This window comes from Schistocerca americana, chromosome 2 (assembly GCF_021461395.2).
Source record: "Schistocerca americana isolate TAMUIC-IGC-003095 chromosome 2, iqSchAmer2.1, whole genome shotgun sequence".
Classification (NCBI taxonomy): domain Eukaryota; kingdom Metazoa; phylum Arthropoda; class Insecta; order Orthoptera; family Acrididae; genus Schistocerca; species Schistocerca americana.
In genome coordinates this window covers 929,533,552-929,605,640 of record NC_060120.1, presented here as the reverse complement: position 1 = coordinate 929,605,640, position 72,089 = coordinate 929,533,552, and the positions used below count along the sequence as shown (strand labels likewise).

Genomic DNA, 72,089 nt, shown 5'->3' with positions numbered 1-72,089 from the left:
GAAGGGAACCTCTCGCGAAAGCAAACACACGAATTCATGCTTCCCTGGGAGTCGGAGTTCTCATTAACAATCTGCTTCCTGGCGATACAGGTGAAAAGCGTAACTTATTTTTCCCTTTTTTTGTGTAAAAGCGTTACGAATTTTCATGGCTGTTTCTTCTGTACTCGTGGCCGTACTAATAGCTGCACGAAGCTTTTTAACGCGAGCTTTTTAACTCCTGCTTTTTAAGGGCTAAATGAAATGCCTTTGCGTCCCTTCGCTATGCGTCGTCCCCACACTTCCAGTTTCCACGTGTTCCGCTCTACTGTCGCGTTGCGATGCCGCCGTGCTGGGTTTCAGAAACAGGAAGCAAGTGCTAAAGGAGTTTCTATTTCTTTAAAGCAGTAATGTTTTTTCTCTTAACCCTTTTATTGCCATTTTTGTCCGAATGAAAGACATTGATGCATGGTAGTAGTATATCCATGCCGATTCCAGCTCACATTGACCTTTGCAGTGTGATTGCCTACTCGCAGGCGCAGTGGAAATGTCACAATCCACGCCGCTCTTATCTGTCATTTGATAGGGCCTACCCCTCCTTATCAGTAACATCATTATGCCACACCCCTCCCCCTCCTCCCTTCCCTGCCATGCTTTCCTTCCTGCCCCATTCCTATCTCCAACTAAACACAACAGAGAATTTTAAAAGTGAAACAGCCAATCAAAAAGGGAAGGTGGCGGAGATAGCCCAATTGTGTTAGCAGGAAATTTAAAACCCCCTCTCCCCCTTTTTCTCACAGCCAATTACAGTGAAATATAGAAATATGAGTAAAAATTTTGTTATGTTCAATTACTTCCGAAAAATATTTGCCCAAGAGTAGGGAAGATAATTGCATATCACTATTATTATATTAAAATATGTAAAGGTGGTGTCATGTTACATTATTCCCACATACTCACCTCTAGTGTAATATTAAAATGATGTGTAAAAAATGAGAAACATAATTGTGTACCTCTGTTGTTATATTAAAATAATAGATAAAATGATGTCAAGTTACATTATTTACAGGCACATACATACCTCTGGCATAATGTTAAAGTGATGTCAAGCTCAAAGATATTCATTATTTACATAAAAATTGTGTCCACACACATACCTCTGGCGTAACATTGGGTTGATGCATAAGGGTGTAGCATTTTTCCTTATGTTTAATAAACACAACAGGTGCACATAACAGAGACTTTACTCATCAATAATATATTCTCCTTCACTACTTACAGCAGTCTGCCAACGCTGGGGTTACTTTACGATTACAAGACTATAGAAATCTCGTGGTTTTGAGGCGAAGAACTCTTCGAGCCATGTTCGGAGCGTATTTTGATCTGGAAGGGAAGTTCCTTAAGTTGTTCTTGGACTGCTTCTGCAAAACGCCCCACTTGTCCAGGAATGTCAGCAGTGATATTTACAACTCAGGGAAGCTATTCATAGCACATCACACCATTGCTGTTCCACCAGATGCAAAACATTACCTTTTGTGAATGCGTACAGGTCTTTGTCCAGGGAATTACTGCTTTTTTTGATCTCAACCATCTCTTTCTTTTTCTTATGTTCGCATAAAGACACCATTTCTTGTCAGCAGTAATAATATAGAATAGAAATGACCGGCGTTGTCCAGGAGCCAGTTGATGACGAGCAAGCAAAAACGTACATACGACGACGCGCTGATTTACGTGATTTTGACTCCGAGCATCCGGTACGCACACATTCGATTTTTGAACCTTCCCCACTGCGTGAAAATGTCGCAACGATTGTGGAATGATCAAGTTTCATCACATATGCCGGTTATCGACTACAATGATGTGGATCATTGTGGATTAAATCGATCTCCATCAAGCCTCGAAGGTCTTCCTGAATGTGGAGAACCACTAACGTCAAAGCGATCCACCTTAAAACGAGAAAACCATTTTACTGCCGTGCTCTGTCCAATGCCATAATCACCATAGATGACGAAAAACTTTCTGACTGACCCTGCTGCTGTCACCCCTCTATTGAACTCAAACAGAAGAATACGCCGGAAATGTTCCGATTGCTTCACTTGGCACTCCATTTTCTAGCGTCCACAGTTCCACTCCCATCTCAAAATGATGAAATGACAATATGTAAACTCAGACAGCAACAGTCAGCGACAAACAAAAAATGAAAATCGATAAATAAACCCATAGCAACCGGAATACCAATATGCAAAACAGAAACGCTACCAACTTATGCACCGACCTAATACAAATTTGCTGTTTGCAGAAAGCGGTGTACTTTATTGCACGCACGCACGCACGCACGCACGCACACACACACACACACACACACACACACACACACACACACACACTTTGTCAATCATTGGCGACTGACCGTCAACGACCACTGACCATCTGACCATTCTTTTTCACTGACCATTATTGTCCACTGAATACACAAATACTTTACTCCTTATGCATGCAAACTCTCTCTATTTTTGTATTTTACGTGTGAAACTCTGTTCTCATTACACATGTGATCTCTCTCTGATACATCAGTTCTTCCCTGTCTGTCTGTCTCTCTCTCTCTCTCTCTCTCTCTCTCTCTCTCTCTCTCTCTCTCTCTATCACTCACTCACACTCACTCAGACACACACACACACACACACACACACACACACACACACACACACACACACACACACACACATTTATCTCATCGTTATAATATGTTACTGAGAAAAGGTAGGGCAAACAAACAGCGTACATAAAATAATTTCACAAAGAACTTTCACAGTTTATGCTGCCACACAGCGGAAATACACGAATGTAGTGCACATTCAACTTCGTCCTCGACACTGTTTAGAACATCATTCGTTGCAAACGGTACAGTTTTGCAATTTGAATACATATTTGAGACAGCTTCTCTACACGACTAAGTTTTGACTGCTGTATCTGCCTTAATGAAATGGAAGCAGCACTTAATTGTTTTTTGTGTGCAAACAGCATAAAATATTAACAATACGTCTTCAATGTAGCAATGGACCAGCTGCTTATAAGGGAGCAGATGCAGTTCTATGTAATAAATACAAACATACCTATGTTGCACTTCAAAAATAACGAAGTGCTGAGAATCGGTAAATCGCTCTCTCTCAAGCGAGTGTATTATTCTTTGATTCACCTCTTTAAAAGCTCGTAGAAGGCCACTGACTTTATGTGTGAGAACTAAACACTCATGCGAATAAACAAGGAGTCGCAACAATCCTCTTTTAGAGACCTAATATGAATACCTTTTGTTCTGCCACTGCATGATACTTTGTGAATAGAAACTGTCCTTTTTTCACATACAATTGCGTATCAATATTTTTTAAATCGACTGTATCTGTGTCACTCAGTCCTCTGCGAGATACGAGATCTGTTCAAAAACTTCCGGGACATTCGTAATTTCGCGCCAGTTGTGTGTTAGAGCGAAATGCGGTTGGCATCCCTGCACATGCTTGTGTTTAATGTGTAACTGCCGGAAGGTTCATTATTGTATGTCTGTTGGTTATTATTCAGTTCTGTAATGAGTAGAACGTTGTGCCGCACAGTTTTCGAATTTCGAGATGGCAGAGTCAGATGAGAACGCGCCTGTATTAAATTTTGCGTGAAACACGCGAAAATCTTTTCAGAAACGCACGAAATGATGCAGGAAGCCTACGGTGATTAGTACTTAAGCCGTAAGCCGTACTCGATGATACGAATGGTACAGACGATTTAAAAACGGCCGGGCGAAAGTTGAAATGACCCTCGTTCAGTATGCCCTTCGAGGTCTACCGACGATGCTCATGTCAGGAAAGTCAACGAAACTGTGCGTGCCAATCGAAGACTGATTGCCCAAGAGACTGCTGAAGAATGTAACATTTCAGTTGGATCATGTCATGAAATCCTCACATACCATCTTGGAATGCATCGTGTTGCCTCCAAGTTCGTCCCATGGCTCCCGAGTCAAGAACAAAAAGACCTTCACCTCGCAATTTGTGAGGAGGTTTTGGGTCGTGCATATGAGAACGAGACGTTCCTTAAGAGAATCATAAGTGGTGATGAGACGTGGGTCTACGGCTATGACGCTGAGACCAAGGCTTAGTTTTCGCAATCGGTCGGGAAAGGTTCTCGAAGACCAAGAAAAGCTCCTCAGGCCAAATTAAACGTCAAACGCACGTTGATAGTTTTCTTCGTCTTTGACGAGTTAGTTAACCTTGAATTCGTGTCACAGGGCCAAACTGTTAATCGAGGGTATTATAGGGAGGTGTTCCGACGCCTGCGAGAATACGTTAGAAAGAAACGCCCTTGAATATGATGAAACAATTCATGGCTCTTGCATTACGATAACGCACCCGCACATTCATCCCTGTTGGTGCGTGACTATTGCAAAATGTTTGAACGTGTGTGAAATCTTATGGGATTTAACTGCTAAGGTCATCATTACACACTACTTAACCTAAATTATCTTAAGGACGAACACACACACCCATGCCCGAGGGAGGACTCGAACCTCCGCTGGGATCAGCCGCCCAGTCCATGACTGCAGCGCCTGAGACCGCTCGGCTAATCCCGCGCGGCATCTATTGCACAAAAAACGAAATCACTGTGCTGCCTCATCCTCCATCCTCTCCAAACATGGCCCCTGTGGACCATTCTTAATTTCCAAAGTTGAAAACCCTGTTGAAAGGGCGAAGATTTGCAACGGTAGACGAGATAAAAGAAAATTCGCAGACGGTGCTTCGCTCGGTCGAGCAAGAGGCGTACCAAGACTGCTTCCGGAAGTGGAAATGGCGTTGGGAGCGGTGTATCAATTGTGGAAGAGAGTATTTCGAAGGAGACCATGCGCAATAAGTAAAATGTAAGGGTAGAAAAGTTTTGTGGACAAAGTTTCGGAATTGGTTGAACAGACCTCGTATTATGCACATGTTACCAATGTTGAGAAAACTGAGTTCAGTGGGACAGATGGTCTAGAATACTGATGGCAATTATATCTTGCAGTCCTTCAGGGAGACCTTGACCGCCACTCCAAATTCAGTGGTGACGCGTTTTGCACTCTGCATCAGATGCTGCCACTCCTTATCCAATGCTGATAGGCTTACAGTGTTTACTGTGATCACCAGATTATTCAGTTCTGTTACCCAGAGTCACTGCTTTCATGTATAACAGAAAGTAATTTATAAGCTAAATATACACAAATCGAAAAAAGCTTTGCATCACCTCGGTTCTGAGAGTCCCGGATAGGAATAGAGATCAACATAAACAACATTTCCGCCCTTCTTATTGCTCATGAAAACCACACATTGCATGCTGTACAACCATACAGCGAGACCTTCAGAGGTGCTGTTTCAGATTGCTACACACACCGGTACTTCTAACACCAGTAGCACGTCCTCTTGCATTGATGCATGCCTGTATTCGTCGTGGCATATCATCCACAAGTTCATCAAGTCACTGTTGGTCCACATTCTCCCACTCCTTAACGATTCGGCGTAGATCCCTCAGTGTGGCTGATGGTTCACGTTGTCCATAAACAGCCCTTTTTAATCTATATCAGGCATTTTCGATAGGGTTCATGTCTGTAGAACAACAAGCTGGCCACTCTAGTCGAGCGATGTCGTTATCATAAAGGAAGTCATTCACAAGATGTGCACGATTGGGGTGCCAATTGTCGTCCATGAAGGCGAATGCCTCGCCATTATGCTGCCGATATGGTTGCACTATCGGTCAGAGGATAGCATTCACGTATCGTACAGCCGTTACGGCGCCTTCCACAACGGCGTACGTCGGCCCCACATAATGCCACCACAGAACAACTGGGAACCTCCACCTTGCTGCACTCGCTGGACAGTGTGTCTAAGGCGTTCAGCCTGTCTGGGTTGCCTCCAAACACGTCTCTGACGACTGTCTGGTTGAAGACATATGCGAACTCATCGGGGAAGAGTCCTGAGCGATTCATTCGACATGTTGTTGGGCCCATCTCTACGGCGCTACATGGTGTCGTGGTTGCAAAGATAGACCTCGCCAGTCGCGAGTGAAGTTGTGCCTATTGCGCACAGTTTGAGTCGTAACACGACGTCCAGTGGCTGCACGAAAAGCATTATTCAACATGTTGGCGTTGCTGTCAGGGTTCCTACGATCCATAATCCGTAGCTAGCAGTCATCCTCTGCAGTAGTAGCCCTTGGGTGGCCTGAGCGAGTCATATCATCGACAGCTCCTGTCCCTCTGTACCTCCTCCGTGTCCGAACAACATCGCTTTGGTTCACTCCGAGACGCCTGGACACTTCCCTTGTTGAGAGCCCTTCCTAGCACAAAGTAACAATGCAGACGAGATTGAACCGCGGAATTGACCGTGTAGGCATGGCTGAACTACAGACAACATGAGCCGTGTACCTCCTTCCTGGTGAAATGACTGGAACTGATCGGCTGTCGGACCCCCTCCTCCTAATAGGCGCTGTTCATGCATGGTTGTTTACATCTTTGGGCGGGTTTTGTGACATCCCTGAACAGTCAGAGAGACTGTGTCTTTGATCCAATATCCACAGTCAACGTCTATGTTCAGGAGTTCTGGGAACCGGGGTGATGCACAACTTTCTTTGATGTGTGTATCTAGAGTCTTATAAGTAGCAGTACACGTTGTACTTAAGTTTCTGTGAAGGTGGTGTCTGTGTTGATGATAGTGTCCTCTCTGATGGTTCAGCATCAAATGCAACCTTCCTATTGAGTCTTCCAGTATTTCTACTTTGCTGTCTTGTCAATGTTTCCGAATTTTCTCCCACAGGAACAGCACCTTCCTGTGATAGAGATTACTTGGAAATTGAATCTCTAATGGATGTTAGCATTGTGTCTCTTGGAGGAAACCGATAGACAGTGCTCTCAACTCCTCACTACAAGTTTGCATTAAAAAATTTCGGTAAAAGATTTTGTGATGACTGTTATAATAAATCCACACAGCAGCATGTCTTATGGCATGGTAAGGCAATACAAGTAGTTGCCAGTGTCTTTGCGAGATAAGGTTGCATTATCACACACATGCTCACCTGGGATGTGCTTTGGTTCATCGCTCCACACTGTTACAATGGTATTGGTCTATTATTCGCTCAATATTTTCAGTTTTCTGCAGAAGCAAATATTACCTCTCACCACCCGCTCTCAAGATCCAATGATATTCGGTGTGCGGTATCACACATGAAACATTTCCGAATCTGAAAAATAAACTTTCTGTGAACGTCTTTCAACTGACGAAATATTTCGTTATCACGTGAATTATTTCCCGCTGCTTTCGAAGCTAGTAAAGCTACAAATACCTCTAACAATTCATCCGGGTTATTCCAGTGAACTAAATCGATATGTGCTGGTGATATGGCGGAGACAGTATTGCAGTGGCAGAGTTCAAGCGCATTTTCATCCTCTCCCATACATTATGAAGTACATCGAAGAAAACGGTTTATTGACACATAGTCAGCACGGTTTCAGAAAATATCGTTCTTGTGAAACACAATTAGCTCTTTATACTCACGAAGTAATGAGTGCTGTCGACAGGGGATGTCAAATTGATTCCATATTTTTAGATTTCCAGAAGGCTTTCGACACCGTTCCTCACAAGCGTCTTCTAACCAAACTGCACGGCTACGGACTATGGGATCAGTTGTACGACTGGATTCGTGATTTCCTGTCAGAAAGGTCGTAGTAATAGACAGAAAGTCATCGAGCAAAACAGAAGTAATATCAGGCGTTCCCCAAGGAAGTGTTATATGCCCTTTGTTGTTCCTGATCTATATTAACGACATAGAAGACCATCTGAATAGCCATCTTAGTTTGTTTGCAGATGATGCTGTCATTTACAGTCTTGTAAAATCATCAGATGATCATAACGACTTGCAAAATGATTTAGATAAGATATCTGTATGGTGCGAATAGTGGCAATTGACCCTGAATAAGGAAAAGTGTGAAAATATTCACATGAGTACTAAAAGAAATCAGATAAATTTTGATTACGCGATAAGTCACACAAATATTAAGGCTGTAAGTTCAACTAAGTACTTAGGGATTACAATTACAAATAACCTAAATTGGAACAATCACATAGATAATGTTGTGGGTAGAGCAAACCAAAGACTGCGATTCATTGGAAGAACATTTAGAAGATGCAACAGGTCTACTAAAGAGACCACTTACACCACGCTTGTCCGCCCTGTTCTGGAGTATTGCTGTGCGGTGTGGGATCCGCATCAAGTGGGAATGACGGATGACATCGAAAAAGTACAAAGAAGGGCAGTTCGTTTTGTATTATCGCGAAATAGGGGAGATAATGTCACAGACATGATACGTGAATTTGAGTGGCAATAATTAAAACAAAGGCGTTTTTCGTTGCGACGGGATCTTCTCATGAAATTTCAATCACCAGTTTTCTCTCCGATTGCGAAAAAATTCTGTTGGCACCCACCTACATAGGGAGAAACGATCATCACGATAAAATTAGACAAATCAGAGCTCGCACAGAAAAATTTAAGTGCTCATTTTCCCGCACGCCGTTCGAGAGTGGATCGGTGGAGAGACAGCTTGAAGGTGATTCATTGAACCCTTTGCCAGGCACTTTATTGTGAATAGCAGAGTAATCACGTAGATGTATTCTCACTTCACGTTTCTGTATATATTTTGACGAATGCATCAAATGTTATTGGATTAACATGAATTACCTTGGTCTTGTTTCAAAAGAGTAGTTACGTTAGCATTATCTATAATTAATTGATTCTGAACTTTGCTACGTGTTTGGCGTAGATAAAAGGTGTGTATTCCATAGTGAAGGTACACAGAACGTATTCTTAATATGATCTTGATTATCACAATTAATATAGTCGAAAATTAAAATAGAAAGCAATAGCGCTTCATCGGGCGATATCACATACTCGTTACTTCAAAATGTGAAATATCCAATATCATTCGAGTTTTCAAGCACTTGTGCTACAAATTTATGCCTAAAAAAGGCGATTTGGAGTATACATGCAGACTGATAAATTTGAAACAGTTTTCGTGAAGGAGAACGTTAATAATCAAATTCGTTTCTCTACGGTTGGAAGGACCAGATATAATGCATGTAAGTGCATTTTGCACAGATTGTGGCAAGTCAGTCGTATGGTGGAATTCGAACAATGAATACCGTGAAGAAGGAGAAGATGGAGAAGCAAGGTGGATCTTTGCTTAATTGTGTTATTAAGAAATTACCCATTTATTTTGTATACAGGGTGGGACACATAAAAGTGGTCCGGACGAGTGGATACGATCCGCTGTGAATGTTTGCATATGACTACACCCCGTTACTTCCAACAGGATGGAGCAATTGCCCATACAGCCAGCCGAACCTTTGAGTACGTTGTTAGCAAAGATCAGTCTGGTCGCGGTCCTAGATGGCCACCCAGGTCACCTGGTCTGTCAGGTGCGATTATTTTGTGTGGGGAGCCCACAAGACTAAGGTGTACCGCAACAACACTCCATAATCTTCAAGAACTGCGGCAGAACATTTCGAATGAGACTGCAGAAATTCCAGAGTTCAGCTTCGATCTGCCATCAGTAACTTGCTGGCCAGAGCCCAAATGTGCTTAGAGATGAATGTCGGTTACTTTCAACGTCTGCTTTAGTCAGGTTATAACTGTAAAGGGTTATTACAAATGATTGAAGCGATTTCACAGCTCTACAATAACTTTATTATTTGAGATATTTACACAATGCTTTGCACACACATACAAAAACTCAAAAAGTTTTTTAAGGCATTCACAAATATTCGATATGTGCCCCTTTTGTGATTCGGCAGACATCAAGCCGATAATCAAGTTCCTCCCACACTCGGGGCAGCATGTCCCCATCAATGAGTTCGAAACGGTAAGGCTTCTGCTTTAGCCTTTTCCGTAAGATTTTCCAAACCGTCGGCTGTGGTACATTTAGCTCCCTGCTTGCTTTATTCGTCGACTTCCGCGGGCTACGCGTGAAACTTGCCCGCACGCGTTCAACCGTTTCTTCGCTCACTGCAGGCCGACCCGTTGATTTCCCCTTACAGAGGCATCCAGAAGCTTTAAACTGCCCATACCATCGCCGAATGGAGTTAGCAGTTGGTGGACACTTTGTTGAACTTCGTCCTGAAGTGTCGTTGCCCTGTTATGACTGACTGATGTGAGTGCATTTCAAGCACGACATACGCTTTCTCGGCTCCTGTCGCCATTTTGTCTCACTGCGCTCTCGAGCGCTCTGGCGGCAGAAACCTGAAGTGCGGCTTCAGCCGAACAAAACTTTATGAGTTTTTCTACGTATCTGTAGTGTGTCGTGACCATATGTCAATGAATGGAGCTACAGTGAATTTATGAAATCGCTTCAATCATTTGTAAACCCCTGTATTTCCTTTCCTCTGCTATGTTTCTTTGTGCCCTGGAACTCTGCTGCTGATACGGTGGAGCGGGAACAGAGATTATGGAAAGGCTGAAGAGAGGTGACGTTAGAGTCAGTGCAAAGAATATGACATAGCTTATGCAATGCACGCGGACAGTTTGTCAGACGGACAACGAGCAGAACGGATTCTGGCAGAAAGGGCGTGGCCTAGAGCGAAGGCGAAAGATGCTACGCTCAGTGAGGAATTAGCTGCTTTAGCAGTGACTGGTGTAAGGAGAGCTGAAGTTAAAATGGGCATAGGCATGAAAAAGAAGAGTGCTGAAAATTTAATGAACAGAATAATTAAGACCGTCTGACGTAGCCTAAAGTGTCTGAAGCCAGGCAGTCATCTCGTGACAGTCGTGAAAATAACTCATCAAATTGCTTCAAACGCGAAATCGCTCTGCAGAGAGCGCATAATACCCATTCTGAAAACAGATGGAGTACTACCTCACGTTCCACTATTTGCTGCGTTATCAGTACTTGGAGGATTAGCTGGTGGAGCTGCAGGCATTGCTAAGGCCGCTAATGATGCAAATGCTGACCGCAAACAGTTAATTGGGATGCAAACATATAACCATACATCTACATCTACATTTACATATACATTTATACTCCGCAAGCCACCCAACGGTGTGTGGCGGAGGGCACTTTACGTGCCACTGTCATTACCTCCATTTCCTGTTCCAGTCGCGTATGGTTCGCGGGAAGAACGACTGTCTGAAAGCCTCCGTGCGCACTCTAATCTCTCTAATTTTACATTCGTGATCTCCTCGGGAGGTATAAGTAGGGGGAAGCAATATATTCGATACCTCATCCAGAAACGCACCCTCTCGAAACGTGGCGAGAAAGCTACACCGCGATGCAGAGCGCCTCTCTTGCAGAGTCTGCCACTTGAGTTCGTTAAACATCTCCGTAACGCTATCACGGTTACCAAATAACCCTGTGACGAAACGCGCCGCTCTTCTTTGGATCTTCTCTATCTCCTCCGTCAACCCGATCTGGTACAGATCCCACACTGATGAGCAATACTCAAGTATAGGTCGAACGAGTGTTTTGTAAGCCACCTCCTTTGTTGATGGACTGCATTTTCTAAGGACTCTCCCAACGAATCTCAACCTGGTACCCGCCTTACCAACAATTAATTTTATATGATCATTCCACTTCAAATAGTTCCGCACGCATACTCCCAGATGTTCGTGGCGCTCTCCTTCGGTAATGGAATCAATAGCAGCTCGGGAAGAGAATAGCTTGTCATTAGGGTTATATAGGAAAAATGGACTTGGTGTGTATCGGGGAAAAAATCTCCTTAAACAGTCTTGAGACAAGAGCACTTACTAATATTGACTTACAATATTTCGCTAAATAACTGGAAAGACAACATTTTAGAGGCGTGTTTATGAGAGATTCTTTACCCACAACGCCTAAAAGATATGAGAAAGTGATTTTTAACCTCCATACGGAAAGTGAACCAGGTTCACATTGTATGCCTTACAAGAAGATGGGTAATGTTGTATACTACTTTGATAACTTGGGACAATTTACTACCTTCTCCAGAAATGGTGACTTATTTCAATAGTTATACGATAAAATATGACTATAACACGTTTCAATTGCCTGAAAGTGAGAGGTGTGGTCCTCTTAGTTTAATGTTTCTGAACTTTAGATAAATTAACAAGTCTCGTAGCACTTACTGAGACTGCTACAATGGATGGCAACGAGCATGATCTAACGTTTAGCCTGTGTCGAAAAATCCCCGTTATAACTTCTGTCTTCAACACTGCGACAGATTTACTGAATCATTCACACGAAATTCATTTATTCGACTTATTTACCTACAATTACATATACAATGTTAGAAGCAATAACTACTGTTCAATCAGATATGCGATATGGAAATTTTGGACAGAATTACTCTAAAACGTGTAGCTTATAACTTCGACGACTTTTTTTCCGCCACGTTGAGGGAGGGAGCCATACAACATCAAGAATGACTGAGATGATGAGAAGAGAAAGAAAAGAATCAGTGTGAAATTGAACATAAGTTATAACCAAACTCTCGAACAATGCAAGATGTGGAGTAATTTACAGTTTGATTTTTAGCTGGGTGGTAATACACTCACAGCATATTGGGAAATGACACGCAGTTTGGGTGGATAGATCCTGAGAAATCAGTACCCAAAACAACCACCTATGGCCGTAATAACGGCCTTGATACGCCTGGGCATTGAGTCAAACAGAGCTTGGATTGCGTGTACAGGTACAGCTGCCCATGAAGCTTCAACACAATACCACAGTTCATCAAGAGTAGTGACTGGCGTATTGTGACGAGTCAGTTGCTCGGCCACCATTGACCAGATGTTTTCAATTGGTGAGAGATCTAGAGAATGTGCTGGCCAGGGCAGCAGTCGAACATTTTCTGTATCCAGAAAGGCCCGTACAGGACCTGCTGAAATGTAGGGTTACGCAGGGATCGAATGAAGGGTAGAGCCACGGGTCGTAACACATCTGAAATGTAACGTCCACTATTCAAAGTGTCGTCAGTGCGAACTACAGGTGACCGAGGCGTGTAACCAATGGCACCCCTTACCATCACGCCGGGTCATACGCCAGTATGGCGACGACGAATACACGCTTCCAATGTGCGTTCACCGCGATATCGCCAAACACGGATGCGACCATCATGATGCTGTAAACGGAACTTGGATTCATCCGAAAAAATGACGTTTTGCCATTCGTGCACCCAGGTTCGTCGTTGAGTACACCATCACAGGCGCTCCTGTCTGTGATGCAGCGTTAAGGGTAACCGCAGCCATGGTCTCCGAGCTGACAGTCCATGCTGCTGCAAACGTCGTCGAATTGTTCGTGCCGATGTTTGTTGTCTTGCAAACATCCCCATCTGTTGACTCAGGGATCGAGACGTGGCTTCACGATCCGTTACAGCCATGCGGATAAGATGCCTGTCATCTCGACAGTTAGTGATACGAGGCCGTTGGAATCCAGCACGGCGTTCCGTATTAGCCTCCTGAACCCACCGATTCCATATTCTGCTAACAATCATTGGATCTCGACCAACGCGATCAGCAATGTCGCGATACGATAAACCGCTATCGCGATAGTCTACAATCCAACCTTTATCAAAGTCTGAAACGTGACGGTACGCATTTCTCCTCCTTACACGAGGCATCACAACAACTTTTCACCAGGCAACGCCGGTCAACAGCTGTTTGTGTATGAGAAATCGGGCCGGCAGGGGTGGCCGAGCGGTTCTAGGCACTAAAGTCTGGAACCGCGAGACGACTACGGTCGCAGGTTCGAACCCTTCCTCGGGCATGGATGTGTGTGATGTCCTTAGGTTAGTCAGGTTTAAGTAGTTCTAAGTTCTAGAGGACTGATGACCTTAGAAGTCCCATAGTGCTCAGAGCCATTTGAACATTTGAGAAATCGGTTGGAAACTTTCCTCATGTCAGCACGTTGTAGGTGTCGCCACCGGCGCCAACCTATGTAGCACGTCATCTTCGTGGTGTAGCAATTTTAGTGGCCCATAGTGTATATACGAGGCCTGTCTAAAAAGTATCCGATCTTTCGCCAGAAAAAAATATTTCGAATATCTGACGGTGTTGGGTCCATAATCCCCATCAAATTAGGCCCCTTGTGCTTGCACACACTTAGCCCACCGATCCTTGCACTGCTGGAAACACCTCTGGAAGTCTTCCTTGAAGTCTTCTTTTGTATTGGTGTTCAGCTCCGTCGTCGTGTCCCGCATTCTCTCTTCTCTACTCTCAAAACGGGATCTTTCCAGTGGCGTCTTCAGTTTTGGAAACAACCAGAAGAAACAAGGAGCCATTTCTGGAGTATAGGGAGGTTGACGAACGGCTGTAATTCCATGTTTGGCCAAGAAATTTTGGATCATGTGTGATGAATGTGGGGGGGGGGGGGGGCGTTGTCGTGATGCAGTTGCCAGTTTTTCGCCGTCTTCATGTCTGGTCTTTCGCGCCGAACTGCGTCACGGAGTCGTCGGAGAACATCTTGATAGAACTCCTTTGTCACCGTTTCTCCTTCCAGTGCGTATTTGTGATGCACCATTCCACGGACATCAGAGAAGACAGTCAACATCACCTTGATTTTGCTTCGCACCTGCCGCACTTTCTTCGGCCTTGGAGATTCGGGATGCTTTCATTGCGACGACTGTCCTTTTGTTTCTACATCTACATCTACATGGATACTCTGCAAATCACATTTAAGTGCCTCGCAGAGGGTTCATCCAACCACCTTCACAATTCTCTATTATTCCATACTCGTATAGCGCGCGGAAAGAACGAACACCTATATCTTTCCGTACGAGCTCTGATTTCCCTTATTTTGTCATCGTGATCGGTCCTCCCTATGTAAGTCGGTGTCAACAAAATATTTTTGCATTCGGAGGAGGAAATTGGTGATTAAAATTTCGTGAGAAGATTCCGTCGCAACGAAAAACGCCTTTCTTTTAATGATTTGCATACCAAATTCTGTATCATTTCTGTGACACTCTCTCCCATATTTCGCGATAATACAAAGCGTGCTGCCTTTCTTTGAACTTTTTCGACGTACTCCGTCAGTGTATTTGGTAAGGATTCCCCACTGCACAGCAGTATTCTAAAAGAGGACGGACAAGCGTAGCGTGGGCAGTCTCCTTAGTAGGTCTGTTACATTTGTAAGTGTCCTGCCAATAAAACGCAGTCTTTGGTTTGCATTCACCACAACATTTTGTGTGTGTTCCTTCCAATTTAAGTTGTTTCTTATTGTAATACCTAGGTATTTAGTGGGTTATCACGGTGTTCAGAAACCCATGATCAGCGTTGGTGCAACGTCAAAACGGAGATCATTTTGTTCCGGCGACAACAACTTGGGCACCAATATCTCAGCCTCTCGGAGCGTGTTTCAATCATCACGCCAAATTGCATGTGCAGAATCTTTACTCACTCCAACCTCTTAGGCAATCTCCCACAAGGTCAAATGACGATCTGCCACCACCAAATTTGGCGCCCTCTCAACAACAGCAGCACTCCGAGCAGTTTGGGGCCTGCCAGATCGCTGGTCATTCTCCGCTGATGTGCGGCCATTTTTGAGTCTGTTGAACCACTCCTTAATTTGTGTTACACCCATCGCATCTTCTCCAAACATATGCTGAATCTTTCGAATTGTTTCGCTTTGGGAATCACCAACCTTTTGACAAAATGTGATGCATTATCTTTGCTCAGCACGTCCAGTCATCTTGAGAGAATCGGTAATCCGACGAACACGTTGTGTTGCACCTCACTCAGCGACCGAAGGCAGCGACTGACGCGCTGGAAGGCGGAGACAAAATTCACCTTCCTTTACTGTGTACAGTGGCAACGCGCTATCATCCCTGTTTTGCGCGGGAAAATCAAAGGTCGGATACTTTTTAGACAGACCTCGTATGATGTATTGTAAGAAAGCGAATAAATCCGTGACCTCTGTGAATTTTTGTCACGTGTACTTAAGACAGGATTGTCGTATAATCGACTTCTTATAATTAGTCAGAGTCGAATAACAAAATATCTTTTATGTGCAGGGGATTACGTTTTTGTTGTTTAGCCCCTGATTTGTGAGGGTTCCCCTTGAGGCGGTAATTACAACTAGAAGCCCTCAGGTTACAAGTACGTCGGACGCTGGACACAAATACTGCTCCCGAAGCAAATACAAGAATGATTGATGAGACCATCGCGACACCGTTTTAGTGTTTGAGTAAGATGGATTGCTGTGTTGCCCAATGTTAAGAATAGAAAGGTAATGTTGATAGTGTCGTTTAACCTTCTGAGTCCCAACAATATGGAAAAAAATATAATTTTAATTTTTTTCACCAAATTAACCACTACTGTCATCGTAAGCAACGAGTACAGCAAGAAATCGTCAAAAAGTAAACAACCGACTATTCTATGGACGCTGTTTCACTTTGGAACTACTGGCGCTTATATTTACCGAATCCCCATCGATTCCTGTGGCAAAAAGATCAGAAACAATTGCACGAGAGATTCACAGCTTACAACATTTAGTCCGACCTCTTCAGAGAAGTTATGCCCTGCTGCTAATTTGTGCGATGTATACCATTTTATTTGTGAATGTTTAATGACACGGTCATCTTCACTGTCGTCATCAACATCGTCATGATCTGAATTTTCATTGAGTTGTTCGGGACCTGGCAAAAGAGTTGCAGTTCCTTGAAGTACTTGCTTCATGGAGAACATTCACAGTAGCACCCTCAGGGCCACTTTCTACCTCAGACAGTACTGCATTCCAATTACTCGGAATTTCTTCTCTAAAAGACGTTCGTACGGATCAAGGATGAAGTCTTGAAATTTCCATGAACACATAACGCCTAAAAGAAATCATAGTCCTAAATTATAAGCAAAAAATAGGCCCAAAATTTAATAAATTTACATCCAATTACAATATTGCTTATAAAAGTACATACAATCAGACGAGTTTCCTGTAAGAAAAACCATTTGTAAAAGCTGTAGTGCAGGCTCTAAATTACGTTAAAACTGCTTTATGTATACTTATTTCCACTGTCAGTTATCTGCCCAGTAAGCAGAAACCAAACGTCGAGTAAATTATGTAACAAAAATCTTCTACTGGGTGGTCATAATTAAAGTGCAGCTATTCAGTGAGGTCCATTGTGGGCTGTGATTATCGTATGGCAGCGAAACTTGGTAGATACGCTAATGCGTCAATGTAGAACCGATTTACGCTGGAAAAAAATTAGTTCGCCGGCCGTTGTGGCCGAGCGGTTCTAGGCGCTTCAGTCCGGAATCACGCTGCTGCTACGGTCGTAGGTTCGGATCCTGCCTCGGGCATGGATGTGTATGATGTCCTTAGGATAGTTAGGTTTAAGTAGTTCTATGTCTAGGGGACTGACGACCTCAGATGTTAAGTTCCATAGTGCTTAGAGCCATTTCACAAAAATTAGTTCGAGATTGGGCCACCAGGTGGAAATATCTCACTGTACAGCATCTCTTCGACGTCTCTGCTGCTCATATCGAACAAATTGTGTAATTGGTGGTTAGTAATAAAATCAAGCTTATGCCTTTCTCACTTGTTTGACTTTTTCTGCCCCCGTCCCGTTGCGAATCCACTACTTCCGGAAACATGTCTATACGTCTTTCTTCTATTCGCAGCAGCAGCGTAAATCGGTCAACGCGTTATAGTATCTATCAAGTTTCGCTGCCATATGATAATTGCGGCCCGCACTGGATCTCTGTGGGTAGCAGTACTTTAATTATAGCCACCCGGTACTCAGTGCCATTTGTTGATTTGAACTCTGCTGTGCTGCACTACTTTCGTAGAAGTACCTCAGTGTACCGGTTGGAGACCCTGCCTTACAATAGCATCGGTAGTTATACGCGAAGCCATTGGTTCTTTAAAAAAAAAATAAACTGGTAATTTAAGGCAGAAACCACTGGGGCTTAATGACTTAACCTTTAGCTACAAAGACCGCATCTCGTGGTCGTGCGGTAGCGTTCTCGCTTCCCACGCCCGGGTTCCCGGGTTCGATTCCCGGCGGGGTTAGGGATTTTCTCTTCCTCGTGATGGCTGGGTGTTGTGTGATGTCCTTAGGTTAGTTAGGTTTAAGTAGTTCTAAGTTCTAGGGGACTGATGACCATAGATGTTAAGTCCCATAGTGCTCAGAGCCATTTGAACCATTTTTAGCTACAAAGTAATTATTACTGCGGATATCCGCCATGTCGGATGATTTTATCACCAAATTATTGACATGGGGCGTTCAGTAAGTAATGCAACACATTTTTTTCTGAAAGATGGTTAGCTGTATTAAGGATTCCACTACGTGATATTATTACCCACTCTATTGGCTACAAAACCCTGTTTTTCAACATAATCTCCGTTCAGTGCGACCGCCTTACGCCACCTTACTCGGAGGGCCTACATGCCAGCATGGTACCACTCTACTGGTCGACGTCGAACCCAACATCTTGCTGCATCAGTAGCCCCCATCATGCACGTACTGCCTCCCGCTAAATGTAGACTTCATTGGGCCAAACAGATGGAAATCGGAACAGGCGAGAAAAATGTTCTAATGTGTGTCAAATCTTATGGGACTTAACTGCTAAGGTGATCAGTCCCTAAGCTTACACACTACTTAACCTAAATTATCCTAAGGACAAGCATACCCACCCATGACCGAGGGGGGACTCGAACTTCCGCCGGGACCAGCAGCACAGTCCATGACTGCAGCGACTGAGGCCGCTCGGCTAATCCCGCGCGGCGAACGTGCGAGATTCGGACTGTACGGTGGATGAGGAAGAACAGGACAACGAAGTTGCGTAAGCTCCTCTCGGATTCACAGACTTATCAGGCCTTGCGTTGTCATGGAGAAGTTCTTTTACATAATTGTGATGACGAACATACTGAAGTCGTTTCTTTTGTTCCCTGACAGTAGCACAATAGACTCCAGTGTTGATCATTGCACCATGAAGGAGGAATAACCCCTTCAGCCTCCCAGGGGGTGCAGCTGTTCCTTCAAAGGAGAGGTGATGTGGCGCCACTCTGTGGATTGCCAATTTGTTTGCAGTTCGATGTGATGAACCCACGTTTTACCGCCTGTGACGATATTTGAGGAAAAAATTGTCACGATCAGCATTGCGGTGCGCAAGCACTTTCGCACACACGGTGGTTCGTTGTTGTTTACGGTCTTCGGTTAGGCGACGAGGAATCCATCCTGTACACACCTTTGAGTATCCCAACTGGTGGACGAGTGTGTCAGCGCTACCATCAGAGCCGCGCGGGATTAGCCGAGCGGTCTAGGCGCTGCAGTCATGGACTGTGAGGCTGGTCCCGGCGGAGGTTCGAGTCCTCCCTCGGGCATGGATGTGTGTTTGTCCTTAGGATAATGTAGGTTAAATAGTGTGTCAGATTAGGGACTGATACCTTAGCAGTTAAGTCCCATAAGATTTCACACACATTTGAACATTTTTTTGCTACCATCAGAGACGTCCAGTTTTGCAGCGAGGTCTTTATGATCCACCGATCACCTCGAATGAGAGTGTCTGCACGTTCCAACATTGCACAAGTAACAGCTATGTCTGGCCAGCCGGCGCGTGGGAGCTCGGACATGTTCGCGCGACCTTGCTGCGATGACTCCTCGCCCAACGACTCACCGTGCTTTTGTTCACTGTCAGGTCGCTGTGAACATTCTTCGATCGCCTATAAGTATCTGCGAAGCTCTGATTTTCCGCCAAAAGAAACACAGTGACAGCTCCCTGCTTGGAACGAGCCTCTGTTACAGTCGTCATTTTGAACGCTACATATAGCGCCACCACCTATCGGAACACCATGAAACTGTGGGCGGAAACAGGAGTGCTCCTCGATATCCCACAACAAATTCCGTATTTTTTCAACTGAAATTGTTGGAAACAAAAGTGTTATATTCGTCACTGAATGCCCTCGTTTTACGGCGAGTATCCGAGGATATCTGCATCGGAGCAGACCTCCAATCTGTGCGATCAGTAGAAGCGCTGACTGCGACGGTAGACACGAGAAGATAGACGGCAGTGCATCGGCAGCAGCGACGGCGGCAGCGGCGGCGCCCTTCTGGCAGGAGTGCGCTTGACGGAAAGGTCACGGGCTTGAGGCGCTGCCAAGCGCCAGCGCCGGAGCCAGCGCCAGCTTAAAGCGTCTTCTGCCGCCGCGTCGCCGCCTAATCTGTCGCGCCCCACTCAACTTCCGAGACCTTTGATCCAACGTAAAACGCCTCCTCCGAGAACACTGCGCATCGTCCTCTGCGTTATAGAACGCATTCGTCACCTAATATAGGTCAAGCCTGGTTCACACCAGAGCGAATGGAAGCAAACACAACTGAACGAGCTTTCGCAGACATTTCGTCAGTTTTCACTGCAGTTGGCTTGTATCTGGGGGGGGGGGAGACAGTAAGTAACGGGAATAGTCTCTGAACGCTGCGTTAATCTTATTTGGCGCTAATAAGCGAAAGGGAAGCAGTGGTTGGGAAGGGAGTGAGACAGGATTGTAGCCTCTCCCCAATGTTATTCAATCTGTATATTGAGCAAGCAGTAAAGGAAACAAAAGAAAAATTCGGAGTAGGTATTAAAATCCATGGAGAAGAAATAGTTCGCCGATGACATTGTAACTCTGTCAGAGAAACCAAAGGACTTGGAAGAGCAATTGAACGGAATGGACAGTGTCTTGAAAGGAGGATATAAGATGAACATCAACAAAAGCAAAACGAGGATAATGGAATGTAGTCGAATTAAATTGGGTGATGCTGCGGGAATTAGATTAGGAAATGAGACGCTTAAAGTAGTAAATGATTTTGGTATTTGGGGAGCAAAATAACTGATAATGGTCGAAGTATAAAGGATATACAATATAGACTGGCAATGGCAAGGAAAGCGTTTCTGAAGAAGAGAAATTTGTTAACATCGAGTATAGATTTAAGTGTCAGGAAGTCGTTTCTGAAAGTATTTGTATGGAGTGTAGCCATGTATGGAAGTGAAACATGGACGATAAATAGTTTGGACAAGAAAAGAATAGAAGCTTCCGAAATGTTGTGCTACAGAAGAATGCTGAAGGTTAGATGGGTAGATCACATTACTAATGAGGAGGTACTGAATAGGATTGGGGAGAGGAGGAGTTTGTGGCACAACTTGACAAGAAGAAGGGACCGGTTGGTAGGACATGTTCTGAGGCATCAAGGGATCGCAAATTTAGCATTGGAGGGCAGCGTGAAGGGTAAAAACCATAGAGGGATACCAAGAGATGAATACACTAAGCAGATTTAGAAGGATGTAGGTTGCAGTAAGTACTGGGAGATGAAGAAGCTTGCACAGGATAGAGTAGCATGGACAGTCTCAGGACTGAAGACCACAACAGCAACAACAAGCGTTACACAGGACGCTGCACCCATAATTAGAGCCACAATGAAAACTTTGATATTCAGAAGGATTGCACTTTTTAGCCACATTAATGCGATCATCCGTCAGAACCCTAAAGAACCACAGTTTGTAGCACTGACTGCTGCGAAATGTGCAGAAGAGAGTCAGTGAGCGATGTGGAGCAATGTCGACTCTAGTGCACTGCCCAGTTTCTGTAGGTAGCTCAGTTGAGGATCCACGGCGCGAACAGCTCAATTTATGCGGTCTCACTTATTCTCGATTCGGTTATTATCCAAGGAGTTTAGTTGCCAGGGGAGTATGGTAAACTCATCCAACTGCTCTTCGAATTACGCACGTAGTGTGACACATTGCCGTGTCTTGGTGGTAGATGCCATTGTGCCAAGAAAAAGCAAACTGCATGTAGGGGTGGACATTGTCCACAAGGACTTTTGTTGATCCAAGGCGACTGCCACAATAACGAGTTCACTGAGGGAATGTCAGGAAAATATTTCTCAGACCATAACGCTCGCTTTTCCGGCATGGACTCTTCCAACAATTGTTGCATTGTGTTTGCCAACTGTCCGACGGCATATAAAACGTGAGTCATCTGAAACGGCCACCTGTCGCCACGCAGGTGGAGACCCATACGCAGCAGAATTTACTTAACGGTCGTTGGGGAGGCACTGTTCAAAAATGGTTCAAATGGCTCTGAGCACTATGAGGCTTAACATCTGCGGTCATCAGTCCCCTAGAAATTAAAACTACTTAAACCTAACCAACCTAAGGACATCACACACATCCATGCCCGAGGCAGGATTCGAACCTGCGACCGTAGCGGTAGCACGGTTCCAGACTGAAGTGCCTAGAACCGCTCGGCCACTCCGGACGGCGGAGGCACTGTCGGTAGCCCTTGGTTCATCTGGGCCGTCAGTTGCTCAACATTTACACATCTGTTCGCCTGTACACATTTCTACAGCCGTCGTTCATCGCTGTCATCTGTTGTCTCAGTTGCTTCAGCCTCATTTCTTGATAGCATCATTCTGCCATGGACCATATACTGTAACCATGACGCCACGTGATCAGTTTATAAACGTAGCCGTTTCGGATATGCTTCCACCCTTGGTCCGAAAGCCAATGATCAGTCCTATTTGGACGACAGATAAATCACTCCATTACCGCATTACGACAATGACTGCACCGTTTACAGTATTCGCCCGACTTGTTTTATATACACTCCACGCGTAGTACTGACAATTGTTGGTGGCCGTCGCAAATTGACATCGAGCACAGGCAGCGGTCACATTAATGTGACTCGATCGTATATTTTCCACTAGCTGTTAACCTCGACTGTGCTCACATAGCTGTGATTTTTTTGTAATGACTGACAGTGAATAAGTAAGCTATTGTATGTGCAACATCCGCAGCCCTCACGTGTCTGCCTCTTGGGTAAGCGTAGCTCGTGATGTGCGCCGCTACCCCAACCCCCAACTACCCCAACGCACGACGACGCACCACGCACACAGCGTTGCTACCATGCGGTGCTTGCTGACGGGCATGGGCAGGAGCACACGTCTATGCATCGTGCTTTTGAAGTAGCTATACATTATGCAATGTACACAGGATGCAAAAATTTAATAATTTTTTATGTTCACTGATGTAGAAAAGGATGTTCCACCCATGCTTCATGATGTGTTGGTAAATGTGCCAACACCTTGTAGATAGAGGAGGCCTAAATCTAACGCAGACGGGCGTGAATTCTGGAACAGGATAAGTAGTGAATTCTAATAAGAAAAGTATGCAGCTCCTCGAATACTTATCTTTTATTCTTTGATGTGAATACAGCATTCTTGATGAGACATTTCATACGATAGCTATCAAACTATGTAAGGCTAATGGCGCCTTGCTAGGTCGTAGCCATGGACTTAGCTGAAGGCTATTCTAACAGTCTCTCGGCAAATGAGAGAAAGGCTTCGTAAGTGTAGTCGCTAGCAAAGTCGTCGTACAACTGGGCGAGTGCTATTCCGTATCTCCCGACCTGCCTTGTGGTGGCGCTCGGTCTGCGATCACACAGTGGCGACACGCGGGTCCGACATGTACTAAATGGACCGCGGCCGATTTAAGCTACCACCTAGCAAGTGTGGTGTCTGGCGGTGACACCACACTTCACATTTTTAGGTGTCAACTTTTTTTTTATTTTCTGAACCAGCCTAAGTCTTTCCTCAAGGTTCAATCCATATCCATACCGAAATTCATTTGAATTAATTCAGCAGTTTAGTCATGAAAACATAACAGAGCTACTTTGTCACATGTTACATTGTAGTACAGAAGTGTGGGTTACATACGTTCAGTATTGTGTAAATATTGTATTATGTAGAATATTTCAGTCAATAAAAACATTTTCACAAATATGATAAAGTTGAAATGTGAAAGAATAGGCTAAATAGCTTTTCCAAAGAGCATATATTTTCCCTAATTCGCGTAATAGTCTTCAAATCGATGCATACGGTGTACTACACAATTTACAATGTAGCCTTTATTCTTTATCAGCGTTCAAGCTATCTCCGTACCAGATTTCATCAAAATCGTTTCAGAAGTTTAGGCGTGGAAAAGTAAGAGACAAATGCACTTTCGCTTTTACAATACTTTCAATTACGGTATTTTTTTCCATTATCAGATTTTGGTGAAATAAAGCTATTGTGTTGCCCCAAGCTACGCTTAAGTTACTTTAAAAATCCCATGAAAATTCGTCTAATAGTTTTGGCGATTAGCGTATTCAGACAGGCACGACTGTTCTACAGTTTTATTGGTAGTATAGATGGTGAGCGAACGGTTTTTGACTAAGTAAGCGAAATGACTTAGGAAAAGTGAATTTAGATATCTGAATTTGTACGCAGTTTGAATTGGGTGGAGGTGGTGCACATATTACTCGTATTTACACGAATACAGTATTACAGTTACTCGTATGTCCGTCCACGATCTGTGTTTCGTCTCATCTGGTCACAGGTTAAAGGTCACACTTACACTTGACATTCGAAAATTCGGCACTTACTGGCTCTGACATCTTTTTGGCTTTCCTGTTTCCATACTTTATTTCTTGTTAGCTATGGGATGTGAGTTGCTTCGCTGCAGGTATGTCAGAAGTATTTATTGTACGAGAACTGTGAGTATTGTAAACATCGTTGTGGCAAACTAAGTATGACATAAAGTAAGCCATCCCGGCCGGCCACAGTTTAAAAATTTGACTGCGTAAAGCTAAATCATACTTTCACTGACACTGTGGCCAGGCAGGATGACCTACCTTTTGTCATATTCAAGTTTGCACAGTATGTTTCACATGTATGTATTGTAAATACGATTGTAAGTTGACATTTTCTTAACACTGAAATGACTTAAGTATCTTGTTTAGTCTCTTGATGTAGATATTCATGTATCTGTCTTGATATGAAGATAAACGTTTAAGGGTTTGAAATTACTAATCACTGTTCTCTAAATTGCGATTTTGCCAAATAAATGTTTCAATAAAAATCTACAGTATTCAGAAATAAGCAGTTTTGTGAATATATAGAAGAAGAGAATGATCCAGATTATAAAGAATACGAAAGAATGGTATTCCATAGTCTGTGCACGATGTAAATCGTTAACGCTGTTATCATATGTAGAAATATGTATGTGACTGTTTCGTTTTTGTTCGTTTGATGGTTTCACCTTGTACTGTGCGTAGATACTTGTGTGTAATGTTTAATATTTGTGAGTTTCTGCGTACATCTACTACAAGAAAACAGTAAGTAGAAGTTTCTTTTACAAGATTCGCCGTTAACTCTACGTAAAGATCTATCATTAATTACAGAATTGTGTAAATACAACAGAACTGTGTAGCATCTCACACATTGGAAACATTACGAATAAACTGCTAATACACGAAAAACACACTTGAAAATGGGTATCATTTCCCGAAACGTTTCGTGAAAAAGATAAAAAGAATACCGTGACTGGTAGAAGACTTATTTTATAAATAGACCCACTGTTTAGAGTTGCAGGCTTTTACCAAACATTACTAACGGTAAGATCAAAGGATATAAGTTTTATTAAAAAGCACTTTTATCCTCGAAATTACGTTGGCTGTTTAATATTTTTTTCAGAAGCTGAAAAGCACTGAAGCAGTAACTTTCCGTGATGATGTGAGCTCGTTCGGTGTAGCTCTCGACATTTGGAAGTAAGTGCGTCAGAAAGGTGTTGAGAATGCAGCGGCGCCGTCGCAGTGGAACAGCAGCCAGCAGACTTTCGCCACGTTCACCGATTTCGCAGTTGAGACCGCAGAGCCTCTTAAGAGAGCGCCGCCGACGTCGCTTAAGAGTTTGAAAGCGACGCGGCGCTGCGGGAGTCTGCGCAGCGCGCAGCTTTGCCGTGGCCCCTGCGAGCAGACAGCCCTGCTTACCGATGCGAGCCACGGGTAACCGCCCAAGCGGCGCGGCCACGCCGAGAGCTGGCGAGGCACAAATTAATGTGCAACGCGGACGAGTCGCTTGCGCCACTCTCAACCGAAACAAAGGCGAGTAGCAGGCTGTAACTCCTGGCTTATAGCATTCCTCCAGGCATTACAGCGTCTGCAAGAGCACTCACAGCAGACATCACGCTAATATCACAGTTTTATGCAATCGCGATGCTGCTGCTAATCTTTGTTGTACACTGCGATAGCTGCTGAAATGCCCCCTTAGAAAAATTATACATGGCTGTGCAATCTGACTTTCAGTAATACCTACAAATGAATGGCCCTGACTAACATTAACCTATACCTTTCATGAATCACTTACCTCACAAAAATCTTCATTACTCGAACTACTGCAATACAGCGAGCGCCACTACTGCCAGCTAAATAAAAGATTCAAACTACTGAAGGCACTAACTACTGATAGACATACTTAGCAAATGAAAGATTTTGATAGAGAACAAACAATGTATTTACCTTAATAGTGTTCAAAAGTCATAATATATATAGCAGTTCATGACATCCATTCTTACAAATGTACTGTTTCCGATGGACACACGTCCAGATCATCCGCTCTCAAAATTCCGCTATTTCTCTCCCCACATCCACCACTGCTGGCGGCTCACCTCCAACTGCGCAACGCTACGTGCTGTTAACAGCCAACTGCCCAACACTACAATAGCCAACAACAATGCAAACCAGCCACAGACTGCACACAGCACAGTCAGTGATTTTCATACAGAGCGCTACGTGGCGTTACCAATAAAAAAAACCTAAACAGCCTACTTACACTGCGCGAGTAGCGGACTGTTTTAAGTTACACTGTCGAGTACGGTATCCGACTGAATGCGTGCACTGTCGTTTACATTCATGAGTTGTACAAAAGGGAGCTACGGTTGCGCAATAAATTGTAGCAAAAACAAAAAGTAGATCCCAGACTTGTCATTGTATAGGTTTACCACAAGAGCCCTTGGTAACAGCACTTTGAGGGACTGTCTGGTGACGATCTTCTTGTAAACTACAGACAGTTACTGAAGAAAGACTTTTATTTTGAAGAACAAGAAGTAGTAATCAACCCATGATACGGTAATTGCAGAATCACGCCATGCATTTATGAGAGCGTAAAATAAGAACTGGTATGGAAAGCAGTACCTACATTATTTATCATATCCGATAAGGCACTATAGCTATGCCTGAAGAGAAAGCTACCACAAAGGCATGACAATAAAACAACAGAAGCAGCAAAACTATTTCCCTGACTCTGATGTTGCAACAGAGCCATGAACGTCAGAACTCTTCAGCATGGACATCTCTTCAAGAAGTAGTAATTATATTAAACAAATATCCGTGAATCGGAAAGTTGAATGCAGTTCTACAATGAACAAACAGAAATAGAAGGAATCTTGGATCTGGGAGTAGTAAGATGGTGAGTGAAAATCAGAAAAAAAGTTTTTAATAACATGTATTTTCCTGAATGGCATTTTAAGATTGACAAAAAAAAGTCGCAAGAGGCGTTACAACAGCCACTATAAAGTAGTTAATAATTGGAACCATGTAAATAAGAACATTAATCAAACAAAAACTTTAAAAACTGTAGACATAATATTCACATGCGACATTAAACCCTTAATCCCTGAATAAATTTTTAGATGAAAGATAGAAATCAAAAACTGTGGCGCTTTAAAGATATCCGAAACATTCAGGAGACTGCAGCGCTTGTCAGAAGCGTTGGTAGCTTTGTACAGAATCAGCAACTACCGGCACTGGCGCTCAAAAACAGTTAAACATACAGTTATTAGCACAGCATTGGTATGATTGCAATTCGCGACACTCGGCATTTAGAGGATAACAGAAGCAAAGTTAACTTGATCACAAGTTTCAAGAAAATGAGTAACAAAAGACGTAAAAACAAACGGTATTTTAACATCAGGCTACCATCTGGAGCTAGTTTCCACATCGCACGTTCCCTCCAAATCTAAAACAAACACACGCACACACACAAACACACACACACACACACACACACACACACACACACACACACATACGCAGCGTAAATATTCAAATGACATAACCTTAAATCTTACAACTTTAACTAAACTGTAAAAGTTTGCATTACTCGGTACAGTAACTTTTAGTTAACAAAGTAATGTAGTAACTTAAAAGGGACAAAAAACTGCAAAACGATTGCCGCCTTTACCACACGGGCCGTTACATGAAAAGCATATACTAAAATAAAAAAATCTTGTTAATGAACAGATAGAGACATACGACTTACACAAAACAATCAACATTAAAATATAATGTTTGTCTTTTTCCAGTAAGCTTAAAATAGCTCTGGCTTGTAGTATTAACAATAAATTCCGAACTAGATAGAGGCCTAAGGCAACTATACATGGCAGTGTCCAAAGCTAAGCTGCGGTACACACGAGATCCCAAACTTAATTTCGCTGAATGGCAAGGGAATTAGCAGATGCCAACGGCTCTTTGTTGCCCTGTAGTTACACGTAACAAAGGTGCTCGCCCTTTACTTGGCACGCCTCTGTTTTCTGTAAGTAAAACCGGCATAACAGTAACCACAACCTAGGCAGCTAAAATGATGAACGTGCTGACTCTGAAGACACAAAACCGCGTCCATGAAGGACGACGGGTAGTAATAATCCAACTGTTGTATGCACATCGTTTCTGTAGCCCCCGATAACACGGCTGTTCAGACCTCAGTCCTCGGTGGGAGACACCCAGTTTCTCTGCAGAACAGCAGGCAAACATAGAGCCCTGAAGGAGGACGCATGCGGTTAAGTTAAGACTGTGAGCGATTCTGTGCTCTCTTGCAAGGGGCTGACCTCCCTGTCGCTTAGAAACGAGCAGAGACTTTTCACGAGTGGCAGAAATCGACTGTACACACGCGGAGCTGCAGCGGGTAGGAAGCAAGCGGGAGCAGCAGGGACTTACCAGCAGCGCCTAGACTTCTAATGTATGCAACACTCAACACAGGACTCCTACTCCCCGTTTCTGATCTTTAATCGTTACTCATTACCCACTCGTTGCACTGAGATGAACTGATGGGATAGGAACAAGCATGGCACGAATTTGCATGCGGTAAAAGACAATCGAGTAAGGAAACTTTTTAGTGAATACTGAATTGGTTGTTAGTCTCATTGAATATTCATTACTCAGTAAAGAATACACACGATTTGCAGCAGATCTATTATCGAGGCTAAAGCTGGTGTTAAGCCGACGGCAACGGACTGTGCATTTGATCATCAACAATGGGCTTGCTGAACTGAACATGCTGCTGAACCCTCAGAAACAATACAGCTTATGCATATGGTACGCATTTCTCAGTGTAGTATATGTGATCGCAGCACACTCCAGCGCTAGTTGTTAGCTGTATCTGGCTCACCAGTTACACAGTTTGCTCATCAAATGGGTAGGTGTATAATTCATACATCATCTCTACTAAAACGCACATTTTCTTCTGTGTCCATGTGATAATCACATTGTTCTTTATGTACTATACACATCAATATTCACAAACATGTTGTAAGGCAAAAAGGAAAGTTCCTTACACAGCCAGTAAAAACATCAGCTTACATCTATTTCATTACAAATAATGCAATACAAATTTACAGTAGCTTTCCAAAAAGATAAAAAAAATATTTCATCATTCTCATTTTTTTAATAAAATCATAAGTGCATTCTTATTTGACAGCTGTTTCTATTCGGTAGAAGAATCTTTAGAACATTTAAAATACAAGGTCAACCAAGACAGTGCAAAATATGTTACTGCAAGCAGTGCAGGTTGTCTTGTAGATAAAGCCAACCGGACACACACATACAAACTTCAGAGAGAGAGCCCCCCTTTATTTATATAATGTCGAACATTATAGAATAGGGACTGATGACCGTAGCAGTCTGGTCCCTTAAATCCCACAAACCAACCAACCATTATAGAATATACTTGTGTAAATAATAAGGAAGTCTCAGAACCTGTTAGGCAACGCGAAGGTAACTAAAAAAAACGTGGCGTTCTTCCATCTCATTGATCCACGCTCAAACGCAGGTTCAGAATGTTTACCTTGCTTGATATTGCTCTACACCGGGCCTATTCAGGAGGCGGTTAGGGAGCACGAGCGCTCACGCTTGCACGCTGCCTGCGTAGCGAGCGCTTTCAAACGAACTATTCCGACATATACCTGAAGCGATTTAGGGAAATAACGGAAAACCAAATCGGGATGGCCAGACGTGGGATTGAACAATGACGCTGTCAGACGTCATTATGAAGCGTACGAAAAAAAAACATACTGTTCGCTGTCTTCATAGGAATGACAGTATGTTAAGTTCACCGTAGTTTTAAACGCGAGCGTATACAAATAATGGCGCAGCGCGTAATGAGGAGAGTATGTCTTTTAAAATCGATTAAAAACAGCATTATGGTAGTGTTATGAACGTCAGAGGAACGATAGACACACTAGTACCAATTTATAACTCGTGAGGTTACAGGTGACACAGTTGAGTGATAAGGTTCATAATAAAATAAATCTTGTAGATTCGTACATAATTTATCTACAACGTGCATTTCGATAACCTCAGAAGTTAGACCCTAGGATTAAGTCGATACTTGGACGTATATACACTATTGGCCATTAAAATTGCTACACCACGAAGATGACGTGCTACAGACCCGAAATTTAACCGACAGGAAGAAGGTGCTGTGATATGCAAATGATTAGCTTTTCAGAGCAGTCGCCGGCCGAAGTGGCCGTGCGGTTAAAGGCGCTGCAGTCTGGAACCGCAAGACCGCTACGGTAACAGGTTCGATTCCTGCCTCGGGCATGGATGTTTGTGATGTCCTTAGGTTAGTTAGGTTTAACTAGTTCTAAGTTCTAGGGGACTAATGACCTCAGCAGTTGAGTCCCATAATGCTCAGAGCCATTTGAGCCAGAGCAGTCACACAAGGTTGGCGCCGGTGGCGATACCTACAATATGCTGACATGGGGAAAGTTTCCAACCGAATTCTCACACACAAACAGCTGTTGACCGGCGTTGCCTGGGGAAACGTTGTTGTGATGCCTCGTGTAAGGACGAGAAATGCGTACCATCACGTTTGCCACTTTGATCCGTCGGGGTGTAGCCTATAGCGATTGCGGTTTATCCTATCGTTAAATTGCTGCTCGCGTTGGTCGAGATCCAATGACTGTTAGCAGAATATGGAATCAGTGGATTCAGGAGGGTAATACGGAACGCTGTGCTGGATCCCAACGGCCTCGTATCACTAACACTCGAGATGACGGGCATCTTATCCGCATGACTGTAACGGATCGTGCAGCCACGTCTCGATCACAGAGTCAACAGATGGGGACGTTTGCAAGACAACAACCATCTGCACGAACAGTTCGACGACGTTTGCAGCAGTTGGACTATCAGCTCGGAGACCATGGCTGCGGTTACCCATGACGCTGCATCACAGACAGGAGCGCCTGCGATGGTGTACTCAACGATGAACCTGGGTGCACGAATGGCAAAACTTCATTTTTTCGGATGAATCCAGGTTCTGTTTACAGCATCACGATGGTTGGATTCGTGTTTGGCGACATCGCGGTGAACGCACATTGGAAGCGTGTATTCGTCATCGCCATACTGGGGTATCACCTGGCGTGATGGTATGGGGTGCCATTGGTTACTCGTCTCGGTCACCTCTTGTTCCCATTGACGGCACTTTGAACAGTGGACGTTACGTTTCAGATGTGTTACGACCCGTGGCTCTACTCGTCATTCGATCCCTGCAAAACGCTACATATCAGCAGGATAATGCACGACCGCATGTTGCAGGTCCTGTACGGGCCTTTCTGGATACAGAAAATGTTCGATTGCTGTCCTGGCCAACACATTATCCAGATCTCTCAACAACTGAAAACGTCTGGTCAATGGTTGCCGAGCAACTGGCTCGTCACAATACGCCAGTCACTACTCTTGATGAACTATGGTATCGTGTTGAAGCTGCATGGCCAGCTGTACCTGTGCACGCCGTCCAAGCTCTGTTTGACTCAGTGCCCAGGCGTATCAAGGCCGTTATTACGGCCAGATGTGGTTGTTCTGGGCACTGATTTCTCAAGATCTATGCACCCAAATTGCGTGAAAATGTAATCACATGTCAGTTCTGTTGTTGTTGTTGTTGTGGTCTTCAGTCCTGAGACTGGTTTGATGCAGCTCTCCATGCTACTCTATCCTGTGCAAGCTGCTTCATCTCCCAGTAACAACTGCAACCTAAATCCTTCTGAATCTGCTTAGTGTATTCATCTCTCTACGATTTTTACCCTTCACGCTGCCCTCCAATACCAAATTGGTGATCCCTTGATGCCTCAGAACATGTCCTACCAACCGATCCCTTCTTCTAGTCAAGTTGTGCCACAAATTTCTCTTCTCCCCAATCCTATTCAATACCTCCTCATTAATTATGTGATCTACCCATCTAATCTTCAGCATTCTTCTGTAGCACCACATTTCAAAAGCCTCTATTCTCTTCTTGTCCAAACTATTTATCGTCCATGTTTCACTTCCATACATGGCTACACTCCATACAAATACTTTCACAAACGACTTCCTGACATTTAAATCTATACTCGATGTTAACAAATTTCTCCTCTTCAGAAACGCTTTCCTTCCCATTGCCAGTCTGCATTTTATATCCTCTCTACTTAGACCATCATCAGTTATTTTGCTCCCCAAATAGCAGAACTCCTTTACTACTTTAAGTGTCTCATTTCCTAATCTAATTCCCTCAGCATCACCCGACTTAATTAGACTACATTCCATTATCCTCGTTTTACTTTTGTTGATGTTCATCTTATATCCTCCTTTCAAGACACTATCCGTTCCGTTCAACTGCTCTTCCAAGTCCTTTGCTGTCTCTGACAGAATTACAATGTCATCGGCAAACCTCAAAGTTTTTATTTTATCTCCATGGATTTTAATACCTACTCCGAATTTTTCTTTTGTTTCTTTTACTGCTTGCTCAATATACAGATTGAATAACATCGGGGAGAGGCTACAACCCTGTCTCACTCCCTTCCCAATCACTGCTTCCCTTTCATGTCCCTCGACTCTTGTAACTGCCATCTGGTTTCTGTACAAGTTGTAAATAGCCTTTCGCTCCCTGTATTTTACCCATGATACCTTCAGAATTTGAAAGAGAGTATTCCAGTCAACATTGTCAAAAGCTTACTCTAAGTCTACAAATGCTAGAAACGTAGGTTTGCCTTTCCTTAATCTAGCTTCTAAGATAAGTCGTAAGGTCAGTATTGCCTCACGTGTTCCTATATTTCTACGGAATGCAAACTGATCTTCCCCGAGGTCGGCTTCTACCAGTTTTTCTATTCGTCTGTAAAGAATTCGTGTTAGTACTTTGCAGCCGTGACTTATTAAACTGATAGTACGGTAATTTTCACATCTGTCAACACCTGCTTTCTTTGGGATTGGAATTATTATATTCTTCTTGAAGTCTGAGGGTATTTCGACTGTTTCATACATGTTGCTCACCAGATGGTAGAGTTTTGTCGAGACTGGCTGTCCCAAGGCCGTCAGTAGTTGCAATGGAATGGTGTCTACTCCGGGGATCCTGTTTCGACTCAGGTCTTTCAGTGCTCTGTCAAACTCTTCACACAGTATCGTATCTCCCAATTAATCTTCATCTACATCCTCTTCCATTTCCATAATATTGTCCTCAAGTACATCGCCCTTGCATAGACCCTCTATATACTCCTTCCACCTTCCTGCTTTCCCTTCTTTACTTAGAACTGGGTCTCAATCTGAGCTCTTGATATTCATACAAGTGGTTCTCTTTTCTCTAAAGGTCTCTTTAATTTTCCTGTAGGCAGTGTCTATCTTACCCCTGGTGAGACAAGCCTCTACATCCTTACATTTGTCCTCTAGCCATCTCTGCTTAGCCATTTTGCACTTCCTGTCGATCTCATTTTTGAGACGTTTGTATTCCTTTTTGCCCGCTTCAATTACTGCATTTTTATATTTTCTCCTATGATAAATTTAGTTTAATATTTCTTCTCGTACCCAAGGATTTCTACTAGCCCTCGTCTTTTTATCTACTTGATCCTCTGCTGCCTTCACTACTTCATCCCTCAAAGCTACCCATTCTTCTTCTACTATATTTCTTTCCCCCATTCTTGTCAATTGTTCCCTTATACTCTCCCTGAATCTCTGTACAACCTCTGGTTTAGTCAGTATATCCAGGTCCCATCTCCCTAAATTCCCACCTTTTTGCAGTTTCTTCAGTTTTAATCTACATTTCATAACCAATAGATTGTGGTCATAGTCCAGGGGCGGATGCGCCCCTGGAAATGTGTTTCAATTTAAAACCTGCTTCCTAAATCTCTGTGTTACCATTAGATAATCTATCTGAAACCTGTCAGTATCTCCAGGCTTCTGCCATGTATACAACCTACTTTTATGATTCTTGAACCAAGTGTTAGCTATGATTAAGTTTTTCTCTGTGCAAAATTCTACGAGGCGGCTTCCTCTTTCGTTTCTTCACCCCAATCCATATTCACCTACTACGTTTCCGTCTCTTCCTTTTCCTACTACCGAATTCCAGTTACCCATGACTATTAAATTTTCGTCTCCCTTCACTATCTGAATAATTTCTTTGATTTCATCATACATTTCTTCAATTTCTTCGTCATCTGCAGAGCTAGTCGGCATATAAACTTGTACTACTGTGGTAGGCGTGGGCTTCGTGTCTATCTTGGCCACAATAATGCGTTCAATATGTTGTTTGTAGTAGCTTACCCGCACTCCTATTTTTTATTCATTATTAAACCTACTCCTGCATTCCCCCGTTTTGATTTTGTATTTATAACCCTGTACTCGCCTGACCAGAAGTCTTGTTCCTCCTGCCACCGAACTTCACTAATTCCCACTATATCTAACTTTAACCTATCCATTTCCCTCTTTAAATTTCCTAACCTACCTACCCGATTGAGTGATCTGACATTCCACGCTCCGATCCGTAGAACGCCAATTTTTCTTTCTCCTGATAACGACGTCCTCCTGAGTAGTCCCCGCCCGGAGATCCGAATGGGGGACTATTTTACCTCCGGAATATTTTACCCAAGAGGACGCCATCATCATTTAACCATACAGTAAAGCTGCATGCCCTCGGGAAAAATTACGGCTGTAGTTTCCCCTTGCTTTCAGCCGTTCGCAGTACCAGCACAGCAAGGCCGTTTTGGTTAGTGCTACAAGGCCAAATCAGTCAATCATCCAGACTGTAGCCCGTGCAACTACTGAAAAGGCTGCTGCCCCTCTTCAGGAACCACGCGTTTGTCTGGCCTCTCAAGAGAGACCCCTCCGTTGTCAGTTCTAGTATAATATATTTGTCTAATGAATACCCGTTTATCATCTGCATTCCTTCTTGGTGTAGCAATTTTAATGGCCAGTAGTGTGTTTATGTGAGCGACCTTTTACCACAATGAAGAGAACGAAATTCACCCCCAGATGCTCACTGAAGACTTCATTTAAAAGCTGGCCTCGAGTTAGCAGTGCTCGGATAGTGCCGCCAGCCGTTGACGCTTTAGTGAAAAAGCAAAGCAAGTAGTATTCATTGGCATGCAGCGTCTGTACACTGATCATCCGCTGCTCACCGCTACGATGGATACCGCCTGCTGGCGTTGTGGGCTCATGACGGGGCAACAGAAGTGTGTAAGCGGAGCACACGCAGACGATGGATCTCCCTAGCGAAGATATGGGCTGGAAATGGAGAACTCCATTGAGACAAGCGACTTTGACAAAGGGCAGAGTTATTACGAAGAGCCGGTGAACGAATATTTCGAAAAAGGCGAATGTGGTCGAATGTTCACGTGCTACTGTCCTGAGCATCTACGGAAAGAGGTAGAACGACATTCAAACTACCACTTGGAGCTAAATGGGTGGACGTCCAAGGATCTCCACAGGACTTGGGATTCGGAGGCTCGTCTTTTCTGTGAGGTCGGATACATTGTGACCTGTGGGATCTCTGCCGCCAGGCCACAATGCTGGTGCACGCAAGTGTTTGGGGCCATACCGCTCCCCGTAGTTGTTCAACATGGAGCTCCGCAGTAGACAACCTCTACATATTGTGACGTCCCCTCTCCCCTTTTGTTGTTGCTGTTGATGTTGAGCCGCTACTGCTACAGCTCTGTCGGTGGATTGGAGACGCGAGGCGCAGTGGTGGTTGTCCCCGTCGCATAATGTGGAACAGTACCTGAAATTCTCTAAAGAAAATTGTTGCTCGCGTAATGTATGAAAATCGGTTTGCGAAACCGCACAATATTCTCAGCGATGCGAACTGCTAATTTTAATTGTCTGTTATGGTTTTATGATGATCTGCTATGCCCGGTTAGTTAGTTATTGCAGTACTGAGTGAATCATTCATCACCAGCGTCGTTTCACACCACTGAAGCGAGGAAAAATTCATTTGCGGTTCAGTATCAGTAGTTGTTACGTTGCTAGGCAGAATTGTTCACTACGGCACGACGCAAATCCAGAGATAATCTATAATGCTATCTTACTTTCGTGCGTTGTAATATTATTTCGGCAAAACACTCCTTTCAATGCTCAGTGTTCATAAAGTCTCTATTTCAATTAAAATGTTCACAGCTAATTAATTTTGATCGTCAACTATCACACAGTTGAATTAATGATGGAGCCAGCACGTGAGATTTCCATTACTGACGAACAATTTTTATTGTTCCATCTTAGCAGTTTGTTATAATCATCACACCACACGCACACCGATGGATCAGATCAATTACGATTCTTTTCAGTTCCGTGATCGTGACTATTACGTCAACTTTCACAATCGGCGTATTTGTATTATCTTCGTGTGGTCGTACTGATGTTTCCTACTCAAGGCCAATCAGGTATTGCAGTCTTCGATACTATGTCCATTCTTCGTTGTAACAGGTTCACTTTGATGAAGGTTGAGTCCAACAATAATATCTCCAATAATTGAAGTTCATTAACTCCTCGTACACTATCAGAAAATCACTTGAGTTCAAGTTCTCAAGTCAGAATAACTGAGAACAAAGTCCGCACATCTCTATCACGAAGTAGTACTTTTTTTTGGATAGAAACAATCTCGTAGAGTTCCGTTTGTAGTACTATAACAAACGGTGCTCTCCCACGACATGATAGCAAACCAGCTAGCAACCGACTAACATTTCCATGATCGAGCATTGTAGACGCATTGAGTTTCCTTTTCGCCGCGTTTACAACTCTCTTTCACAATAAATGTTATCTCTGACCGACATATTACTTTGGACTTAACTTTCGTCATACTGATTTGCAGTTATTACTGAGATGTTTGATAGCTAATTAAAAATAACCTTTCTTTCTTTGTGCCTTTGTATCATGGCATACTCAGTAATTATTGAAATTGGTGTTCACCAAAACTTTAAGGTGTTATATTATTGTCAAAGTTTTCGTACCTGTCAGGATAACACTGTTCCCAACTTTAAGTTATCATGACATTCTTATTTGGGTTTTCGGGTTTCTTGAGGTGTTGCAATGTTCAGATGTTAGTCCAAGGATATCGTCAATAACGATTTCAGTCGGCACAGGACCTTCGGGATTCGACAGTCGATGACCGGAAACGTGTCGGCTCTTAGGGTGAATCGCATTTTCGCTACACTAGGTCGATAGTCGTCGCCAGAAACTCCGTTATCGAAATTAGCGACGTTCAAAACGTGCAGCGCGCCATGAACGCAGGCTGGTGGGAGCAGCATTATGCTGTGGGAGACATTCTCCTTGCTCTTGACTGGGACTTTTGGTAGTAATTCAAGACACGCTGGCAGCTGCGAACCATCTGCATCGCTTTATGCTTGATGTCTTCCCCGAAGGCGAATGTCTAGGCGCCAGAACCGTCCTAAAGTGGTTTTAAGAGCATGATAATGAACTCACGTTGATGTCTTGGCGATCAAACTGGCCTAATGTACACCCTATGGAACCCGTCTGAGTCTATATAGGGCGCATCACAGTGTACGCAAATCCGAGGCTCGTTATTTACGCGAATTACATGATCTGTGCGTAGACATCTAATGCCACATACCTCTAAAAACCTACCGACAAACTGTCGGATCCCTGATATGCAGCATCAGTGATGTATTTCGTTCGAAAGATGGACAAACAATCTATTCAGTAGGTGGTCATAATGTTTTGAACCATCAGTGTATTTTTAACATGTCACCATAAAGTCACGAAATAGAAGTTGGTATCAAGTTAAATTTCGTCGGAAAACGACAGTCATAATAAGGGTGTGTCAATCGTCAAAAATGTGAGGTTTCGTACTAAGTTTCCCTATGTTGCATCAGTTGAAAGAAATGTATGCTTCATTTCCTTGTAAATTCTTATCAGTGCTACAGTTTTAAGAAAGGCTTTAGTTAGCTAACGTGAAGCGATACATCTACTTAGAATAGACTCGTTGACAACTATTTCTCGTGTGTAGCTGCCTTGTTTCGATTCACTCCTCCCCTACCTTTGCCCCTTCCATTGCTCACTGCTGACCAGTACATGGCAAGTGCCACCACCTGATTTGCCAGAAACTCATGCTTTGATAGCGTTTAATAAAGTGATGCAAATACAAAAGAGAAATAACGCTAATAATACTATGATTACAGTTGTGTTAGATAATTACCCACTCTGTCTCTCAATGATCAATAACGCAGCATTACTATTAGTCCGATGCTGATCAGCAATCAGCAAACTAGCTCAGTACTCATGGTGGTTTCGGGATTGCAAATAATTAATTGTCTCTCTCCTGAATTATCACAGATATTCCTCTATATGTATGAAAAATATAGTTAAAACTCATGTGCTTATAGCACGAGATAATATCTCGTAGGTCAGTTAAATGTAAAATAATAAAACCCGTAACTTCAGGTCATGGTTTTTCGTCTCAAATACCAATATAAGATAACAAGCATAATATTTAGGAGATGAATTCTTATACTAGAACTAGAATCCTGTGACCAGGCCTTTCTGGCTGGGACGTTATCTCGCAATATTGAGAAAATCTGAAAGTGAAATATATTAAATTATTCGCAGCGGCCGCATGGCCCGTGGAATCTGAAAGAAAGTTTAGTGTCCTAACCGGCGGCACGTCTCGAATTTGAGCTGAAAGAAAATTACTAATTGTTTTCTAGTATGGCGCCTAACAATGGTCAGTGTTCCGTTAAATACACGTCTACTCAGGACAAGCAACGTTTAGGTTTACAAATAATTATGTACCGTACACAAGTTTGAAGTCATGAACAACTATATTTTGGTTTCGTTTACAGCTTACATGGACTGTTACAGCAAGATGAACCTCAGACTCTTCGAGTCCAAGAACAGAATGAGACAAAAGAATACAATGTTTAATCACAGAATCTCGAATGTCCATGGAATATTCATTAAGGCCTATTTTGCAACATAATGCATTTGTTTTTTCTTTGGCATACATCGCCAGCTATTCATACAATAATTATCAATAGATGGTATTTACAAACTTCAAATTCATGACCACCTCAGGAGGCACAGTACATACGCTCAGTGCAAGAAGAGTCAAAAGAAGCGAAAAAAAAAACAAAAAACAACTTAATGAAATGTTCAACGATGAACTTGAAGGGGTGCCATGTGACGTCCGGCCAGGCCAAATGACGGGAACAAATACAAATAAAATGAAGAGAAAAAAAATGGCCTCACAGTGATTTTAACTTTTTTGCCTCGTGTTCGAAACCTGACTTGTCTTTGTCTTCTTTCCATGCTTTGACCTTTCTTTTCTTGCTTTTCATTTATCTACTCATGTCCGTAGAACGTAACTACATGAAGGTTTCTTATCAAGTTAGGGGATGAAAGGGCTTCATATTAATTGTAACATTACAACTGGCTTTCACAAGAAGTTTCATACATTTATTATAAAATACATGTGTGTATGGTATTATCAAGATCTCCAACCTTTTTAAATTCTTATATTATTTTATTACACTCTTATATCAATTATTATATTCTACTGTTCTGTTCTGATGTTCATTCTTGAGGAACATTTGGTGGTTTCCCTTGGATGGTACTGATCGTAGAAACATTCGAAACACAGATATTCTGAACACCACGAGCATCGCCTCAGTAACAATTCTTCATATCAGTGTCCCTCGGGGAAGGAATGTCGTTAACATTGCTGAACATTTCAAACATCATGGCAACGGATCGCTTTGCTGAAAATTGGGGTTTGCAGTTTATTATGAATCGAGATACACCTCAGGGACTTCACCGAAAACAGATTCAAATAATTTTCTTATTCGTTAATTGTTCTTTTCTTTAATTCAGTCACCAGACATATCTACAGTTAGTAGACTCACAAGGACAACGTTATTTAAACATACACCGCAAAACATTCACGTAGTAATCTTCTACATAAATGAAAAATAAAAATAATAATCGGGTTTCGAATATGGGTCGCAAAAGTGTGAAGCCGCGGGCTAGCCATTGTGCCACCGCTTCGGCTGAACTATTTATTCGATAATAGGCAAACAAAATACCTCGAAAACTTTGGCCGTGGTTTTCCCAGAAATGTTCGAGTACCTACGGATAAGCCGAGACTCGTGTTCGCTCTTCCAATGAGCGAAATTTCTGAGACATTGTGTTATGGCAATTGCTATCTTCTCCTCATGGGATCTGAGCGCAACCGCCTCGCACGAGCAGATCGGCGTGCTCTACTCGTTCGGAAATATTCCCCAACGTTCTGTATCCACGTTATCCCACGTCCGCCCAGACCAAATGACGTGAACAAATACAAATGAAATGAAGAGAAAAAAGTGGTCTCTCAGTGATTTTTACTTTTTTGCCTCGTGTTCGAAACCTGAGTTGTATTTCTCTTCTTTCCTTTCCAAAGCTGTTTCACGTGGGAAGACTGCACTGTAGTTCCTTTTCTAGATTGTCGCACAGATGACAAAATGGTAGATATCGAAATAGATGGCAGAGGGATAGAAAAACAATTAATATCGCTCAAAAGTGGAAAGGCCGCTGGACCTGATGGGATATCAGTTCGATTTTACACAGAGTACGCGAAGGAACTTGCCCCTTTCTTGCAGCGGTGTACCGTAGGTCTCTAGAAGAGCGTAGCATTCCAAAGATTGGAAAAGGGCACAGGCCATCCTCGTTTCCAAGAAGGGACGTCGAACAGATGTGCACAACTGTAGACCTATATCTCTAACGTCGATCAGTTGTAGAATTTTGGAACACGTATTATGTTCGAGTTTAATAACTTTTCTGGAGACTAGAAATCTACTCTGTAGGAATCAGCGTGGGTTTCGAAAAAGACGATCGTGTGAAACCCATCTCGCGCTATTCGTCCACGAGACTCAAAGGGCCATAGACACGGGTTCCCAGGTAGATGCCGTGTTTCTTGACTTCCGCAAGGTGTTTGATACAGTTCCCCACAATCGTTTAATGAACAAAGTAAGAGCATATGGACCATCAGACAAATTGTATGATTGGGTTGAAGAGTTCCTAGATAACAGAACGCAGCATGTCATTCGCAATGGAGAGAAGTCTTCCGAAGTAAGAGTGATTTCAGGTGTGCCGCAGGAGAGTGTCGTAGGACTGTTGCTATTCATAATATATATAAATGACCTTGTGGATAGCATCTGAAATTCACTGAGGCTTTTTGCGGATGATGCTGTAGTATATTGAGAGGTTGCAACAATGGAAAATTGTACTGAAATGCAGGAGGATGTGCAACGAATTGACGCATGATGGAGGGAATGGCAACTGAATCTCAATGTAGACAAGTGTAATGTGCTGCGAATACATAGAAAGGAAGATGCTTTATCATTTAGCTACAATATAGCAGGCCAGCAACTGGAAGCAGTTAATTCCATAAATAATCTGGGAGTAGGCATTAGGACTGATTTCAAAAGGAAAGACCATATAAAATTAATCGTCGATAAAGCAGATGTCAGACTGAGATTCATTGGAAGAATCCTAAGGAAATGCAGTCCGAAAAGAAAGGAAGTAGGTTACAGTACACTTGTTCGCCCACTGCTTGAATACTGCTCACCGGTGTGGGATCCGTACGAGACAGGGTTGGTAGAAGAGATAGAGAAGATCCAACGGAGAGCGGCGCCCTTCGTTACAGGATCATTTAGTAATCGCGAAAGCGTTACGGAGATGATAGATAAACTCCAGTGGAAGAATCTGCAGGAGAGACGCTCAGTAGCTCGGTACGGGCTTTTGTTGAAGTTTAGAGAACATACCTTCACCGGGGCGTCATGCAGTAAATTGCTCCTTCCTACGAATATCTCGCGAAGAGACCATGAAGATAAAATCACAGAGATTAGAGCCCACACAGAGGCATACCGACAATCTTTCTTTCCACGAACAATACGAGACTGGAATAGAAGGGAGAACCGATAGAGGTACTCTAGGTACCCAGCGCGACACACTGTCAGGTGGCTTGCGGAGTATAGATGCAGATGTAGATGTAGATACGACGCCAGAAACTCGGCACGCTCAACGCTGACGTTCGAAAGCACGATCCTTGCGCCGACGGCGTCACGTGGTTCTAGCGGGAGGTCTCCTGGGGGCTTTTGTACAGTGTGTTTATGTCGCCCACGGCTTGTGTGAGGGGAATAACTCATAGTTTTGCCAGCAGCATCCCGTGTTTACCGTTAATCTATACGAGAGCCGCAGAGTTGAGGACAGGGAAGTGTCCACGCAGCGCTCGTCTGCGATAAGGAGCCGCTACGTGCCGCCGCATTCAGCTCCTGCTGGCCGCTTGCCCGGTGCCCGCGGCGCTGGGACGTTCGCCGGCCTTCTCTCAGCGCGCCTGTCGCTCCTGTACACACAGACCGCCGCGTGTCGGCCGTCGCTCTGAGGCCGCGAGCTGCGATAGACGTGCGATTGTTTGCGGGACACTTAGCGGCCTCTCGCGGCACGTGGCAGGCGTTTGGCTGTCTCTGACACCGCACTTTGTCCTCCGCGTGCCGTTTGCTTTCGCAGTGACAACAACCGTACCCGGCTGCTGCTCGAGTCCTAGTCGCTCCGGCGAAATTTCCGAGCATTACTGTTTCTCTGCTGTACTCTAAGAGACAGAGTTGTCGCTTCGACGGTACACTGCATATACTAAAACTGTAACGATACATAGGAGTTTAGCATGGCTCCAGCGGTAGGATGACACGCAAAATCGTGCAGCGTTTCCCATTTTCCTGCTACATTCCCATCGTCTCCGACTCCTTTCACTCTCTACGAGGCTTGCCCCCCTGCAGATAAAGTAGTCCGGAATATCCAACCGTCAGCTCTATAACACCAGCAATCTATTGTTTTCAAAGATAAGAGCATTATTTGTGGGCGACACAGTTAGCGTCCTCCACTTCCTGGTCCGCTGTAAACGGCAGCTCGCGTACGGGTTATTCCATTTCAGATCGGACAAGAAAGTGAGAAAATTGATCCCTTGTTTTTTCTTTTCTTTTTTTTAAATAATTTCTACATGTGTCAGTTACTCCAAAAGAAAACAACTTTCATAACTCTATCTCTTGCATGTTATAAATATGGAGCGGTTACTTGTCTCCATTTAATTAACCCGCCAGGTTAGCCGAGAGCGCTAATGCGCTGCTCCCTGGGCTCTGGTAGGCGCGCCGGCCTCGGATCCGCCCGGCGGATTACCGACATCGGGCGGTGTGTCGGCCAGCCTGGACGTGGTTTTTAGGCGGTTGTCCACATCCCGCTAGGTGAATACCGGGCTGGTCCCCACGTTCCGCCTCAGTTACACGACTCGCAGACATCTGAACACGTTCGCACTATTCCATGGATTACACTAGACACAGACGGCTGGGGTACACTAATTCCATCCCAGGGGGTACGGGGTGGCGGCAGGAAGGGCATCCGGCCACCTCCTATAACTAACCTTGCCAAATCCGTTCCTAACCGTGCCGACCATGCGAAACCACGGGACAAGGCACCAGCAAAAGAAACAAAGAAAGACTTGTCTCCATTTTATTGTTCCCCTAATCGATTTTGTTACAGTTTTAACCATTTTTATTGGTCGCTCGGTAATTCTGTATTTGTCATGTTTTACAACAGGAAGTTTTTTTCCCTTTGACAGCCCACGTACATATGTACAAGTATTTTGCACTATCTACGTTTAATATTACTTTATGACTTTGAACGGTTACTTGTCTCCACGCAACACGTTCACCTAATGGGTTTTGCAGCAGTTTTAAGCATTTTTATACTACACTTTGTAATTGTTTTACGTTGCTAATTTCTTACCGCAGGAAGTTTTCGTATGATACTTTTATCTTAGCGGCTTTTACCGCGCGCCATGTAATTCCTCTCTACGTGTTTGTTATATTATTCACTGTCTTTCTCCACCATAATTTGTTTTGTAACGGTTACCAGCCTTCAATTGGTGTGCAATCGTGTTTCTTCCCCCACCTTCACGCATATTCACGTCTCCTCCATGAAGATAAACTGATCTTCATCTTATAGACACACAATTTTCTTTTCAATTCTTCTGTACATTACTAGTTTTATTGTCAACCATCAGTGTGCATGAGCTATTACGCAGATTGTACGATAATTCTCGTACTTTTCGGCTCTTTCTACTTAGGGAATAGTGTGGATGATATTTTTCTGAACGTCTGATGGTATTCCGCCAGCCTCATAAATTCTACATACCAGCTTCAATAGTCTTTTTATTGCCACTTCCCCAAGTAGTTTTAGAAATTCCTGTGGAATGTTATCTATCGATTCTGCCTTTTTTTATGCCTGGATCCGATATCTCTTGAATATCGACCCCGATTTCATCTTCTATCGCGTCATCAGACAATTACTTTTGGTCATAGAGGCCTTCAGTGTAATCTTTCCCACTTATCCGCTCTCTCCTCTGTATTTAACAGTGGAATTCACAGTGGAGTTTTAATATTGTGTTCTAGTTTTTATTTTTACAGAAGGTTCTTTTGACTTCTCTGTACCCTGAGTCAGTCCTTCAGACGATCATTTCTTTCTCGATTTTGTTACATTTTTCTTGCGGCAGTTTCGCCTTGGCTTCCTTGATTTCTGCTGCACTTTCATTACAAGTGAAGAAACAACGTTAGGAACTTGAAACGCCGAATGCACACGTCTATAAGCAAGTTAAACGCGCGACCTTTACCGCTCGCAGGCCTGCTGAGAAACTGACGACTCGCAGCGAGAAATCCGAGACATTTTCTTGTGGAAACGCGCTTTCCGCTGCTTGCCGCCACCACGACGCCGCCTCTCGCCGGATGCCATTTCTATCAGCTGTCACCTGTCATCGACCGAGACGAGCGAGTGGCAGGCCGGGAGGAAGAAAGTCCGGGACTCCGGAAAAAATTCACGCTTTCCCGGAATTCCATTCTCAAGATCCATTCCCGTGTCACGCACGGAGAACAGTGAGGATGCATCCGCAGAAGCTTACGATCACAGCAGCTGGAGTACAAAGTGTCGTCGTTGAAAAGACTTGGACCAACATTTGTGTAGTAAATGGCATCTCTCTTTAAATATGAATAGGTCCAAGAGAATGTCTACAAAGAAGGGAAAGAATCCGATAGTATGTGATTACAACAGTACTAATGAATTTATTTCTTTAAATCCAATCGAGGACTACAAAAGAATTATCGCCAGATTTCGGTGCTTAATGACCACCTTCATGACTGGGTGTTGTGTGATGTCCTTAGGTTAGTTAGGTTTAAGTAGTTCAAGTTCTAGGGGACTGATGACCATAGACGTTAAATCCCATAGTGCTCAGAGCCATTTGAACCATTTTTTTTGACCACCTTCAGATTTGCTAGGAAATGGAAAACCATAAGTGCTGGACACTCTGTATCTCGTAAACAATGAATATACTGGGTGTTTCAGAAGCAATGATCAATAATTCATACATGGAAACCAAGTCCAAAAGTAGCTAAAATTCTCCAATAAACATGGGTTCACAAATCAACCTTCGTCGAGATACAACACGTTGTGACTAGGAACACATGGCATATCTAAATGTTGATGTAAGTGTTCGAAATATTGTCTACGCGTCTGAATGCAACATTGAACCCATCTTTGAAATGAGTTGCGAATCTGCGAATCCTGTCAGGCAGCCCTGGGGAATTCTGTAAATGCTGGAAGGCTGCTTCAATCTATAAGCGTTTTTCCTAAAGAGAGTTGATCTCGGTAGCGTAGACAATGCTTTTGCTATGACATTACAAACAGAAATCCATGGGATGTAAATCCGGAGACCTTGGAGGACATAGCACAGGCCCTCCTCTACCTATCCAATGTTGATCGTATGTCCGAGTTTGAAGCCAGCGCCCTTGTAAATGAAAATGTGTTGGAGCACCGTCATGTATGAACCACATGTTCAGGGTTGGTTCAGTGGGACATCATCATGTACATCTGGAAGTGCAGTCCGCAGAAACCGCATGTACTGCTGTCTGTTGTGTCTCTGTGGTAGGAAGTGTGATCCGATTATGCTGTCTCCGAGCAGTTCTGCCCAGACGTTCAACGAATAACGCTGCTGATGTCGTGATGCGTCTGTTGCATTAGGATTGACATGGGCCCCAGTGTGACATTTATGGTGGTTTATGGTGGTTAAAAATACCGTCATGGGTAAATCCAGCCTCAACCGTGAAGAGAATACTGCTTACAAATAGGGGATTCAGGATACACTGTTGTTGCTCCCATTGGCAGAAATTCTGTCTAGGAGGAAAGTCTGCATTGTTGAGGGCTTTCACTCGCTGGAGATGATATGGATATACTACTTGCCGACGTAAAATCCGCCACGCACTGCTATGGCTCAGGACACTCTATTGGGTGGCGATCCTCCTCGTTGATGTACTCGGACGTTCGTGTACAATGCGTAACACAGTTTTCTCGACATCGGGTGTTATGGATCTGGGTTGACCTTCTCGTATCTGGAGTGCGAAACTCCCGGTTTCTCAAAGGCGTTGATGCAACCGGCTAAACCAAGCTTTTTCATACAGTCGTGAAGCCTCAAGGGCACTGCCATTCGAAAGCCTCAAGGGCACTGCCATTCGCTTTTCCACAAGTGGAGTTCATGTCAGCCTACTCTTCATTGATGTAACCTCGGTCCGTCGTGCCTTCACGTTCAAATCAAATGGTTCAAATGGCTCTGAGCACTATGGGACTCAACTGCTGAGGTCATAAGTTCCCTAGAACTTAGAACTACTTAAAGCTAACTAACCTAAGGACAACACACACATCCATGCCCGAGGCAGGATTCGAACCTGCGACCGTAGCGGTCGCGCGGTTCCAGACTGTAGCGCCAGAACCGCTCGGCCACCAGCGGCCGGCCTTCACGTTCGTAACTGATTATGAGGCCGGTACGACACAATGCACGGAGGGGGAAACGGAAATAATTGCGCATGCGTAAACGAGCAGATAGTCGAACCCAAACCTTGAGATACCAGCGTAAATACCGCGGTATCCAGGGGCGTTTACAGTTGGTTCCTAGCTCGAATTAATGGTATACCTAGGGGACGGTTGATTTGCGGACCCATGTCTACTGGAGCTTTCTATCTGCTTTTGGGCTGTACTTTCCATGTGTGAATTATTGACCATCACTTCTGGAACATTCCGTATACACTTTGTGATCAATATTATTCGGACTTCACTATGTAATGGGGAACTGGCCACTAGATGTGACGAGAGACTGACCCACAAGTACACTACTGACCACTAAAATTGCTACACCAATAAGAAACGCAGAGACCTATACAGACCTCACGCAGAGGGACAGTGACCGTCAAACATCGAGGAGGATGGTTGTAAAATACCACGTGAAATAAGCAGAAGAAATTGCACGTGAGTTCCAAAGTCCTACCAGCATTCCAGCTAGCTCAATGACTGTATGTACAGAATTTAAATGAATGGGGCGACGTAAAGAGCGACGCCACTGGCTAGTGGACGACTAGAAACGAGTGTTTTTAGAGTGGTGAATGACGCTATACCCTGTGACAGTGCGGTGGAATTGTTTGGATGTGATGAATGCCTGGAGAATATCTGGCATCATATGCTGTGCTAACAGTGAGGTAAGGACGAAGTGAGATCCTCTTATCGCACTTAAGAAAATGTTAAATGCCGAAGGATATGGGCACATCTTACAGCACTGTGTACTTCGGACACTAGAGAAACAATTGGCAAACTATGTTTGTGTCAACATGATTATAAATCCGGTCACAAAGCAACATATGTGAGGTAATGGTTTGTGGACAGTAACATACCTGAAATGAACTGGCCTGCCCAGATTCCCCATCTGAACCCAACGGAACACCTTTGGGATCAGTCAGAACATCGACCTCATCCCAGAACCCAGCGTCACTATCTTCTTTGCTTTCGGCTGTTGAGTGAGGATGGGCTGCTATTCTTTTACAGGTATTCAGACACCACATTGAAAATGTCCTCAGCAACGTTCAAGCCCTCGTAAAGGCGAAGGTTGGGAACACCCGATATTAATGTCCACCGATACTTTCGATCAGACAGTGTGTAAGACGCCTTTTTGTGAGGGTTTATGTTCATTGACGAATTATGGGATGGGTCTTATAGTGAGGCTACTGAACGACTGGCATGTCACATGGTGGGTCTTGCAATGGTGACAATCTATCATTATTCATCATATGATAGGACATGTTGTGAGGTGGGGGCACTATTTGACAGGCCTTGTAATAAGAGCACATTATCATTGATGTAGTGGGAGGAGTCTATCATTGTCATATCACAAGTGTGTCTGTGAGGGTATGCTATCATCGGCGCATTATGTGGTGGGTCTTGTGGTGAGGCCGTGCTGTCATTGGCCCTCCTACCATAGATCTAGGGGTGAGTCGCATGTCATGTCAAGTGTATCAGTGAGGGCACATAATGACTGTCTGTCGTACGATGGAACTCCCAGTGACGGTATCCTGCCTTTAGTCGTCACGAGTGATTTAGTACTAAAAGAGCTGCAATAATTATAATAATAATGGATTAGTGTATTAAGTTCGAAGCGTTCTTCCATAAAGCCGGCCGGAGTGGCCGAGCGGTTCTAGGCGCTACAGGTCGCAGGTTCGAATCCTGCCTCGGGCATGGATGTATGTGATGTCCTTAGGTTAGTTAGGTTTAAGTAGTTCTAGGAGACTGATGACCTCAGAAGTTAAGTCCCATAGTGCTCAGAGCCATTTGAACCATTTCGTTTTTCCATAAATTTAATAGACACGATAGATTCAAGTAATAGAGACTTTAATTATCAATCATGTATACTCCTTTACTATCTATGTCTGCCAGCGATGGGGTAAGTTTTCGATTCCGTGACTACCAGATGCAGAAGCATGAAACCGGAATTTGGTTGCAATAATTACAGGCCTGTTGTTTGAAACGGATAAAACATATTTTATTCAAAATAATATCCATTGCTACTTATACATTCTCCAGCCTCCACGGCAGGCTATGAATGCCACACAAAAAAAAGTTATTCTTTTGAACCGAACCAGTTAGCGAGCCATTTTCGTACATTTTCATGTGAACTGAAGCGTTATTCAGCGACAGCGTGACACAGTGATGCAAATACACTCCTGGAAATTGAAATAAGAACACCGTGAATTCATTGTCCCAGGAAGGGGAAACTTTATTGACACATTCCTGGGGTCAGATACATCACATGATCACACTGACAGAACCACAGGCACATAGACACAGGCAACAGAGCATGCACAATGTCGGCACTAGTACAGTGTATATCCACCTTTCGCAGCAATGCAGGCTGCTATTCTCCCATGGAGACGATCGTAGAGATGCTGGATGTAGTCCTGTGGAACGGCTTGCCATGCCATTTCCACCTGGCGCCTCAGTTGGACCAGCGTTCGTGCTGGACGTGCAGACCGCGTGAGACGACGCTTCATCCAGTCCCAAACATGCTCAATGGGGGACAGATCTGGAGATCTTGCTGGCCAGGGTAGTTGACTTACACCTTCTAGAGCACGTCGGGTGGCACGGGATACATGCGGACGTGCATTGTCCTGTTGGAACAGCAAGTTCCCTTGCCGGTCTAGGAATGGTAGAACGATGGGTTCGATAACGGTTTGGATGTACCGTGCACTATTCAGTGTCCCCTCGACGATCACCAGTGGTGTACGGCCAGTGTAGGAGATCGCTCCCCACACAATGATGCCGGATGTTGGCCCTGTGTGCCTCGGTCGTATGCAGTCCTGATTGTGGCGCTCACCTGCACGGCGCCAAACACGCATACGACCATCATTGGCACCAAGGCAGAAGCGACTCTCATCGCTGAAGACGACACGTCTCCATTCGTCCCTCCATTCACGCCTGTCGCGACACCACTGGAGGCGGGCTGCACGATGTTGGGGCGTGAGCGGAAGACGGCCTAACGGTGTGCGGGACCGTAGCCCAGCTTCATGGAGACGGTTGCGAATGGTCCTCGCCGATACCCCAGGAGCAACAGTGTCCCTAATTTGCTGGGAAGTGGCGGTGCGGTCCCCTACGGCACTGCGTAGGATCCTACGGTCTTGGCGTGCATCCGTGCGTCGCTGCGGTCCGGTCCCAGGTCGACGGGCACGTGCACCTTCCGCCGACCACTGGCGACAACATCGATGTACTGTGGAGACCTCACACCCCACGTGTTGAGCAATTCGGCGGTACGTCCACCCGGCCTTCCGCATGCCCACTATACGCCCTCGCTCAAAGTCCGTCAACTGCACATACGGTTCACGTCCACGCTGTCGCGGCATGCTACCAGTGTTAAAGACTGCGATGGAGCTCCGTATGCCACGGCAAACTGGCTGACACTGACGGCGGCGGTGCACAAATGCTGCGCAGCTAGCGCCATTCGACGACCAACACCGCGGTTCCTGGTGTGTCCGCTGTGCCGTGCGTGTGATCATTGCTTGTACAGCCCTCTCGCAGTGTCCGGAGCAAGTATGGTGGGTCTGACACACCGGTGTCAATGTGTTCTTTTTTCCATTTCCAGGAGTGTAGATGATAAACGGACGGAGAATAAGACGCATGCCCTAATATTTCCCAACTGAACGCCTCGATCGTTTCCCTGACACGTCTTGCTGTGTGTGATGGGGCTTTACCATAGAGCAATATGACGTTGTGTTGCCTTTTTCCATTTTACGGTCATTTAAATCGATCATTTGGTGTTGGAAGCGATCAGTGTCAACGGTTTCACCAGATTTTTAGCAGCTCATAATAGATGACACCCTTCTGATCCCACCAAACGCAGAGCATTGTCTTCTTTCAAAAGTGATTCAGTCTTGCAGTGGATGTCGATGGTTTGCCTGGATTCATCCATGATTTACGACTCTTCGAATTCTCAAAAAATATCAATTTCTTATCACCTATCACTATTTAATGGAGAAACGACTTTCTTTTGTATCAGGGGAGCAGCATTTCACAAGTGCTCTTTCCATTTCCTTGCTGTCTCTCATTAAGTTTATGCAGAACCCATTTTCCCACATTATGCACCTTTCCCATAGCGTTCAACCGAAGAGGAACGGCTTTCTGCGTCACATTCCATTGTTTCGCGAGTTCCTGTTGAGTCTTAGTATCATCTTCATCCAATAAGGCCTGCAATTCGTTGTCTTCGAACTTTTTCGGTGATTTCCCGCGCTTGTCGTTTATCACGTGAAAATCAGCACTTTTGAATTTTTTGAACCACTCGAAATACTGTATTTTCCCAAGAGCATGTTTGCCGCACGCCTAGACAAGCGTTCGATGCGATTCTGGAGCAGTTTTCCTCAAATTATGACAGAAAACCTATGCTGTCCGCAAATCGTAGTTCGTAGGCAGAAAACTCGATGGCGCTGCAGAACGCGGTCTTACGGGCCCTACAAAAACGGGCAGCACCATCTACAGTAAAATTCCAGTTTCATACTTCTACACTTGGTATAGGAATCACGTGGTTCTGAGGCGAAGAACACGACGAGCATTTTAATCCGGAAAGGAAGCTCCTTGAAGGCTGTTCGATAGAGACCGGAAAAGGTGAAAAAACTGAGGGCTCAAGAACAGGTGAGTAAGGCGGGAGCGCAATGACTTTCCAACCCACTCCCATATATCGTCTTCTGTGAGCCTAGCAGAATGCGAACGGGCCTTATCGTCGAATATCAGTCTTTCTGGTCGTCGTTCCTGCGTTGCGTCTGCAAGACGTCTCAGTTGTTGAGAGTAAATGCCAGTGGTGATGGTAACACTTCAGGGAATCAATTCGTAGTAGACCACACTGTCGCTGTTCCACCAGATGCATAACATTACCTTTTTTGGTTGCACCTAGGTCTTCATAAGGGAGTTTATGCTTTTTTCGGGCTCAACTAAACCTTTATATTCCTTATTTTAGCATAAAGACATCATTTCTCGTCCCTGTAGCGATACAGGATGGTAATTCTGTTGTTCACGAGCCAACTGATGACGACCAAGCAAAGATGCACATGTCGCCATCTGATGATTTTGTGATTTTGGCCTAGAGCGTGCGGTACTCATTTCTCCACTGAACAGAAATGTCGCACGTTGGTGGAATGATCCCGGTTCATCACAATTCTCAGTTCTCGAGTACACTGACATGGATCATTGTGGATTGATGAGTTTAAGCTACGTTTATCAAATTCCGAATCTATTCCTGAACATGAAAAGTCACTAATGGCAAAACGATCCTTCTTAAAACAAACACAAAACCATTTCCTTGCCGTGCTCTGTCCAGTAGCACGGCGCAAATGTTTCTGGCTGTTCCAGTGCTGTCACCCATCCACTGAACTCAGACAGACGAATATGTGGGAAATGTTCCGATTTATCACTTGTCACTCCTTTTTCTACCATCCACGGCTACACTCACTATCTCTAATTGACAAAATGACAATATGTAGACTCAAACAGCAATAGTGAACTGCAAGTAAAACTGACAATAGATTTCTAAACCCGTAACAACCAGAATAACAACATACAAAACAAAAACGCTGCAAACTTTCGTATCAACCTAATTATAATAATACACTACTGGCCATTAAAATTGCTACACCAAGAAGATGACGTGCCACAGACGCGAAATTTAAGCGACAGGAAGAAGATGCTATGATATGCAAATGATTAGCTTTTCAGAGCATTAACACTAGGCTGGCGCCGGTGGCGACACCTACAACGTGCTGACATGAGGAAAGTTTCCAACCGATTCCTCATACACAAACAGAAGTTGACCGGCGTTGCCTGGTGAAACGTTGTTGTGATGCCTCGTGTAAGGAGGAGAAATGCGTAACATCACGTTCCCGACTTCGGTAAAGGTCGGATTGTAGCCTATCGCGATTGCGGTTTATCGTATCACGACATCGCTGCTCGCGTTGGTCGAGATCCAATGACTGTTAGCAGAATATGGAATCGGTGGGTTCAGGAGGGCAATACGGAACGCCGTGCTGGATCCCAACGGCCTCGTATCACTAGCAGTCGAGATGACAGGCATCTTATCCGCATAGCTGTAACGGATCGTGCAGCCACGTCTCGATCCCTGAGGTCAACAGAAGGGGACGTTTGCAAGACAACAACCATCTGCACGAACAGTTGGACGACGTTTGCAGCAGCATGGACTATCAGCTCGGAGACCATGGCTGCGGTTACCCTTGACGCTGCACCACAGACAGGAGCGCCTGCGATGGTGTACTCAACGACGAACCTGGATGCACGAATGGCAAAACGTCATTTTTTCGGATGAATGCAGGTTCTGTTTACAACATCGTGATGATCGCATCCGTGTTTGGCGACATCGCGGAGAACGCACATTGGAAGCGTGTATTCGTCATCGCCATACTGGTGTATCACCCGGCGTGATGGTATGGGGTGGCAGTGGTTTCACGTCTCGGTCACCTCTTGTTCGAATTGACGGCACTTTGAACAGTGGACATAACATTTCAGATGTGTTACGACCCTGGCTCTAACATTAATTCGATCCCTGCGAAACCCTACATTTCAGCAGGATAATGCACGACCGTATGTTGCAGGTCGTGTACGGGCCTTTCTAGATACAGAAAATGTTCGACTGCTTCCCTGGCCAGCACATTCTCCAGATCTCTCACTAACTGACAACGTCTGGTCAATGGTGGCCGACCAACTGGCTCTTCACAATATGCCAGTCACTACTCTTGATGAACTGTGGTATCGTGTTGAAGCTGCATCGGCAGCTGTACCTGTACACGCCATCCAAGCTCTGTTTTACTCAATGCACCGGTGTATCAAGGCCGTTATTACGACCAGAGGTGGTTTTTCTGGTACTTATTTCTCAGAATCTATGCACCCAAATTGCGTGAAAATGTAATCACGTGTGAGTTCTAGTATAATACATTGGTCCAATGAATACCCGTTTATCATCTGCATTTCTTCTTAGTGTAGCAATTTTAATGGCGAGTAGAGTAACATAGTGTTGATAGAGGATGTAGAATTCTTGTGAATGTTCATCGAACCTCTCTGACAGTTGGTGATTCACCCGTTTTTATTGCAACACTGCGTTCCCAGTATGGACCCCTTTTTTTTCCGTGTAGATGCCACGTACTCGGCTGCTGATGGACGAAGTCTAGTGCCTCAGCGCGGTGAATGGGGAGCTCGGTAGGCTGTAATTAGAGAAAACGCGACCTGCGTGACACGACAACTCGGTAAGTGAGCGCCGGAGCCGGTGACACCGCCGCCCTGGGAGAGTGGGCTGAGAGGGGATGCTCGCGGTGGCCACCTCTCACCCCTACCCCCCCTCCCCCTCCCAAACCCCTCCCACAGCCCACTCCCTCACGCCAGAGTGATGAATTGCGCGCAGCCGGGACGCCGCTAATAAATACGCTGGCGCCATCAATCAGCGGGACTCCGCTTCTCCCTCCGTGCCACCCCCACCCCCTCCTATCCTTTCCTCCCCACCCTCCTTCCTGATGAGCAGGCCAGTTGGATTGCGATGCCACCTGAATGATGCGTCTTTCGGGCGACACATCCCGTCAGCTACTACAGTAGTATCGCAACACTTCCTCCGCCTTACGCCTCCATGGGGATCGTTCCTCACGCAAATTACACTACTGGCCATTAAAATTGCCACACCAAGAAGAAATGCAGATGATAAACAGGTGTTCGTTGGACAGATATATTATACTAGAACTGACATGTGATTACATTTTCACGTAATTTGCGTGTATAGATCCTGAGAAATCAGTACCCAGAACATCCACATCTGGCAGTAATAACGGCCTTCATACGCCTGGGCATTGAGTCATAGAGAGCTTGGATGGCGTGTGTAAGTACAGCTGCCCATGCAGCTTCAACACGATACCACACTTGATCAAGGGTAGTTACTGGCGTATAGTGACGAGCCAGTTGCTAGACCACCATTGACCAGATGTTTTCAGTTAGTGAGAGATCTGGAGAATGTGCTGGCCAGGGCAGCAGTCGAACATTTTCTGTATCCAGAAAGGCCCGTACAGGACCTGCAACATGAGGTCGTGCATTATCCTGCTGAAATGTAGGGCTTCGCAGGAATCGAATGAAGAGTAGAGCCACAGGTCGTAACACATCTGAAATGTAACGTCCACTGCTCAAAGTGCTGTCAATGCGAACGAAAGGTGACCGAGACGTGTAACCAATGGCACCCCATACCATCACGCCAGGTGAATATGCCAGTACGACGATGACGAATACACGCTTCCAATGTGCGTTCTCCGCGATGTCGCCAAACACGGTTGCGACCGTCATGATGCTGTAAACAGAACCTGGATTCATCCGAAAAAATGACGTTTTGCCATTCGTGCATCGAGGTTCGTCGTTGAGTACACCATCACAGGTGCTCCTGTCTGTGATGCAGCGTCAAGGGCAACCGCAGCAATGGTCTCCGAGCTGATAGTCCTTGCTTCTGCAAACGTCGTCGAACTGTTCGTGCAGATGGTTGTTCTCTTGTAAACGTCCCCATCTGTTGACTCAGGGATCGAGACGTGGCTGCACGATCCGTTACAGCTATGCGGATAAGATGCGTGTCATCTCGACTGCTAGTGCCACGAGGCCGTTGGGATCCAGCACGGCGTTCCGTATTACCCTTCTGAACCCACCGATTCCATATTCTGCTAACAGTCATTGGATCTCGGGCAACGCGACCAGGAATGTCGCGATACTATAAACCACAATAGCGATAGGCTACAACCCGACCTTTATCAAAGTCGGAAACGTGATGGTACGCATTTCTCCTGCTTACACGAGGCATCACAACAATGTTTCACCAGGCAACGCCAGTCAACTGCTGTGTATGTATGAGAAATCGGTTGCAAACCTTCCTCACATCAGCACGCTGTAGGTGTCACCACCGTCGCCAACCTTGTGTGAATGCTCTGAAAAGCTAATCATTTGCATATCACAGCATCTTCTTCCTGTCGGTTAAATTTCGCGTCTGTAGGACGTCATCTTCGTGGTGTAGCAATTTTAATGGCCAGTAGTGTAATATACACTGGGTCCCAATATTGATGCAACAAACCACAGTTTCCCCGTACTGTGTCTAATTTAGGATTAATCATACAAACTGCAACACAGGCCCGTACGATGACGTTCTGCACGGAAGACGGCACTCCGATCAACGGGCAACCACGGCAACGATGCGTCAGGGCATCTATCAAACGGGGCAGTGTTTGCCAGGTAGTCCGACATCGTCGCTGTGTGTATAGTCATGGGCGATGCTGTATGGCACAGAAAAGGCAACTACCACAATCTCTGCGGTGGAGAGCCATAGGAAGAACAGAAGCAGGACAGTTGCAAACTGATGTGGCCAGTTTGCTTAATGTGAGTCGTTCTGTTGTTTCTTGGATGTGGCAACAGTTTACAGAGATCAAAACTGTATCTCGAACACGGGGCAGAGTCGACCACGTGTGACATCAGAAACAGAGCACCGTTATTTGCCTGTAAAGACATCTGACCTCGCAGCATTCTGTGGACGTGTCGTATCGAAGCAAGCAGTGTGCGGAAGGTTTTCGCACAGTGTCCTTTATTGTCGGAGTCCTGCTGATTATATACCTCTTATGCGTCTTCACAGAAGGGAGGTCTAGAGTGGAGTCGCCAGGAGAGGTATTCTCGATGGATTCGCGTCTAGAGGGAACGTGGAACACGATTTCGGGATCCAAACGATAAGGAAAGAGTCCGATACCGAGGACGATCCCTGATAGTGTGGGCAGGGTTCATATGGCTCTGAGCACTATGGGACTTAACATCTATGGTCATCAGTCCCCTAGAACTTAGAACTACTTAAACATAACTAACCTAAGGACATCACACAACACCCAGCCATCACGAGGCAGAGAAAATCCCTGACCCGCCGGGAATCGAACCCGGGAACCCGGGCGTGGGAAGCGAGAACGCTACCGCACGACCACGAGATGCGGGCTGTGGGCAGGGATTATGTTGATTGCCGACCTATGTGGCCGAGCGGTTCTAGGCACTACAGTGTGGAACCGCACGACCAATGCGGTCGCAGGTTCGAATCCTACCTCGTGCATGGATGTGTGTGATGTCCTTAGGTTAGTTAGGTTTAAGTAGTTCTAAGTTCTAGGGGACTGATGACCTCAGATGTTAAGTCCCATAGTGCTCAGAGCCATTTTTTTATGTTGACTACTTATCACCTATTCATGAAATTTTACGGATGAATCGGCAAGGTTTAACTGACGTAATGTTCAAAAATGTTCAAATGTGTGTGAAATCTTATGGGACTTAACTGCTAAGGTCATCAGTCCCTAAGCTTACACACTACTTAACCTAAATTATCCTAAGGACAAACACACACACCCATGCTCGAGGCAGGACTCGAACCTCCGCCGGGACCAGCCGCACAGTTCATGACTGCAGCTCCCTAGACCGCTCGGCTATAACCGCGCGGCGATGTGAGGTATGGTGACGAGATCTTCTACCCTAATGTGCGGTTGTTGCAAGGTGCTGTGGACCCAGACTTCCTACTGATGGACGATAATGCTCGACGTTACGGATCACAGGTTGTTGGTGTTTTCTTGGAAACGAAACATACTGTATGCATGACGTGGCCTACTAGCTCTCCCGATTTTAATGCCATAGAGCATGTGTGGGAGGCATTAGGCAGATGGACTGCATGTCTTTAGCATCCACCAACCACTTTCCAAGGAAGAAAGGAAGGAAGGAAGTAAGTCTGGGTTTAACGTATTGTCGACATCGAGGTCATTAGAGACGGAGCACAAGCTCTGATTGTGTGAAGGGTGGCGGAGGAAATTGGCCGTGGCGTTTTAAAGGACCATTCCGGCATATGCCTAGAGCGATTTAAAGGAATCACGGGAAACTGAAATCTAGATGGAAAGACGAGGGTTTGAACCATCGTTCTCCTGAATGCGAGTCCAGTGTCCTAACCACCGCGTCATCTCGCTCTGCACCACTCTCGAAGACTTGCGAGCGGAAGAATGGGCATTGTTGTTTCCACATGAGATTGATGACCTCATTCGCAACATGTCCCATCATTGTAAGACCTGTCCTGCTGCCGGAGGTTGTCACAACCCACACTGAGCACATTAACCAGTTGTTGAAATGTATGTGCAAATTCATTAAGTTGGAAAAAAACCGAAAATCATTTTTTTCTACCGTTGTGCATGTTGCAGTTACCGAGCGAGGTGGCGCAGTGGTAGCTCACTGGACTCGCATTCGGGAGGACGACGGTTCAATCCCGCGTCCGGCCATCCTGATTTAGGATTTCCGTGATTTCCCTACATAGCTTCAGGCAAATGCTGGGATGGTTCCTTTGAAAGGGCACGGCCGACTTCCTTCCCCATCCTTTCCTAATCCGATGAGACCGATGACCTCGCTGTTTGGTCTCTTCCCTCAAACAACCCAACCCAACCCCATGTTGCAGTTGTTCACATTCTTTACTCCTCATATTGCTTCTGCTTTACTATTACCTGCTTATACTGTTTTGTGGCAACTTACAGTAAATGCAACCTTGCAGAATTTCCATTTGTTGCTTTAACTTTGGACACTAGTGTGAAAGTCGGGCCTGGTAGTGTAGCTCCCCCCCCTCCCCCTCCCCCCCAACTCCTAGTTGGGGCGTAGTGGGCCTTATTCCCACTTGCCACACTTCAACCCTCACTTCCCCCCCCCCCCCCCCCCCCCCGTCGCCCATGTCTACCGAATTGTGGTTGAAGTAAAGGAAGCCTGACCCACCCTGCACTAAATACCACATGCATTCCCCATTCCCCTCCTATGCATCCGACTTTGGAGAGACCCGTGGGCACCGTGCCCTTCCTGCTCTCGCGCTTCCCCAGTGGTAGAATGTATACTCCCGATCGTTCTCCTCCCCCCCTCCTTCCCTTATAATGTAGTGTAAATACGTTTCTCTCTTGTTCCTCATTGGTTTTTGCTAAAAAGAACCTGTCAGATATAATGCAGTTATATGGTGATGGAGATCCCATGTTCGAGTAGAGAATTGCCTTCAACAATGATTCAGTTGTTAAAATAAAAATCTGAAATGCCAAAACGGAAAAATAGGTGATGATGGGCTTGACTGCCAAGAGATCGCGGGATCGAATCTCGGTTGGACCTTGGATTATTCAGTTTTCGTTTTAACCTAGCCTTCACCTCTCAACGAGGTGAGGAGTCGCTAGAAACGACACGTGGTTCGAATTCCTCATTAAACTCTATATCCCCTTTCCCTGGTTGGATAACTGGGGTAGGTTAGGGACACGCAAGTCGCCGAAGTAACGTCCAATTAAAGACTTCCATCGGACCACTCAGCAGCACGAAATTATCAATTATTATTACAGATTATAATTATAAATCAATAACCGAAAGACCCCAAAATATCGCCATTTGTAGAAAAAACGTGTTGCAATAAATTGCCTAACATTTGCGAATGACTTTGTTCAAATGTGTGTGAATTCCTAAGGGACCAAACTGGTTAGGTCACCGGTCCCTAGACTTACACACTACTTAAACTATCTTAAACTAAGCTATGCTAATAACAACACACACGCCCATCCCGAGGGAGGACTCGGATCTCCTGTGGGAGGGGCCGCACAGTCCGTGACATGACGCCTCAAACCGGAATGACTTTTTCCATATTTTCTGACAGCCTGATAGGTGCAGCAGTACAGCCAACATGACAGGCTTAAGAACCTCTCCAGAGAATACAAAATTTATCACATATAAAAAAAGTGCTTCAAAATGTTTAATAACAGCTACTGTGCAAAAAGAAAAGATTAAAACGTTCACATATGCTGATGGAAAAAATTCTCAACACCAGGAAATAATTCTTGTTGAGTAATGAAATTTCACCACTGTTTTTGTCTAGGTAACATATCTCGCAAGGGAACCTCCCCATCGCACCCCCCTCAGATTTAGTTATAAGTTGGCACAGTGGATAAGCCTTGATAAACTGAACACAGATCAATTGAGAAAACAGGAAGAAGTTGTGTGGAACTGTGAAAAAATAAGCAAAATACGCAAACCGAGTAGTCCATGGGCCAGATAAGCAACATATAGGAGACTGGCAGCTCAGGAGCGCCGTGGTCCCGTGGTAGCGTGAGCAGCTGCAGAAGAAAATGTCCTTGGTTCAAGTCTTCCCTCGAGTGAAAATTTTACTTTCTTTATTTTTGCATAGTTATTATGTGTCCGTTCGTTCATTGACGTCTCTGTTCACTGTAATAAGTTTAGTGTCTGTGTTTTGCGACCGCATCGCAAAACTGTGCGATTAGTAGACGAAAGGACGTGCCTCTCCAATGGGAACCGAGAACATTTGATCGCAAGGTCATAGGTCAACCGATTCCTCCACAGGAAAACACATCTGATATATTCTATACGACACTGGTGACGGCACGTGCGTCACATGACAGGAATATGTTGTCGACCAACCTAACTTGTACACTTGGCGAATGGGTAAAAAGATTCTTTTACATCTACATCTACATCTACATCTACATTGATACTCCGCAAGCCACCCAACGGTGTGTGGCGGAGGGCACTTTACGTGCCACTGTCATTACCTCCCTTTCCTGTTCCAGTCGCGTATGGTTCGCGGGAAGAACGACTGTCTGAAAGCCTCCGTGCGCGCTCTAATCTCTCTAATTTTACATTCGTGATCTCCTCGGGAAGTATAAGTAGGGGGAAGCAATATATTCGATACCTCATCCAGAAACGCACCCTCTCGAAACCTGGCGAGCAAGCTACACCGCGATGCAGAGCGCCTCTCTTGCAGAGTCTGCCACTTGAGTTTATTAAACATCTCCGTAACGCTATCACGGTTACCAAATAACCCAGTGACGAAACGCGCCGCTCTTCTTTGGATCTTCTCAATCTCTTCCGTCAACCCGACCTGGTACGGATCCCACACTGATGAGCAATACTCAAGTATAGGTCGAACGAGTGTTTTGTAAGCCACCTCCTTTGTTGATGGACTACATTTTCTAAGCACTCTCCCAATGAATCTCAACCTGGTACCCGCCTTACCAACAATTAGTTTTATATGATCATTCCACTTCAAATCGTTCCGTACGCATACTCCCAGATATTTTACAGAAGTAACTGCTACCAGTGTTTGTTCCGCTATCATATAATCATGCCCGATTTACGTTTTCTTGTGAATGTGATAATCACTCCCAAAAAAAGTGATGAAAACATAAGAGTTTGTCACATAAACTGAAAATAAAAAATTAAACTTTTCACTCGATGGAAGATTTGAACCAAGGTCCTTTCGTTCCGCAGCTGCTCACGTTACCACGAGACCACGGCGCTCCTGCGCTTCCAGTGCCCTTGATGTTGTATATCTTCCGATGAACTACTCAGTTTGTATATTTTGCTTATTTTTTCACAGTTCCACACAACTTCTTCCTGTTTTCTCAATTGATCTGTGTTCAGTTTTTCAAGGCCTATCCACTGTGCCAACTTATAACTAAATCTGAGGGGGGTGCGATGGGGAGGTTCCCTTGTCAGTAATTACCATTGCAAGATCACAGGTCAACGCAAGCGCCAGAAAAGCCGTAGTAAATGTGAAATTGTCGTACATTAATAACCGGTGTAACCGCCAGAATGTTGAATACAAGCATGCAAGCGTGCATACACTGGGTCGCATAAGTGCCGGATGTCAGTTTGTGGGATGGAGTGCCATGCCTGTTGCGCTTTCTCGGTCAATACACGAACGGTTACTGTTGGTTGTGGATGACGCTGGTGTTGTCGTCCGATGGTGTCTCATACGTACTCGATTGAGGACAGATCTGGCGATCGACCAGGCCAAGGCGACATGTCGACACTACGTAGAGCATGTTGAGTTACAACAGCTGTATATTGGAGAGTATTATCCTGTTAGAGAACGTACAAATTTGCAGTCAGGGTGCATGGGATAACTATGAGAGTGCTCCTGCTATTATACGAAATCTCACTCCAAATCATAACTCCATGTGTTGGTCGAATGTGTCTAGCATGCAGACAGGTTGGCTGCAGGCCCTAAACTGGCCTCCTCCTATCCAACACATGACCATAACTGGAACCGAGGCAGAACCAGCGGTCATCAGAAAACACAACAGAACTCCACCCTGCTCCCCAGTGAGTTCTCATTTGACACCACTTAAATCGCAAATGGCAGTGGCTTGGGGTTAATGGAAAGTACGCTACAGGGCGGCTGGGTCGGAGCTGACCTTGAAGTAACCGATTTGTAACGGTTAATTGTGTCACCGCGGTGCCAACAGCTGCTAGAACCGCAGGTGCAGACGCAGTTCGATGCGCCATTCGCCCAACACGACGGCATTTCGGTAGAGCAACTTGGCCGTCCGGAGCCCGCTCTACTTGTGGCCGTACATTCTCATGACGACCGCTGCCAGCAATGATGTACAGTGGCTACATTCTTGCCAAAATTCTGTAATATTTCGTAAAGAAGATCCAGCTTCTCGTAGGCCTATTGCATGCTCTCGTTCAAACTCAGTCGTCTTAAAGGCATTCTAGACTAACATCAACCCGCTGCGGCCAATGTTAATGGTAAGCAACGCATATGTCCGTTACAGCGGGTATGTAAAGGAGAGCTCATTTCCATCCTGATGTTGACGTTGCTGGCGCCACTCTTACTCGACTGGACCGAAATTTGAATAGACGTCATCTTCTAGATGTAGAAACACGTCTACCAACTTTCGTTCATCTCGCACAATTCATTTTTGGTGCTGGGATTTTTTTTTCGTTACTGTATTTGGTAGAGACTGTTCATGGAAATCTGCTTTAGGAAAGGGGACACACATGATGGAAAAGGCATATAGTCCGACTAAAAATACCAACAACTTAAATGCTTATCTAAAAACTTAAAGAAAGGCACTACAACACAGTAGTTAAACCAGAACGCTTGTATATTACAGAATGTATGGTATTAAACTGGAAGCTTGGTAAGTCAGAAATATTAAAAAGGATATAAAGAAAATATCACATCCTCAGAAAATGCATCATTTTGGAAATTATGAAGTAACTAAGAAATTTATCAGAACATACCAAAACGATGAGGAAGGACAGATTACTACTTTTCTGCATGATTACAGAATGGATGACAACTGACTCGCCAAGCAGATCTTAAGATATGTTAGGGAAAAATGAAGTATCGTCTATATTTAAGACGTTAGCAACGACTTGGAAAGCAGTGACATAAGAGAAGAGAATTTGTTGGAAGTAGATTATTAGGGAAAATATTTTAAACCAGGAATTCTAAGCAGCAGGGGAAAGAAAACTTATACAAAGAAGTCTGAAGTCAAGAAAAAGAAACTCATTGAAACAATGAAGGAATACTGAAAAAAGTGACGAACAACTAAGGATTAACAATAGATGTTGGAACAGGGTCCCTAGAAGGCTTTCAACGGTAGAATAAGAAATTAAAACCACTAAAATATGGATGTTCTACAGTGTAAACTTATTTCATTAATCGACTTTAGGCTTACAAGGCTATGATCAGACTTTAACTAACGTCACCAAAGAGGGTACTATGCTGCTGCACAGCATTGCAAAAGATACTACACGTTGAGCGTGAAGTTGTAATATAGAGCAAACTTCTCCATAATTTTTCGTCTCCCGCAGCCGGAGACGAAAACTGGCAGTTCGACGCTTCACCTCCGAGCATGTCTTCCGTAACCGAGGACGAAACGTTAGGAAAATAGTTTTACAAGTAGAGCACGGGTTTTCAGCCCGCAAGTTTTAAGTGAAGTTAATACCGGCCGTGACACCCTACACTGCATGAACAGAGCAAATTTCATCCCTGATAGTGCTACGGTAACGTAACTGAAACAATTAAAAGTAAAACAGTAAATAAAAGTAAAGGGAGAAAAGAAGAGAAACGCTACATAGAAAGAATTGTGTGTGTGTGTGTGTGTGTGTGTGTGTGTGTGTGTGTGTGAGCGCGCGCGCGCTTTCGAAAATGAGTCGACAGAGGGTGAGGAGAACATTAAACATTGGGAGAAGATTCAATATTTACACCGAACAGGAGACAATGTGTGCTTGAATAAAACAATCTAGTACCCTACTTGTACAGCCCGTTTTAAGGCTCAAGCGGCACAAGCCTTCGCTATGAGCACCAAGCTGAGACGGGTCCAAGGAGCGCCCAAATGCAAGGTTTGTATACAGTGCATATCGCAATTAGTAACGAATACTGGCACGGGTAAAAGTATACCGGAAAAGTGGGGGAGCGGAACCAAATGGTAAGTCGCTTGCGTGGAAAAATATTGCCGAAACAGCCCTGCCAAGTTACCAATTTGGAGTAAATAAATAATCACAGTAAAATAAAACTAATGTAAGGTGACGGGGAAACAGTACATTGGTATTGGTGGCCCATGTTTCAATCGTGTCCATCCGTCAAAGTGAAACATAAACGCACGAATACATTCGCCGTCAAATCGGCAAGTTCTTAAACACCTCTTCATACAACATTTGGAAAGTTCCATACTTTACTGTCAGTCATCATTTAGAGTCCGTCCGTCCTTCAGACGAGGCATAAAGTTTTGTTGTCCAAATCACAAGTTCTCGTACTTATGGTCTACAATGTACACTCAGCTTATACAATGGTATCGGCAGTAAAATTATTTTTAGCAGGAACTGCAATGGTTTAGCACAGAACACTAAAAATGTTACATTTTTTCTGAACTTAAAGTCGATACAAAATAAAGCTTTAAAGAAACGTTAATATTACAGACGCTGTTAATCTGAATACCAGCAGATCGCAAATAGATGCTTTCAAGCAGCTTGTGACAGCCCAGTCGTTCCTGCCGCTTACAGATGGCGTGATAGTGCACTTTCTGGCTGCAAACCGCATGCCTTTGAAAAAAATGACAAAAAATAGCGAAAGCTTTTTATAGGAGATATTATGCAGTATATTGTACCGTTACAATCGGAAATGATGTGACGAGGTAAAAGCGAAATTTGCAATTATTTATGGTGACCCTCCACATCAATGCCAACAGGTAGATTTTGAATCAATGAATTTACAGTAGATCGATTGCCTGTTAATGAGGAGACCCACGCAAGACGCGCGACAAAAGCTCTTACCAAAATTATTGAAAAGAATCATGACATGATCCTCTGCAATCGTCGAAAGAGAGTACGTGAAGTCGCTTAGGGGCAACGGCAATTAACATTTTACGCTATAAGCTGCGCATTAAAATATTGTCGGTAGGCGGGTGCCGCAGTTACCGTCGCTGTATAACAAACAATACGACATTTGCATCAGAAACTGTAGCTGGAGCAGTCTGGGCGAAATCCAAAAGTAGTTTTGAGTCGAGACGTCACAGACAAGGGCTTATTACTATAAGGGGCGTTCCACAGGTAATGCAACACATTCTTTTTATCGGCCAGTTTCGATTCAAGAAGTGCGAAATCTGTTGTGGGACATCGCGGAATATTCACGTTTATCCCCTGTAGTTTCAGGAATTCCGATGGGTGGCGGCGCTTTACGTAGCCTTCAAAATTGCGTCTGCAACAACTATCGTTGTCGGTGTTGGTTTTCTGTCGATTCTGATAATTACAACTCTATCACTCAACTGTTCACAGTAACATACTCTCTGCCCTATCTTCCTATTCATAACGAATTCAACATCCATTATATCATTTTCTGCTTCAAAATGGTTCAAATGGCTCTGACCACTATGGGACTTAGCATCTATGGTCATCAGTCCCCTAGAACTTAGAACTACTTAAACCTAACTAACCTAAGGACATCACACAACACCCAGTCATCACGAGGCAGAGAAAAATCCCTGACCCCGCCGGGAATCGAACCCGGGAACCCGGGCGCGGGAAGCGAGAACGCTACCGCACGACCACGAGCTGCGGGCGATCATCTCCATTTGACCTCCGTAATCGACCACATGGTCCGTTGCGGAGGGTACTTGTATCGCTACAAGCCATATTCCTCCCGTTCCACTCGAAATAGAACGAGGGAAAAATGACTAACTATAAGACACCGTTGTTGTTGTTGTGGTCCTCAGTCCTGAGACAGGTTTGATGCAGCTCTCCATGCTGCTCTATCCTGTGCTAGCTCCATTATCTCCCAGTACCTACTGCAACCTACATCCTTCTGAATCTGCTTAGTGTATTCATCTCTTGGTCTCCCTCTACGATTTTTACCCTCCACGCTGCCCTCCAATGTTAAATTTGTGATCCCTTGATACCTCAGAACATGTCCTACCAACCGATCCCTTCTTCTAGTCAAGTTGTGCCACAAACTTCTCTTCTCCCCAATCCTATTCAATACCTCCTCATTAGTTATGTGATCTACCCACCTAATCTTCAACATACTTCTATAGCATCACATTTCGAAAGCTTCTATTCTCTTCTTGTCCAAACTACTTATCGTCCATGTTTCACTTCCATACATGGCTACACTCCATACAAATACTTTCAGAAACGACTTCCTGACACTTAAATCTATACTCGATGTTAACAAGTTTCTCTTCTTCAGAAACGCTTTTCTTGCCATTGCCAGTCTACTTTTTATATCCTCTCTACTTCGACCATCATAAGTTATTTTGCCCCCCAAATAGTATAACTCCTTTACTACTTTAAGTGTCTCATTTCCTAATCTAATTCCCTCAGCATCACCCGACTTAATTCGACTACATTCCATTATCCTCGTTTTTCTTTTGTTGATGTTCATCTTATATTCTCCTTTCAAGACACAGTCCATTCCGTTCAAAGACACCGTAGGAGCCCTAATTTCTCTTATGTTCGTGTTCGTCAAGCGGAATGTTCATTGGTAACAGTAGAATCATTCTGAAGTCAACTTCAAATGCCGGTTCTCTAAATTTTCTCAATAGTGATTTGCGAAAAGAATGTCGTATTCCCTCCAGGGATTCCCATTTGAGTTCACGAAGGATTTACGTAACACTCGCGTGTTGGTCGAAAGTGCTAGTAACAAATCTGGCGGCTCGCTTCTGAACTGATTCGATGTCTTCCTTTAATCCGACTACTGGGGATCTCAAATGCTCGAGCAGTACTCAAGAATGGATCGGACTAGTGTTCTGTGCCCGGTGTCCTTTGGAGATGCACTACACTTTCCCGGAATTATCCCAATTAACCGAAATAGATCATTCGCCTTGGTTACTATCAATCGTGCTAGCTGCGTTTCCTATCGCTTTGCAGCGTTATGCCTACGTATTTAATGGAAGTGACTCTTGAGCAGCGAATTACTAATGCCATATTCGAACATTACGGAATTGCTTTTCTTGTTCATCTGCATTCACCTATATATTCTTCTATATCTAGCGATAGCTACCATTCTTGACGCCAACGAGAAATTTTGTCTAGGTGATCTTGTATCCTCCTACAGTCACTCAACTTAGGACCTTTCCGTACACCACAGCATCATCAGCAAACAACCTCAGATTGCTGCTTACTCTGTCTGGCAGATCATTTATGTGTGAGAGAATAACAGCGCTCCTATCACACTTCCCTGGGATACGCCAGAAGATACCCATTTTCTCTGACGACAGTCGCTGTCGAGGAAGACACACCGTTCTCGGTTCTATTATATAAAAAGTCTTCAGGGCACTTACAATCTGAGAACCTAATCCGTATGCTCGGACCATCGTTAACTCTTTGCAGTGGGGCGCCGGAATCTTCCTGTTCCCCTTAATTCATGGTTAGCCGGAGAGCATGTGGGGAAACAGCATGCTGAGTTTCGCACGAGCGATGCTTTCTAAATTCGTGTTGATTTGTGTTACAGGAGTTTCTCCATCTCAAGGTAATTTGTTGTACCCGAATCCAGATTTTATATACAAGAGTCACCTGCACCTTTTTCCATTCGCTTGCAACTTTCCGCTGAGCGAGAGATTCGCGATAAATTCAAAGTAAATAATTAGCCAATGCCGTAGAGGACTCTCGGTAAAACCGAACTAGGATTCCATCCAGACCTGGCGACTTATTTATTTTCAGCACTTACAGTTCCTTACAGGATTCTGTTGTAACGCTGAAACGACGATATATTTGTACGATGCTTCTGCGTGAATGATTTCTTAAATGCAAAAATTAAAACTTAAGCTTTCCTTTTGCTGATTTCTGTCGCCACATCAGACTTAGCAATGAGTAACTGGATGGAAGTTCTCGATCCGCTTAGCGATTTTATGTTGGACCAGAATTTGCTCGGGTTCTCGGCTAGAGCTTTTGCTAAGGTATTACGGTGAACGTTGTTGTACGCTTCTTGCATTGAAGTTTTGAGACACACGAATTTCTGATAACTTTTGCCTGTCGTCATTTGCGCGGTCTGTTGCAAGGGAGAGTGCAACAGCCTTTGCTTCCTCAACACTGTCAGAATTTCTTGATTAAATCACGGTGGCTCGTTTTCGTCCTTAATCTCTTTCCTCGGTACATACTTCTGCAGAGCACGATTTGTATGGTATGATCTTTAAAAAAAATGAGGTTCCCCTTGTGCCACCTCCCCGGGTGTGCTTTTCTGAAATCTGGGCGTCTTAAAATGTTATTTTAACGCTTTGCTTTTTTGTCAGAGAGACCGGTACGGCGTACCATCAGAAATCAGTCAATATATATATATATATATATATATATATATATATATATATATATATATATATATATTAGTTTGTGAGAGTGTTCTTAAAGTGTCAATCTGGCCCCGGCTCCATTGTACTCTGGGGAACATTGTTGACGGTCATGTTTCCCAACAGCAGTGGCAGTTTTCAAAAAGGTAATGCGCCATATCACAGAGCCAGGAGTGTGATAAAGTTCTTCGAGGAACACAGTGGCGAGTTCCAATTGGTGCGCTGATCCCACAACTCGTCAGATCTGAACCCGCTTGAACACACCTCGGATGTGAGTGAATATATCGCGTAAATTACAGGAATTAGCTGACTTGTGTGTACAGATGTGGTGCCATCTGCCTTCTCCGACCTGTTAAGGCCTCATTGTTTCCATGCAACGACGCGTCGCCGCTGTTCTCCGAGCCAAGGGTGGACATACTGGCTATTAGGTAGGTGGTCATAGTGTCCTGGCTGATTAGTGTATATCATCCAAGCAGGTAGGAATTTTCATACGAGCTTTAACGAACAAAAAGACCTGGCCAATACAAGTCACATTTGACAATGCGTCTGAGTGACAACCAACATCAGCCGTAGCAGGTTAGCGAATACTTAGATGTCTTAAACACCGCGGACAAAGGTTGAATACTCAACGTCCTGAAAGAAATGGACACCATTAGCGAATGCACTGACCTGTATCACAGAAATATTTTAATTCTTTACATTATTCACCCAAGTTGAAGTATGTATGTAACGTAATATTTTTCCTTGTTTTAAATGTAAAGGTTCTGTTCCATCCTAATGTTGTAATGGTTCCGTCTCCTTTCTGCTGCCACTTTCCGCTTTTACGGTTTAAATCTCATCCCGCTTTTCCGGTGTAGACAGCTTACAATGACATATCTGTTTCATACCGCGCCTGCTCTATGGGCCGAGTGCGCCCTCAAAGCTCACGGCTAGCAAATATTTACCATTACATGACTGTTCTGTTTGTGTTCCCTTCCGATGCGGCGCGGGGCACCGTTTTTATGGAATTCATGCATGTAATTCCCGTCAAAATGTGGTTCCTTTCAGTTTATCTCGCATCTTTTATCATTCTGGTGAGTTTCGGTATCCGGTCGTGATGTCGATTTCTGCGATCTTTCTAGGTCCCCTCTTTTTACGCTTTAGAGAAGGAACTTTTGATTCGTCACAACATTGGGTTGAGGAGACCTCAGACGACTAAGTGATTTTATTTGTAAGTAAATTCCTGTTCTCCCTTTTATTTCACTTTGGGAGTTTTAACTCTATAGTTCTGTGAGAACGAAGTTTTTCGCGGCGGCACTTATGTATAAAATATTCTCGGTATTCTTGCCGCGTCAGTTCTAGATAAAAATCTCGAGCTTTCGACGATTACCTCCATCGTCATCGTCAGGAGCTGACTGTCTCTACTGCTGCTATGGTAGCCATAGCAGCAGTAGAGACAGTCAGCTCCTGACGATAACGATGGAGGTAATCGTCGAAAGCTCGAGATTTTATCTAGAACTGACGCGGCAAGAATACCGAGAATATTTTATACTATAGTTCTGTATCTGAAATTCTTTTAAATCACGTGAGGCTCTCCTCCCATTATCTTGTGACACAATATTTTCATTATAACAGTTTGCACCAGATGAGGGGACTTCAATAGTTCGGAAACTGCTCGCAAATACAATAAAAGTTTGTTGACTCAGCAACTTTTGTGTGGTTTCCTTCATTTTACAAAATAGACTCGTACAGTTCCGGTTGCGGCACAAGAACTCTTTGTAAAATTATAATGTGCGTAGATGTAGCTGTCCGTCTGTCGGTAGTTTTGCCCTTTCTTTTAATTTCCGTCTTTCTCTTCCCTAAAGGGCTCTGGTTGTGTTTTTTCTTTATTTTTTAAACAAAAGATTGTAATTCTTGAAATTAAAATTCTTCACGCTTAAAAAGAAGGTAAGAAAAAAGACTCCGTGCTCCGCGATTGCAATATTCTTACTGAGGCAGTCAATATCACTAGCGTTCCTCACTTGATTACTCTTTCATTTCTCCTTAATGCAAATCAAGCGAGTCGATTATAAACTTTTCGAACAGCTTAACGCAATTTATGCTGCACCATATTGTGTTGCCATTGTAGATAAGATTGAAAGTCAAGTATGTCCAGAGTGGCTGTGGTTGTCGAGCACTGAGTGAAATGAGCCACGTGGCAAGAATACGATAGATGCCTTGTCTCTCGGAGTATGTGCCACTCCAGATGGTGTGAATGATGTTTGAGTCAATGTTGTTGGTGCTCGTTCTCGTAACTCCTCGGTCCAGCTACGGGATCGGACGATTGTGGCTAATACGCTGACCGTGGCTACAGCTAGCATCATGACTTATTTGACAGTGCTAAGCTACGGGGGGAATTCATAAGGCAAGTAAACACGTCTCCTCCCCTGTTAAGATCATGGCGCAACAGGAGTGGCATATTGTCAGAAGACAGTTCCCAATTTCCTGCAGATGCAGCTCTGCTGCTGTGTCTTTAGCAGGTGCGTGACAGCTTGCGACACAAATGGCACGGCGTCTGGAAACGGATACCAGAATTGAAGTAAACAGTACAGTACCATTCATTCTGGGAGTGTTGGACCAAATGCAATGCTGCGTCGAGCTGCATTGTTGGTGCCTACAATTTGTTCGAGGCCGCACAGTCGTGGATGATGCTGACCGGGAGGGACGGTCATCGACATTGACCACAGCTTGTAATACATTAAACGCATTCGCAGTTGCGAATATGGACTACCATCAGTTGTGGACTCGAATGATGGCAATGAACCGGATTTCCCGCTTATCGCGCTAGTGGTAGCCTTACCATTTGGCTACCCGTGCACTTCTTACGGCCAGATCCAAAACTTCCATATGTCGTCAACCATGCATCTACAATCGGTACTCGTACATCCATTATGTACATTCCGTAAAGGGAGACATTTTACTTTAATAGCGCTTGCCTCGTGTCGGCGCCGGCCGCTGTAGTCGAGCGGTTCTAGGTGCTTTAGTCCGGAACCGCACTGCTGCTACGGTCGCAGGTTCGAATCCTGCCTCGGGCATGGATGTGTGTGATGTCCTTAGGTTAATTAGGTTAAAGTAGTTCCAAGTCTAGGGGATTAATGACCGCGGATATTAAGTCCGATAGTGCTAGAGCCATTTGAACCATTTTGAACCTGATGTCGGCGGGTAAATACTACATTGCAGTGCCTGTGTTATTCCGAAAA

The 72,089-nt window shown here is 44.4% G+C and overlaps 1 non-coding gene across 1 annotated transcript; it reads left to right on the top strand.

Moving 5' to 3' along the window:
- Positions 1 to 42,947: 42,947 nt before the first annotated feature.
- Positions 42,948 to 43,059, top strand: LOC124596750. The gene has a single exon (XR_006978386.1). It is a non-coding gene; the product is annotated as a U6 spliceosomal RNA (small nuclear RNA).
- Positions 43,060 to 72,089: the final 29,030 nt, after the last annotated feature.